General features: G+C 43.1%; 1 protein-coding gene across 1 annotated transcript; it reads left to right on the forward strand.

Annotated features, from left to right (window-relative positions):
- The first annotated feature begins 1,423 nt into the window (after positions 1 to 1,423).
- ITIH6 (inter-alpha-trypsin inhibitor heavy chain family member 6) lies at positions 1,424 to 30,415 on the forward strand. The gene is given in 17 exon segments (XM_070257335.1): positions 1,424 to 1,640; positions 2,744 to 2,895; positions 7,526 to 7,636; positions 8,472 to 8,529; positions 8,531 to 8,720; positions 9,002 to 9,006; positions 10,898 to 11,062; positions 15,766 to 15,882; positions 21,338 to 21,503; positions 22,222 to 23,531; positions 23,534 to 23,898; positions 23,900 to 24,296; positions 26,119 to 26,213; positions 27,268 to 27,299; positions 27,483 to 27,596; positions 28,802 to 29,184; positions 30,109 to 30,415. Coding segments are annotated over 17 exon segments (3,972 nt in total). The 5' UTR covers positions 1,424 to 1,538; the 3' UTR covers positions 30,319 to 30,415.
- Positions 30,416 to 72,089: the final 41,674 nt, after the last annotated feature.

Genomic DNA, 72,089 nt, shown 5'->3' on the forward strand with positions numbered 1-72,089 from the left:
TTTTGCTGAGAATATTACCATTTTTTTCTGAAATTCTCTTTTGTTTCCAAATTTTCCAGATTGCTCTGGTGTCATTGTTCCATTTGTTTATTTTAGGTTTTCTCTTTCATGATGCAGTTTCCCTTAATTTGCTTGAGGATCTTTGGTTATCCATTCTTAGTGAAGGGAAAAGGACTGGTATCTGATGTGGGTTTCTCTGTTGTTATATAAGCAGGGCTATTTTCTAGCTAGGGCTCTCCTCCATAAGGAAATTCTGACAGGAAACTTCATGTGGACTTGGGGGAGGTGGCAACCAACAGGCTATGGGTTGCCCAAATACTGAAATCAGAAAGCTTTTTTCTGTAGTACCAAATGCCGTAAGACAAGTCTAAGTGTTCCCTACACAGTTCGTAAAACACCGGTAGAGATTTTGCCTAAAGGTAAGTGCTGGAGCTGCATGTGCTCTATGTGGGTGGAAAGGGCAGAGAGATAGGGGTTCTGAGTGATGCCGATATCCCATGAGCAGACCTTCAAGTAATTTCCTTTTTCTCAGCTCCACTCCTCACTCTCGCCCTCCACAGTACCTGCAGACACAGTCCAGAGCATCTGCGGGTTCCCACAGACAGAATGACAACCATCAACTTGGCATCTTCCCAGCCCTCCCACACAGGTCTTTGGAGGGACAGGAAGCTTCCCATACTTTTGATCTCAGTCAGGCCTCATCCCGCTCTGGTTCTAGCAGCTGATATTTCCTGAATTCTTACCATATGCCAAGCATTCCAAAAGTAGAACCTCACTCAATCTTCATAGCAACTTTATGAAGCAGGTACTATTATTATTCATTTTATAGATGAGGAAACTGAGGCTACAGAGTGATTAATTAACTTGCTCGATATTACACTGTCAGTAAGTGGCAGAGCTGAGATTCAAACCCAGATGGTCTGAATCCAGTAGTTCTATTTTGAACCGCTATGTTATATTTTCAGTCCTGCCCTAGCCTGTCTTGGCCTCTGACTATTCTGGAGATTGTCTCATATCTGTGGGACTCCTAATTTGTTCTGGAACCCTAAGTAAGTCTCTCCTGTCTCAAGGCTAAAAAGTCAGTGCCAGAAAGGACCAGGATTGGGCCCTTGTCCCACCAACCCCTCTCTCATATCTGCTACCTCTTTAAGATGATCAATGCTAAGTGACCTTTCTTTGGCTTCAGTTACTGGGCTCCTGTGGATGTTTATAGGAAAGAAAAGCCCCACCCTGAGCCAACATAGCAAACAGACAGACCCAGCACTCTAGTATGTTTGGTTTCCATTCATTTTACAGCTGGATGAGGGGAAAACGGGAGGCATGGAACTGGCCCCTCTCCAGGCAAGATGCCACCCCCAGCTCTTGGACAATCTTGGCTTGTGTGGGCCTCAATGCCACATTCAGAGCCTTCTCCACCCTTAAGGATAGTCCCTCCCTCTCAAGAGAAGGGATACCTCGAGGTTTAAAAGAGCAAGAGTTTGGAGATCGGGCTCAGACCTTCTGGACGCAAACAACAGACCCAGGCCAAAGGCGGCATCATGTGTGAGTGGAGGTGCCTCATCTGTGTCAGCTTTTTGCTGACCATTCTACTTGAACTGACATACCAGGGACCTCCAGGCTGCCCCTGATCAAGCACAAAGGTCAGTTCTGGGATGAGGGAACAAAGCTCTAGGATTTGTGAAAAAATTAGCTCCTTGGGGGGATGGGGGAAGGTTATTTGGTCTGTTTCCTCAGTCCCATGACAGAGAAGCTAGGGCCAAAGAAAAGAGTTACTGTTTGCTGAGCACATGTTAGGTGCTGCACCAGGGATTGTAGAGTTATTGTTCCATTTAGTCCTCAAAGCATCCCTGTGAGCTAGGCTCTATTATTATCCTCATCACATAGGGAGGAAACAGAGGCTCAGAGGTTAAGACACAATTAAGAAGTGGGAGAACTAGAATTTGAACCTAGGTCCATCTGATCCCAAATGCCCTCATTTCCCACTGCCCCACACTGAGATTGAACTAGATGTACATTATGTGTGGGTAAATGGAGGGAACATGGCTTCAGAAAAGGTGAGGAAGAAGATTGATATCTTGCTGTGTGACCTCAGTCTCTGGGTCCAGTTAACACGTCCATAAAATGTGGACAATAATAGTATCTAGCTCATGGAGCTGATGTGAGGATTCAATAAGATCATGGATGCCAAATGGTTACCGTGCTTTCAGTGCATGATTGCACTTATCAAGTGCAATTCTGTACACTTGAGATCCTAAAGAGGAAAAAATATGTATATTTATCACAATGCCTTGTGCAAAGTAGGGCTCAGTGAATGACAGGCACTCTGTTATATTCTAAAGCCTTGCTGCTCAAAGTAAAATCTGTGGACCAGCAGCATCAGCATTACCTGGGAGCTTGTTAGAAAGGCACAATCTCAGGCCACACCCAAGACTTGCAGAATCAGAATCTGCATTTTAATAAGATCTCCAGGTGATTTGTGTGCATTTGGAAGTTGGAGGAGCGCTTGTCCAAAGTTCCCTTGATTTGTGATCTTCTGTGAGTCTTTGGTTCTGAGACTTGGTAAAACTCACTAAAATATTAGGCAGATCCATGTAACGGATGATGGAGTCTGTTTTCCCTCTGTGGGCCTCAGTTACTCCACCTGTAGCCTGAGGCCTATCCAGGAGTCCTGGGTTCCCAAGTACTAGCCCATCTAAGTGAAGGATAGAGTCTACCTAACCCACTTCCCTATGTTTTCTCTCAGCTGTTGATGACAAACTATTCACAGTGTTCTACTGTGGTTTCCCGCTATGCCCACACCTTGGTCACCTCTGTCTTGTTTAATCCACATTCTGAGGCCCATGAAGCTGTCTTTGACCTGGATCTGACTCGCCTTGCCTTTATCGCAATTTCACTGTGTAGGTCTGCTTCCAAACTTACGGCTTCATCCATGCGTGCATACATTCATTCATTCTTTTGCTCGTTCTTTCAACAGAACATAGTGTTGAAGAACATGCACTCTGAGATCAGACTTCTTGAGTTTGAAACCCGGCTCTGCCAGTTATGGGACTCAGGACAAGTCACTTCACTTCTCAGTCTCATTTTACACATCTGTAAAATGGGGATAAAATTAGAACCCATCTGCAAGGATTAAATTAGTTAATGTATGTGATGATATATGCTAAAATCAGTGTCTGGCACATAGTAAGTCCTTGATAATGTTAACTTGATTATTTCTTTAAAGAAACATTTCCTGATGCTGACTGTGTGACTTACACTGTGCTTGGTACTACAGAAAGAGGAAGATGAATCGCACAAAGGTCCCTGCTCCCAAAGAGATCACAGTCTAATGGGGGACATAAAAAAAGAAACAGATAATTTTTAAAAAGTATGCTTGGAGGAAAGAGAAGTGTGTGGGGGGAGGGGGTGGTGGGAATGGTGAGGCCTACCAGGAGACATTGGTCAGTTCCCACCCCTAGTCAGCATGAGAAAACCTCACAGAGATGACACCGCAACTGAAATATAAGATGTTCACCAGGCAAGCAGGATGAGGGCAGGGCTGGGGAATCTGGGCAAAAGGAGTACAGGAGCCAGTGTTCCCTCATTAGGGGAACTGCAGGTACTTCAGTGTCACTGGAGTGTAAAGTACAAGCAGGGGTAGAAGAGTGGTCAGAAATGAGACTGGAGAGATAGGGAAGGACTGAGAAGTAGAGGGCTGCCAATGCCAGGGCACGAACCTGGCCCTTACTTGATGGTCTCCAAATCATCTTAAGGGTTTGCACACCCAGGAGGAAAAACTTGACCATGTACTCCCAAAATATGGCTATTTATTAATTTATAAATTATATAAATATACTACTGAACAAGTATATGAGGTACATTATGAAGCATATGCAAAAATATAAATAAAGGATGAGGAAAAAACTCCTATAATTACAGTGTTAATATTCTTTCCACACTTCTTCAGGATTTGTCTCCAGCACCCCCTGGAGAAAATACATCCTACTTTAGAAATAACTGTGGCCATAATAAAGAGACATGGCAAGGTTTTAAGCAAGGAGTGACAATAATGAAGTGGGGGTGGGCTGAAAGGGCCAGCCAGGAAGCAGGAAGAGCAGTAAGGAACTTGGGGCAGCATCCATATGAGGGATGCTGAGGGCTGGAGGAGTCCAGTGGCGGTGGGATTTGAGAGACTATAAAGAAGGATGTGGGGAGTAAGTACATATGGAGGATGCCATCATGGCTTGTCTGACCTGGTGGATGAGAGGCCTTCTTTGAGATGGTGAACGTGGGAGGAGGAGAAGATAAGGGAAAGCTTAGCGGGGGCCTCATTAACCCATATAACACCTTAGTCTGAGTTAGAAAAACACCCCTGGCTTTGGGGAGAGGGACTCAGATTCAGCAGATGAGTGAGGATGGCACAGGCAGAGTTTCAGCCTTTGCTCAGACCCCCTCACTGGAGTGGGGCCTTGTGCTGTAAACAACCTGTAAGCCTTGGAAAAGCAGTCCTAGAGCCTGGGCTTCGTCATCAGAACCCTTCCTGGCCTTGATGGGCAGATGGCACTCCCCTGGAAAGAGGAAAGGCTAGAGGAGGTAAGAGGTGTGCTCCTGGCCAAGGAGTTCAGGGGAGAGGTGCTGAGGTAGTCAAGGAGGGCTTTCTGGAAGCAGGATTTCCATATGGGTAAGTTTTGAAGGGGCCAGGCCCACTTCATGTGGGAAGCCCAGGGAGACCAAAGGCAAAAGAGCAGGCATGGGTTTGGAGTACAGGGGCTCACCAGAGAGGTTGTTGGTCAAATGATCCAAGGGCCAAGCAGTCAGACAGAATTTGGATTTTTATTTCAATAGAAAAAACACCAAAAGAAATTTTTTTTTAAAATTAAGCAAAGCAGGCTAGAGGAAATGTTCTTGGGCAGACTCTGTGGAAAGTATGCTGGCTGGAGGCAGCACACACACAGAGGCCCCAGTGTGCTGCTGCCAGACCAGCTCCACCCTAAACCCCTACACCCCCTAGGAGATTTTGGGGCAGTGCCAGCTCGGCCCACCCCCACACTAGCCCAGCCACAGTAATAGTCTGTTTCAGCTGCCTAGAAACACTTCTCACCTGAGTGGTCTCTTCTTGCAGGCTGCATATCCTCAAGTGTTCCTGGAAGCTGCTGCTTTGGTCAAGTAACTCCCTTCCCCCAATATTTATGCCTCAGTTTCTCAATTTGTAAAATAGAGACTTGTTCCTGCCTCTTACAGAGTTGCACTCACGTCCCCTGGGACACCGAGCTATCACTCCCTTCAAAGGCCAGCTGTGACCCATCCCTGCACTTTTCAAGATTTCTCCATGACTCCCCATTCTCCATAGGAAAAGTCTTCACTGCCATATGAGCTCATTGAGTCTGGTCTTCAAAGCCCTTTATTCTCCTTTATTCTACCCAACCACTCCAAGCTTCTCTCCATACCTCCTTTCCCTGCCCCTCTGCTCCAGCCCAATCTAAGTAACTACTTGCAGTTTCCTGAAATGCATTCTGTGTTTTCCTGCTGTGTGTCTGGAACGCACACTCCACACATAATTGTTGAGTGTCTGCTGTGTGCCAGGCCATAGTCCAGACACTGAGGACATAGCAGCAAATAGGGCAGAAAAGCTCCCTGCCCTCAAGGAGCTCACAGTCCATTGGAGACGACAGGCAAGGAAAAAGCAAACAAGGAAGCATATGTCAGTTTGTGTATAAGAAGTGCTACCAAAAAATAGAAAGTAGAGTAAGGGGGGTAGAAAGTGAGTGGGCAGGTGCTATTTTAGAGTGATCAAGTATATCTCTCTGAGGAAATGACATTTGAGCAAAGACCTGAAAGAAGAGGGGGTATAAGTCTTGAAAGATCTGGAGGAAGAGTGTTCCAGGAAAAGAGAACAGCAATTGCAAAGGCTCTGAGACAGGAGTGCACTGAACAAATTCAAGAAACAACAAGGAGGTCAGTGTGGCTGGAGCAGAATGAATGTGGGAAGAGTAGGAGATGGGGTTAAAGAGGTGACAGTGAGCCAGACTGTGTCTGGCCATGGGGGCCCTGGTAAGGACTTTGGCTTTTACTCTGAGTTGAGATGGAAGCCACAGAGTTTTAAGCAAGAATGGGACGTAGCATGACTTAGGATTTAACATGACTGCTCTGACTTCTATGAAGAGAACAGATAATAAGGAGGCAAGGCTTTACAGAGGGAAGTTAGTAGGCTACTGCATTTATCTGAACAAGAAATGTTGGTAGTTTGGACCAGGGTAGCAATTGTGGGAGTGGTGAGAAGGAGTCAGATGGTGGATGTATCTAAAGATAGAGCCAAAATTCCCAGATGGATTAAATGTGGAGTGTGAGAGGAAGAAGGGAGTCAAGCATGACTTTAAGATTTTCAGCTGAACAACTATGTCCTGAGATAAGGACGACTAGGGGAGGAGCACATTGGAGAAGTGGGGGAGATACCAGGAACTTAGTTTGGGATATATTAAGCCTTAGGTGCCCTTATTGGACATTCTAGTGGAAATGTCAAGTGAGCAACTGGATATATAGACCTGGAGTTCAGGGGACAAGTTCACATTGAAGATACAGATTTGGGCATCATATGTGTACAAATGATATTGTAGCCATGGGGATAGATGACCACACCTAGGGAGTCACTACAAAGAGGAGAGGAAGGAGATGTTGAAAACAGAGCCTCGGAGTGTCTCAAAGATTTAGAAGTCAGGAAGGGAAGGAGACTGAGAAGGCATGGCCACTGAGGATCATGTATCCAAATCCTCCCTGTCTTTCAGGTCCAGCACAAAAGCCACCTCCTCTAGGACCCTTTCCTGAAGACTTGGGCAAAAGTGCTCCCTCCCTTCTTTGAACTCCTTTGCCTTTTATTACCTTCCTTAGAGCAATGGAAAAATGGGTGTTAGCAAATCTGAATTAGCATCCCATAAGTCTCTGAGCTCTCTGAGGTCACGGCCCCCACCTAATCAAGCTCAGATGCCTTTTACGTTCTGCTTTCACAATTTTTATCACCTGTACCACCCACCATGTTATTTACTTAATATGGTTTCTTTAAATAGGTACACTTTTTAAGATTACCTAAGTTAGTCTTATCCTAAGCAACAATATCTGTGAGTTCATGGGTTCAATGTGCTAGTTATATTTTTAATACACATTACTTACTGTAATGTTTTCACTAAACATAACAATTATAATAAAAACGTTCAGTTGTGTCCCACCTAAAATTATTTTATATTCCAAAACATGGAATTCATTCAACACTTGGGAAACATAAAGTCCTAACACCAGGTCTACCATATGCCAACTGTGTGGTCTCTATCTCCCATCTTACAAATGGAGATAATGATAACTGCTTCACTTGGTTTTATCTCCCTCACCTCTCCTCTCTTCTCTTGTTCCTTCTCTAACTCTGGCTTTATGGTACTATTTTGCTCTTTCTCCCCATCTCCCATCCTCCTCCTCCTTCTTTGTATGTCTCTTTCTCTCTGTCTCTGACCATCTTCTTTTTCTCTGTCTCTGTCCTTCCTCTTTGCTGTTCCATCAGGACCATCAACAATGAAGTCTACATTGCAGAAGTCAAAGAGAAGCATCAGGCAAAGAAAATCTATAAGGAAGCCCATCAGCAGGGAAAGATAGCTGCTCCTGTAGGCATCATGTAAGGCTCCATCCAGTCTGAAACACAACAAGTTCATCTTAGCCCTGTGATCAGGGGCTTACACATTGTTTTCTCTGGGCCTCAGTCCCTATCTCTGTAAAGTGGGGACAATGATCTCTACTTCATAAGATTACATGAAGATGATGTGGTTAATGAATATAAGAGAGTAGGTGTTCAACAAATGGGAGTTTACTTCCCCATTTCCACTTTCCTCCTCCTAGCAGGATGAGGCTTATTTGAGAATTGGTACCTTCTGGTAAGGTTATGTTCAAGGGAGGTTTTTCTAAATCAAATATTTTTTACTACCTGAGTTCCATTCTGCTGGCAGAAATGTATTGTCTTCTTTCAATGTTTTCTCCCAGCTTCCAAGAATGTCATTAAGCACATAAACTTTAGGTTTTGGTACTGCATGCTGAGGAATTAATGCCATATAAACAAGGTTAATCTAAAGCATGGGGGAGGGGTGGGCGTGAGGGGCTATTTGAAGGGGAAAAGGCATTGTGTATAAATTGAAAACCCTTTTTGTAAAACAAATCATTAGCCACTTATTTTTCTATTCTGGATTCAGATTTTCACCAACAGAGTTTCTTTATGGGTAAGCTGCCTGTGATAGAGTTTCTCAGGCAAAACATTTAGGAAGGTGAAAGAGGAAGAGAGAGAGATTAATGAGTGGATGAGTGGATGATTAACTGCGGGCGAGAGACTTAGTTGAACTAGAAACCTGGTCAGATCTGGTGGGGCCAGGGTCGGGGTGGGAAGAACTAGGTAATCTAGCAGCTCCCCTCCCCTTTAAAAGATCCCATCCCCTTCCCAATCTCCTCCCTTTCATGCCCAGGGACCCGGAATCCGAGAAGTTCCACATGTCCACCAGCCCAGCAGCAGGCACAGAGGTGAGAATTTTCCCTGGCCTATGAAGAGCTGCTACAAAGGCACCAGGGTCAGTATCAGCTGATGGTGAGCCCGAGGCCTAGCCACTTGATGAAAAGGCTGAGTGTAGAGGTCACACTGTCAGAAAGGATGGGCATTGGCTATGTTCACAAACCACCTTTGAGGACCAGTCGCCTGCACACCAACATCCATACCAGTATGTGGACAGCACTATGGGTGAACCATCAAACTGACCTTCCCTGAATGGAAACCTACCTGTTTTCCCTGAGCTTCCCTCCGGTACTACTTCTGCCCTGTGCTCACTGCCAAGATCATTCCCCATTCAAACAATGGAAAGAGGACATGTTTGGAGTTGAAGATATTTGGTTTACAAACTTGGTCTGATCCTGGCAAGCTGTATGAAACCAGCAGTTCAATAACTTCCCAGAGTCATGATTTCCCTCAGGAAAAAATAAGGATTTGGGGAGGGATTACTAGGTGACGTCCATGAAATCATGTGTTGAGAATGCAGCAGGTTTCAGAAGCCACACTGGCCAAATCTTGCTTTCCTCTGGAATCACCACTGAGAATGGAAGGGCAATGGGAGGACAGTGTGAAGTTCAGGCTGCCCTGGAGGATGCCATCTCAGGCCCTGTAGGCCGGAGAGATGTCCTGTCTGTCAGCCGTGCTTCAAATTTTCTTCTAGAGGTGTTTGAAGGCCAGAGTGGCCACATCAGGCTCACTATGTGAACTGTTGGAAATGTAGATTCCTGGACCCGACCCTTCTGGAGTCTTCTGGTTCGGTACCTTGGGGAGGCGCCCAAGAATCTGTTTCTGACCAGTTTGCAGGAGAGGGCAATGTCCAGCCAGATTGGAGAACCACTGAGCTGGCCTACCCACCTCCTCTGAGAGATGAGTGGACAGGCACAGAGAAATCACTCATGTCACGTGGCCACCCTCGCCAAACTGTTTCGCTTTGGAGGTCCTGCCTAATTTGTCCCTGCTGGCCCAGAGAGACAGTGCGGTGCACGTAGAGGAGAGAAACAGACACACAGATCTGGGTTCAAATCCCAGCTTTGACTTTCTCCTAAGGTGGGACCACAGGCAAATCACTCAATCCTCTGCTTCACTTTTCCCATCTGTACAATGGGGAGATGCCATCCATGGCTCAGGACCATTGTGAGAATTTGAGAAAATTCCTCCCTGTGAATCAGTGGTAGAGAGTAATGAAGATTAGATGGTACCTGTAATCATGAGCATGATCGAGCACTTACTAAGTGGACAGAGCCAAGTATGGCTCCAAATGCTTTACATGAATGGTCTCATTTAATCCACACAAACACTGTCTATGAAATAGGAGCGATTATCATGTCTGTGCTACAGACGAGGAGACTGAGGCTTAGAGTGTGGGTAACTTGTCCTCAGGCAGCATCTGAGTCCTTGGAGCCCGCACGCTTAAGCCCTAAGCTATAAATGGCAGCTCCCTCCCCCTTCTCCTTAAAGGTTAAAACAGAGGGTACAGCCAATCCTGTGGGGATAAAACAGAACAAAGACCTCTGAAAGGAAGGAAGCCAAGGGAACGTATGGAAGCAGGCGCCTCAGAGAGTATGGGGGCTCAGTTTGCCCCTAAGCTTCCTGACAGCTGTAGCAGGAAGGGGAGGGGAGCAGAATTCCCAAGTTTCCATTTTCTGGGAAAAAGGAGGCACAGAGACATGTCTAAATGGACATTTGTCTTGGACTGAAATTCCAGAGGAGTTGATCTTGTGGCCAGCTCAGCAAACATCCGGGACTAGAAATTCATCTGCGATTTCATGAGGTGCTAAAAGGCCTATTCCCACATGTGATTCTGAGAGTCGGAAGGCAGCGGGGGAAGAGAACACATGAAATTCCATCCCAGAGGAGAACCTTGCTAGACTGCAGTTTCCCACAGCAGTAAGGGGGCATGGGAGGAGACCTAGGCCCTGTCTGTGTGTCTGGATCTCTCCACAACACACCCCACACGGCCTTTCTGGGAGGAGACCCAGGCTCCTGGTCGACCTGGGAATGTGACGCTCCTCCAGAGACTGGGCCCCAGGACGGATGGCAAGTGAGCCAGGGCGAGGTCGTGAGTGAGGGGCAGACTGCCAGAGCCTGGGAGCTGAGGGGAGGGCTGGGTCTGCCAGGCTGGGCTTGCTGGAAGAGGCAGAGCATGAGGAGGTGGTTGTAGGGTTTCCGGAGGAGCGTGGCGTTTGCACAAGTGGAAGGGCATTGTAGGCAGGAGGAGCAGCAGGTGGTGTGGGGGTTATTTCTCACCCTCCCCAGATATTGCCCCCTTTGAGGTCCCTTCACCTGGCTTTCTGCCTGGTGAATCCTCCTTGCCACCCCACCCTAACCCTCCGCATCCACACGGGTGAGGCTGACTCGCCCCCATCCACCAGGACTGAGAGGGCAGAGATCCGTGTCCGAATCACTTTCTACCCGACACTGCAAGACCAGTCTGCCTTCTCCAGCTCAGGCATCACGGCCGACTTCACAGTCCAGTATGACGTAGTCCTGGAGGACGTCACGGGAGATGTGCAGGCGAGGGGGCTAGGGGAATGGAAAGAGCACGGGCTCTGGAGTCAGACCGGCCTGGGCAATAATCTGGCCTCCCCAAGTTGCTCACTTGGTTCTTCCTAGGGATCAGTGAGAACTAGCGAACCCGGACAGGATGACGTGTAACGACGTATGACTTCACACCTTGGGAGGCACATGTGTGCCCTCAAAGGGTTAGAGACCTGGAACTCTGTAAATTGAATCAAGCTCCAAATGAATCCGTTCCTGCTTGAATCCGGTCATAGCCCACTCTTAACCAGTCCTTTTGGAAAGTGAACCGATGGCCAGTAATTGGTCTCTCACACTTTCGACAGCTCTGATATTCTCACGTTCTCTTGGACTTTTTTGCTGTTTCTAAGTTTTAGAAATTCTTTTTGCCTGAGTGAGCCATCTGCCTAAACAGAGAACCCTTAAACTCTGAGCTCACACACTCATGGAGAACATAGCGAGGTCCCACGCTGTACCAGGAGGGTAGAGGACTGGTCCAAGACCCTGGGCTTGACGGCAGTGACTGCACGGCAGCCTGAGATGTCTGGTCCCAGCCTGCCTTTCCCGCCACACCTCTCACCACCTCGAGCACACAAACCACCCTCCAGCTGTCCCACACCACATCACACCACACCCCTTTCTCCCCGAATACCCAAACCTGCCGTTCATCCATGTCTCAGCATTTGTTCATACTATCTGCTGCCCTGGGAATGTCTTCTCCCTCCTTTCTTCACTGGTCAGTGTCCTCCTCGTCCTTAAAGACCTTGTTCAAATGCCACCACCCTGGTGATCCCACTCCACTGACAATTCTTCTCTCTGCTCTGGGCTGGTACACTGCTTTCATTACACCTCCCCCGGTGCACTTACTCATTCATTCATTCATGGACACATCTCCACCGAGCAGAGTAACTCTAGCCCGCTCCTGTCCTCATTGACTCTGAGAACTCAGAAATGAGTGGGACACAGCCCCTAATTTCCCTCTGGAATGTCCCAGTCCTGAAGGAGTCAGATACATGGAGGCCGAGCAGACATAAAAAGTTCTAAGTGCTGTGTACAAATCTGTAACGGGCTACGTGAGGATCCCCTGAGGAAGGGTTCAGGAAAGCCCGCCTAAAGGAGCATCCTTTAAATTAGCATGGGAAAAATGAGTAGACTCTACCTCCACCTAGGCCAAGAGGGGGAAGGGAAACGCATGCAGAGAGACGGGGAACAGCATGTGCAGAGACAGAGAGGTATGGCACAGCCTGTTGCGTAGGAGGAATAAAAGCAATTCACCCTCTCAGAATAGGAACTGAGGGTATCCTGCCAGCAGGTGGCAGCAGGGGCCTTAACCTAGTGTTCTGCCACGTGTGTGTTAGTTGAGGTAGTTGTCTGCTTGTCCATTGTTTGTTTACCTATGCCACCTTTGCCTGGAGTGGAAATACAGATAGAACAGATGGAATGAGGCATTAAATAGCATGATCGATAATCCCATCCACTGTGTGCCCTGCCTCCTGCGTCCTCCCACCCAGAACCCCTCAATTTACCTCCCATTCCTGCGTGAGTACGCCCACCTTTCAAAGCCCAGCACATTTGCCCCTTCATTCACTTAGTCAGGACTCCCCGGGCACCTAATCTGTGTCGTGCCCAGTGCTGGCTGATGTCGGGCAGCCCAAAGTGAATCGCACACAGACTTTATTCACTATCTCCGGGTGAAACAGAAAGAGGCAATAATGACACGAGATGAGAAGTGCTCTTTCAGTGACAGCACAAAGGATGATGGAAGCCATCACGAGGGGAAAGGAACTTCGGGAAGACTCCCTGGAGGAAGTAAAGACCGACCTGGGTGTTAGAGAACGCAAAGAAGCGTACCAAGCTGGGAGGGGTGCTGTGCGAAGGGAAAGGTATTCTAGCAAACTAGGGGCTGCATGATACAAGGAATGGAGGCTGGAAATATCCTGGGTGTCTAGGGAGCTTCCAGTGGGTTGGAGTTCCTAGAGCGTTAATTTGAGGCACAAGAAATGGTGAGAGGTGAGTCTGAAGGCGGTGAGTGCTGCAGGGGCATGATAAGGAACGTGGACTTTGTCTTGAAAGTGACCGGGGAACCCCGAGAGGGAATGACATTATGAGGTCAGTGTTTAGAAAGACCAGACTGAGCAGCTGCTGCAAAGATGCATGCACAGGAGGGGCCGCAATAGAAGCAGGCAAACTAGAGAGAAAGAAGTCCCTAATTTGGGCTTTGTTAGTTTGGGGTGGAGAGGACATGGACCTGAGACATATCCAGCAGCTAAGACCAGCAGGAATCTGTGGCTGGTTGGATGTGGAGAGTGAGGTGCACAGGAGGATTCAGGGGTGACACTCAGGTTTGTATCTGGAGTGGCCACGTGGATGATGGTACCTCTAAATGACACAGGCACACAAGGCCAGGATGGGGGGTGGGGAGAAGAGAATGAATTTCTTGTTTGGGTAAGATACGTTGGAGGCATCTTCAGACATCCAAGGGAACAGGTCCAACAGTGAGTGGGTATGCAGCTGTGGAGGGCCAAGAGAGGAGAGCATTGCACTGGAGAAAGAGATGTGGAGTCATCAGGGGAGACCCATGGATTGAAACCGAGAGAACCAGGCAGGTGACCCAGGACCAATGTGTAGAGCCAGAAGAACAGATCCAGGATGGCAGTTGCTAAGGCAGAGCTTCTCAGTGCGGGAGCCGGAGCTCCTCAGCCTTCAGGCTGTCTGGCCCCACCAACTGCCGACAGCCTGCTCAGAGCTCTAAATCCCCACCACTTCCCTCCATTGTGCTACAAAAACGTGATCATTTTCTCTGCATGCCATGACTGAAAAATATTGGGAAGCACTGCTTAAAGGACAGGGAGAGAAAATGGAACCCAGAAAAGCAACTGAATCAGGTGGGCCAGAGAGCTGGTAGGAGAATAAGGAGAGTTCATCATCTCAGAATCCCAGGGGAAAAGATTTCCTGGGGACCAGAAGCAACCACCAGCTGTGAAATGCACGAGGGAGGTGCAGTCCGGTGAGAATCAAAACACACCCATGCAGTTTGGAAACCAACTGGTCATTGTTGCCTCTAGCGAGAGAAGGGTCAGTGCGTGGTGGCGGGGGGAGCCAGTCTGTGGTGGGCGGAGGAGTGAACTGGAGGTAAGAAGACCACTGCGGGTGCCGATTTCATTACTGTGGCATGGTACAGGGAGGAGAGAAGCTGTTTTGAAGTTTGGGTGTGCTTGGGATCAATGGCGGCTGCCCTAGTGGATGGAAAAGACACAAACATTTTTATATTCTAAGGAAGTCCCAGTAGGTAGTGTGGCCTGGGTTGGAGAGAAGGGGCCTGACTGGTGGAGGAGGTGCTGGAGGCTCGGAGCGCATGGAGTCCAGGGCAGGACTGTGCTGTCCTTAAGTAGAGGAAGAGGTATATGGGGATGTGGACCCTGTGCAAGGGTGGGGCGGGCAGTCCAAGAAACAGGGCCTGGGGCCCTTAATTTTCTCCATGAAGAAGGAAGAGAGACATTTCCTAGAGTGGGGTGGCGTGACAGCTGAGGGGAGTGTGAGAGGTTGGTGACCTGGGTCGTGCCTCTGGCTTATAGGATATGAGGTTTGGGGCCACCGGTGAGAGGGAGGGACCATGGAGAGGTAGGCCTGTGATGTTCCCAGAAACTCTCACCTGCCCAGGTGTGGGAGGAACAGAGGACGGCAGCCGGACTCTGCCTTTGGCTTGGGCAGTGGCAGGATGCTCGACCCAGGCCTTTGGGAAATGCTGTAGAATGCCAGGAGAAAGTGGAGACTGACGCTGCACTTGCACTTGTGAACTAAATCACAGGCTGGGGTCGAGAAGAAGAGAAAGATGCCCTCCCATCTCCTTCTCTCCCCACCGAGAGAGGAAGAGAGAGTGTGTGCAGCCTTGTGATCAGAGAGGGCCTGAATGGCAGAGAGGAGAATAAGCTGGTTATCGCAGGGCAGAGCCTGCTTCAGGCTACTAGGCAGCACAGACCCTCAGCAAGCCCATACTTCCCTAGGCTGAGCTGCCACTGGTCCTGGGGGCCCTCCCAGCTCCCCCTCCCATTCCCTCAGCTGTCCCAGCCCCCAGGCTCTGCAGAGGGTGAGATGGAGTGGGGAAGGGGGTCAGCAGCCAATCACATCCTGGACGGCCCAAGGCATCTGCACCTGGTCTAACCAATCCCCTCTGAACAAACAGCTCAGTCAGCCTCTACTCCCTCCTCCCCTCCCTGCTCTGCCCAGCAACAGCAGAAAGGAGGTTTAAGGAGGAGAGGGAGGCCCTGCAAACTCCCAGCCCCTGGCAGCAGTGGAGCTGGGCCCCAGGCTCACTCTATAGAGGGAGGTCAAAACAATACTTACAGTTCCTGGAGCCCAGGCAAAATGTCCCCAGAGGCCCTCAAGACTGTGCAGGCCCAGCCCTCATGGACAGGAACTCAAGTATGACAGAGATCCTGATCCTTGGAGCCTTGGGCCACCAGCCAGTCTCATTCACTCCACAGCTCTGAGGCAGGCCCTGGGCTGACAGCCTGAACAGCAGAGATACAGATCTGGTGGAGGAGATGGACGTTGAACAAACAATTGCACAAATGCCTGTTTAACTAGAAACAGTGATAAAGCCTAGGAAGGAAGAGAGCAGGCTGTTATGAGGGAGAATAAGAGAGTCTGATTTAGACTGGCTTTCACGGTTCTTGTTGGTTTCACTTCATTTTGTACAGATTTACTCTGGCTATTTTATTCATTACTTTGCTCCCAGAGGCCTCCCACCTGTCGAGAGAAACGTGGTGTTCGTTATTGACGTGGGCGGCTCCATGTTTGGTATCAAGATGAAACAGGTAACAAGGACCTTTGGGACCTTTCATAACTCTTTTTCTAGAAGGCTCAGAAAGCAGAAAGTGCTGAAACAGTGGTTCCCTGGGGCCAGAGACCCTCACCCTTGGATCTTATAGGCCTGAGCCTACCTTAGGGTCCTGGTACCTTCGTTGTCAGGAGCCATGTAGACCTGGAGCCACAGAGTCCTTGGAACATTAAGGGGTCGGCCCTGTGGCTGAGTGGTTAAGTTTGGGCGCTCTGCTGTGGCGGCCCAGGGTTTCGCTGGTTCGGATCCTGGGTGTGGACATGGCACCACTCATCAGGCCACGTTGTAGTGGTGTCCCACGTGCCACAACTGGAAGGACCCACAACTAAAATATACAGCTATGTACTGGGGGGATTTGGGGAGAAAAAAACAGAAAGAAAACATAATAGATTGGTAATAGTTGTTAGCTCAGGTGCCAATCTTAAAAAAAAAAAAAAAAGAAGAAGAATCCTAGGAACATTGAAACATTGAATAATGGAGCCTGAAACCATTGAGACCCTCAGCCCCAAAACTCCAGGTCTCATAGGGGCCCAGAGTCATAGAACCTTTGAGCTAGAGTACTCTGGTATCATAAAAGCTGTGTCAAAAAAATAAAACCTTAGTCGTTTCAGACTCTGAAACTTTGAGAGGCCACAGGTTTTTGTTTTTTATGTTTTATGTTTTTACTTCAAAGCCAAAAAACTATGGTGCACTAGCATTAGAGTGCTTAGAAACCATAGAGACCTGGATCCATCTGGGTTTAAATCTTGTAGGTCTTCTACTAGAGCACCCTTGAAACAGGTCTTGAGTCTTAGACCAAGGAGATTTTGACTTTAGAGCCTGAATCGTAAAGTTCTGGAAGCAGCATTTTCAAACCATAGTACTCTGGGGCTCTAGAATTGTAAGGTTCATGTGTTCTAGGCAGTGTAGCCTTTTTACCTTGAAGTTCTGAACCACAGAGCCCATGGAACCTAAGGCTCACTGACTTGTTTTACCCGAGTGTAACCTAACTGGGGGAAGGGAAATATTGAAAACTTTCTCCCTCTAGCCTTCAGTGTAGGGGAAGGCATATATCCAACTCCAAATTTTTCTAACATTTCCATCTCATCTAAGGTGAGAAAGAAGCTGGGGAGCACTCGTGAAGGTCATATTCCAGGGGCACAGGCACCCTAAAAGACTGAGACCTAATTATAGATCTAAGGAATGCTTCCCCTCCCCCCACACATTACCACCACATCAACTGGCCTCCTGTTTAACCAGGAGGTTACAGCTGAAAGAACTGGAAGCCTAGACTCTGTTTAAGAAAGAGTCTCTAGGGAAACCCAAGACAATAGAGGAGACAAAAACAAGGACCCTAGAAGAAATTTAACTTCTGACACCTGCAACTGCAGCAGCCAGCAAACACAACCTAACTCCTAGGCTGATAAACATAAAACCTCACACTAAAGCCTACTTACCTCAGTTACTTTTACCTCATACACCATGTCTGGCTTTCAACAAAAATTTACGAGGCATGCTAAAGGGAAAAATCACAGTCTGAAGAGATAAATCAAGCATCAGAACAAGACTTATATGGCATAGATATTGGAATTATCAGACTAGGAATTTAAAATAACCATATGCTAAAGGCTCTAATGGGAAAAGTGAACAACGTGCAAGCATAGATAGGTAATGTAAGCAAAGATGGACACACTAAGAAAATCAAAAGGAAATGGAAGAAATATAAAACACTACAACAGGAATGAAGAATAGCTTTTTTGGGCTCATTAGGGCACTAAACACGGGCAGAGAAAGGATGAATGAGCTTGAAGATATGTCAATAGAAACTTCCCAAACTGAAAAGCAAAGAGAACAAAGGAATGAAAAAAAAAAAACCACAAGAGAGTATCCAAGAACTGTGTACAATTACAAAAGTGTAACATACGTGTAATGGGAATACCAGAAGGAGAAGAAAGAGAAAGTAACAGAAGAAATATTTGAAGGAATAATGGATACAAATTTTCCAAAATAAATGACACCCTCCAAACCACAGATACAGGTAGCTCAGAGAACACTACGCAGGATAAATACCAAAAAAATCTACACATAGTCGTATCCTATTCAAACTACAGAAAATCAAAGACAGAAAATCCTGAAAAAAAATCCAGTAGCAAATAACACCTTACTTATAGAAGAACAGAGATGAGTTACATGGGACTTCTCTTAAGAAATAACGCAAGCAAAAAGAGAGTGGAGTGAAATTTTTAGAGTGTTGAAGGAAAAAGCCACCAGCCTAGAATTCTGTATAGCAAAATTATCCTTCCAAAGTGAAAGAGAAATAAAGACCTTATTAGCCAAACAAAAATTGAGGGACTTGTCAGTAGACTTGCCTTGCACATGTAAATGTTAAAAGAAATTCTTCAGAGAGAAGGAAAATGGTTAGTTCAGATACTTGGATCTACATAAAGAAACGAGCAGTGTTAGAGAAGGAATAAATGAAGGTAAAATAAAATATTTTATTTTTTAATTACTTTATGTAACAAATAATTTGTGCAAAATAGTAATAGCAGCAATGTATTCAGTGACTATAGCTTATCGATCAGTGAAATTAATGACAGCAACGTTATAAGGGACAGCAGGGAGGAATTGGGAGATTCTGTTACAAGGTATTTGTACTCCACATGAAGCTGTATAGTGTTATTTGAAAATGGGCTTGGATTAGTTGTAAAAGCATATTGCAAACTCTAGGGCAACCACTAAGAAAAGTTTTTTTAACAAAATGGATATGCTAAGAGACGAGGGAAATCAGATCACATAAAACACTCAACTGAAACCAGAGAAGGCAGAAAAAGAGTGGAAGATAAAAAAAAAAAGAAAGGACAACAAATAGAAAACAGTTAAATATGGCAAATTAGTAATCACTTTAACCATGAATGGTCTAAATACACCGACTGAAAAACAGAAACTGTCAGTGTTGATTAAAACAAAACAAAACATAAACAAGACCCAAGTATATATTGTCTACAAGAAGCCCATTTTAAATATAAAGACACAGATTAAAAGTAATGGGATGGAAAAAAAATATATCATGCTAACACTAATCAAAAGAAAGCTGGAGGGGCCCGCCCCGTGGCTGAGTGGTTAAGTTCACGGGCTCCGCTTCAGCAGCCCAGGGTTTCACTGGTTTGGATCCTGGGCGCAGACATAGCACTGCTCATCAGGCCATGCTGAGGCAGCATCCTACACAGCAGAACCAGGGGCAGTCACAACTGAAATATACAATTATGTGCCAGGGGGCTTTGGGGATAAGAAAAAGAACCATAAAAAGAAGATTGGCAACAGATGTTAGCTCAGGTGCCAATCTTAAGAAGAAAGAAGGAAGGAAGGAAAGCAAGCAAGCAAGCAAGCTGGAACAGCTATATTAATTTTAGACAAAGTAGACTTCAGAGAAAGTAAATTATCAAGGATAAAGAGGTGCATTATATAATGATAAAGGGGTCAATTCTCCAAGAAGACATAACAATCCTTAATGCGTATTCACCTAACAACAGAGTCTCAAAATACATGAGGCAAAAACTGATAGAACTGCAAGGAGAAATAGATGATTCCGCTATTATAGTTAGAGGCTTCAATTCCCCTCTATCAGAAATAGACAGATCTAGCAGGCAGAAAATCCATAAGGACATAGTTGAACTGAACAGCACTATCAATCAATTGGATGTAATTGACATCTACACAATACTTCATCCAAAAACAGCACAATACGCATTCATCTCAAGCTCACATGGAACATTTGCCAAGATAGACTACATTGTGGATCGTAAAACACATCTTAACAAATTTAAAAGAATGTAAATCATACAAAGTATGTTCTCAGACCAAACAGAATTAAACTAGAAGTCAATAACAGAGAGATAGCTGGGAAATCTCAAAATAATAGGAGATTAAACAACATGCTTCTAAAAACCTAATCTGTCCCTGGTTAACAGGAGCTTCTCAGGAAAGGCCATCCTCTATGTCTCAGCCCTCTCAATGAAAACAAAAATATGGTGCTTAGCTACCTATCCTAGAATGTGCGGCCTATCCCTGAGTTCATCCTATGGCGGGAAAGACTCTGATCCACTTAGAAGCATTTGAAGCATTTTCTATCAGTTTCAGATATAGAGAAAGGTGGGCCACAAGTGCCCTTCCTGTGGTCTCTGGAACTCATACCTATAAAAAGGGTTGAAAGTATAATATTGTGCTTAAAATAACTGGATTTAATATCTCTAAAATATGGATTTCAGTCCCTGAGCCATCAGTGACTAGCTGTGTGACCTTGAACAAGTCATTCCGCCTGTCTGAGCCTCAGTGTCATCACCTGCAAAATGGGGACAATATCAGTACCTTCTTCATTGTGTTGCTGTGAGGATTAAATGAGCCGATGCATCTAAAGTATTTAGCACAGTGCCTGGAATATAGCAAGTGTCCTATAAATAATGTTCTAATACTAGAACCTATATACCCTATTCTTGGAACCTCCTACATGTCTAGCCCTATGCTAAGTATTGTCACGGAGCAGGGAGCCAAGAGGAAGAAGCTTTCTAAGTTCTGTTCTCAGAGAGCTCAATACCTGGATGGAGAATGAAAATATTCTACATAAGACAGTCAGTGAACAGCTTGGGAATGGGAATGTGTGGGTGCAAAGGGCATGGGTCAGAGTAGGCAATGAAGGAGGGTCTGCCCAGAGAAGGAGCAACTGAAGGAACAGTGAAGACATGAACAAATAAAAAGGAAGTAGGAAAGTCTGTTATCTACAGGACACAATAAGAGTAAAGTTGTGGAGACGAAATGGAATCTGGGTTATCTGGGGGCTTGTAACAAGACCAGCCTGCAAGAAACGTACGGTGAGTAGAACAGATTAGACAGAACAGAACCAATGCATGCAAAGTCATTGAAAGGCAGCTATAAAGATCCGGAATCATAAAGCTCTTAAACTTTAGAGCTTTGGAATCATTGAATCCTGAGTGATGGGTTCCAGGAACCACGGAACACATAGAACCTACTGCTCTGAAAGCATAGAGCTTGAACCTTCTAAACCACTACTGTCCAAGAGAACTTTCTTGATGATGGAAAGGTTCTAAAATTCTGAGGTCTCCAATACAGTAGCCACTGGCCACATGTGGTTATCGTACACTTGAAATGTGGCTACTGCAAGTGAAGAAACAGAATTTTAAAATTTTAACTAACTTACATTAATATTTAAATAGCTATAGTTAGCAGCTCCCATTGGACAAATGCAGTTCTAGGCTTTGGGTCATAGAGCCTCTAGAGCATTTTGATTTGAGAATCCTAGACTTATAGAGTGCTGGAGTCAGAGAGTCTTAAAATCATATAATGCTTAGACTTTAGTCCCCTATATACAAAGAGCCTTTCAGTCTTCAACAAGACCTCAAGTCTTGGTCCATCTCCTTCACTTCTTCCAAATCCCACAGACTAAAAAGGCCATGAATGTGATCCTTGGTGACCTGCAGGCCAATGACTACTTCAACATCATCTCCTTTTCTGACACAGTTAGTGTCTGGAAAGCTGGATGCTCCATCCAGGCCACCATCCAGAATGTTTATGATGCCAAGGACTACCTGGGCCACATGGAAGCTGGTGGCTGTAAGTGTCAGACCTACCTACCCAAATGAGCAGACTGTGGTTATATGGGAAATTCTTGAAATGCTCCCTCCATTCCCCCATCCACCTCACTTATCACAATGCCTGAAATATCACTATTACATTTTATACAAATATGTCCCTTCATCTGTGTTCCTTTTCCTAGTGGAAAGAGCACAGCTGATTCTCCATGTATTTTTGGTCACACTTCTCTTTGGGCCTGAGTTTCCTCTTCTTTAAAGCACATACTCAGAAGAATTTGTTAAGAGTTTTTCAAAATCAATAATCCAGATATTTATTTCCAAGATCTGTTTCCTAGATATTTATTTATTTGAGCAAGCTACTGCCCTGATTCTGGTTTTTGATCAATCCTCTCTCAGACAATTACTGAAATCTTCCCCACCCACCACCTCTTGTCAACTCAGCCCTTTCTTCCCCTGTAGCATGGAGGTGGGGTGCTATCTTTGGGGAGCTGCCATTCTGACTAGAGAATGAGACTTTCCCCCAGGAAACTGGCAAAGCACAGTCTGAGACAGGGAGTGCTAAAAGCTAAGGACATATGGGCCCCACTGTTAGATCTCTGTGTGGGGGTAAGGGAGTTGGGAAGGATGAGCAGTGGAAATAGTCTGAGCAAAGATGAGGAGATATGACTGAGCCTGGGAGGTTGGTGAGATGCCCAGTGTGTCTGCAATGGGGATACAAGTAACTAGAAAAGATGGTCTCACAGTCTACTCCCCAATTAGGGACCGACAGCTGGCAGCTGCTTCAGTGCTGTACCCTAGCAACTAGGAGCCTGGGAGGGGCCCCAGTGTGGGGAGAATCTCTCTTATCATCTTCCTGACGGATGGGGAGCCCACAGCCGACATGATGACCCCCAGTGTGATCCTCTCCAACATCCTTCAGGCACTGGGCAACAGGGTGAATCTTTTCAGCTTGGTTTTTTGGGATGATGCTGACTTCCCACTGCTACGTCACCTGTCCCTGGAGAACTGGGGAGCAGCCTGGCACATATACAAGGACACTGATGCAGCCCTACATCTGGAGGGCCTCTACAAGGAGATCTTCATGCCTCTGCTGACAGATGTGCGTCTGGACTACCTGTGGGACTTAGTTGGGGCCTCCCCTTGGGTCCTTTTCCCCAACTACTTTGGTGGCTCAGAGCTGGTGGTGGCAGAACAGGTGCAACCAGGTGAGCAGAAACTAGGCATCTACCTGGCAACCCATGGCCCCAGGGGTCAGCTTCTCATGTCCCGCCACAGTGAGGTGGCCACCAACAGCAGCCAGAAGGCCTTTGTTTTCCCAGGGGAGCCAGTCCCCAATGTAGCCCACTTCATCTGCCACCTCTGGGCATAGGTCACCATTGGAAAACTGCTGGAGGCACGCTTCCAAGCCTGTGATGCCACCACTTACCTGTTGGCTGCCGAAGTCCTCAACCTGTCACTTGAATACAACTTTGTCACACCTCTGACTTCACTGGTCACGGTGCAGCCCAAGGAGGCTGGTGAGAAGGCCAGGAGACAGACTCCCACCACAGGTGGACCAGGCACCATCATGCCCTCATCCACCAGCAGGCATGGCCTAGGGGCAGGCACAGCCTGACCAGCTTTGGCAGCTAAGTTCTCTCCCAAATCAAGTCTTGTGAAACCAAAGTCCTACTTATCCTCAACTACTCCTGCCTCTACAAAGAAGATGCCTAGTTCCAAGGAGTTGGAGCCACTGGGTCAGAGCCGTAGTACTCTATCCACTCCAGCACAGTCAAAGCCCAAAATTTCAACACAACAGGATTCTGGAACCTTGGCTCAGCCAACTCTCAGGATGAAACTGGCTGCCCTTGTGCCTTCAAATTCTAGTGCTCTATTGCTTCTGAAGCCTAGTACATCACCACACCAGAATCCTGGTACCCTATTACCCATGAATTCTAAGACACAAGTCCCACCTCTGAATCCTGGCACTCCATCCCAACCCAAAGCTGGCATTATGAAACATGTTTCTCCACTGCACTGCAAACACGGTGCTCCATCACAATCTAAACTGGATGCCCCAACACACCCCAACCTGGGGTATTCACATCACAGTCACCCAAAAGGCTGCCACAGCCCAGGCCTGAAGTCTCCACACTTCAGATCCCCAAATACCCACCACACACCAAACCAAGAGTTCCTCCTTCCAAGAGCCCAAATAACCTGCCGCACTCTAGACCTGGGATCCTCTTACCCAAGACCTCTAAAATTCTGTCACCTCTTAAATCTAGTGCCCCACCTCACCAAACTTCCCTCAGTTTATCACTTTCCAAACCTAGGACCTCAATCCCCAACAAACCCAAAACCCCATTACCCACTAGACCTACCAGATCCAGGCCCCTACCTCCTCAGAGCCTAAGCACATTCCCAAGCAGTCTCAAGTCCTACAAGTCTCAGCAGTACCATAACCACCTCTGTTCTTAGAGAACCCCTCCCTACTCCCTTTCACCCCACTCTGCCCTCTCTCCTGCCCCCTGGAAGGCTCTGGCATCAGCATAACCTGCTGCCAGAACTCCAAAACACCAGGCAAATTCTGAGACCATCTGTGTCAGGAGTCCCAACAATGGGCCTACCCAACAGCTCCAGCCCAATGCCAGAAGGCAGCCCCTCAAACCTGCCAGTCTTGACTTCTAGCATCCTCCCTGAGGCAGTCAGCCTGCTTCTTCTCCCTGAGGAGCTAGAGCTGCTCTCTGAGTCAATGGTGGAATCCAAGTTTGTGGAATCCTTGAACCCACCAGCTTTCTATATTTTCCTCACTCCTGACAAAGATGGTGAGTGCCATGGGCAAGAGGTTAAGCCACGATGGGGAGGTATGAATGGAGAGCACCAGGAACTGGGCATGTACAAGACTTGTGCAGATTCTAGTGATAGTACAGCTGCTTGCTTACCTGCTTTGAGACTTTAAACCAGCTACTTGACTTCTCCGGACTTCAGTACATAGGCACAGAATTAGAGACCCTTGGAGGGGAGGAATGTTAAGACTGGGAAGGCTGAACAGATACAAACCGGCCAAGCTGTGGCTTTGACATTCGCTTTGTTGGACAAGAGAATTACTCATGCTTCCCAAACAGGGGGAAGATGTGGGGTTATAAATGGGAGCATCACTTGGCAAGGCAAGTCTGCTTGATTCTTTTGTGCTCTGTGAACAGCCCTACTTAATGAGAGGAGTATAAAAATTAGGGAAGATGATGACAGTTATCTTTAAATTTCCCAAAGACTGAAATAACAACAGTAAACAGTTTTCAGCTCTTCCTATGTGCAGGAACTTCTCTATATATTGTAGTTGTAGTTCTTCATTTAATCCATTCAAGAAACTGTTAATATCTGCATTTTATACATGAGGAAACTGAAGCACAGAGAAGTAACTTGTTCCATGTCACACAGCTAGTAAGAGATTTGAACCTACATAATCTGGTCCCAGACTGAATGTGGTTCACCAGTCCACTATTCCGCCTTCCTGAAAGGAGCGACATTTTGGGAATGACCTTATAGGGCAGGATTAGAACCAGTTGGCCGTGGCAGTAAGTCACAGGGATACACATTTGGGCATGACATCCTGGACATGCGCCTCTCCCTTACCACCTCCCCTCCCAATATCCCATCCATCTTCAATTCCTAACAATGTTACCTCTAATATATTTGCCCAATGCACTCACTTCTCACCACCCCAACTGTTATTATCCTAGGGCATACTACCATTGTGTCTCACCTAGAAAACCGTTCCAGCCTCCTCACTGGTCTCTCTGCTTCCTCTCTTAAGAGATTCTCTTGGCCATTCTCCCCCAGCAGCCAAAGGGATCACTTAAAAACATAGATCTCTTCATGTCCTTTCCCTACTTAAGTACCCTCAAGGATTTCCCATCATACCTAGAATGAAGTTCAAAGTCCTCTTTATGGCCTACCAACTATCCCATACCTCTCTGACCTCACCTTCTCCCAGTCACTCTCTGAACTCTAGCCCCAGTGGTCTCCTCTCTGTTTCTTCAATGGGCCCTTCCCCCACACCCACCCCCACTCAGGGACCTCTGTCAATCTATTCTCTCTGCTTGATAATTGCTCTGACCTGCCTTGCCCTGCCCTCTTCCTACCACCTTCATCTCTTCCACTGCCACTGAAACTCCAGCTCATAACTTAGATCTCAGCTCAGATGTCCTTCCTACCCTCCCCCCTCACTGCCCCAGACTACCTCAAGTATCTGTAACTCCCTCAGTCACTCTATTATTTTTTCTTATAGCATTTGTCACCATTGGTAATTATGATTTCATTCATGTCTGCCTCCCTGACTGAAATACAAGCTTCATCAGGTCAGAAATCACGACTGCCATTTTCACCACCATATCCCTGATGTTTAAACAGTACCTGAATGAATGAATGAACAAATGAATGTGTGCATAAATGCTATTAGGAAGAACTTTGAACATAACTGAGCTTGAAAGACTAAGATACTGCAGAGAGCATAAGGTCCCAGTCTTGGAAATATGCAGGTTAGATTGGGAAGCCAAACAGAACTCTCCTGGTCAGAAGGAAGGTGGGCCAGGGCATCTTTGCCCTGGGAGTGTGAAGGATTTTTCTTATTTCTTTTGTGCTTGGTGGGGAATCCACATTGGGATGGCAATTCTAAAGACATCCTGGGAGGAGCTGGAAGTAGGATGGACTCTCAGGAAAGCTCTACTGGACTAGCAAAATGGTGAACAAGGAGCTCCCCTGACAAAGATCCCTAAGTTTTTATTTCCATTCAATTAGAATTCTCATAGGTGTTGTGTGAGCACAGAGGAGGGGCAATGTATTAGTTTTCCATTGCTGCACAGCAAATTATCACAAACTTAATAGCTTAAAACGACACCTATTAATTTTCTCACATTTCTGGAGATCGGAAGTCTAGGCACAGGTTAATTAGGTTCTTTGCTCAGGGTTTCAGAAGACTGAAATCAAGGCGTCTGTAAGACTGAGTTCTTGTCCTCTTCCACGCTCATTCATGTTTTTCGCAGAATTCAGTTCTTTCTGTTTGTAGGACTGAAATCCCTATTTCCTTGGTGGCTATTGGCCGGCAGTCACTCCTAGCTTCTAGAGGGCATCTGGGCCACTTTCAGGTCCTAAGGGGTTTTTTGCATTCCTTGCCACCCGGTTCATTCTATCTTCAAAGACAGCTATGGAGAACTCCTTCATGTCAAATCCTTCTCACACTTAAAATCTCTCTGACTTCTCTGTCTCTGACCTCTAGACTCAGATTCAAAGGGCCCATGTGATTAAATCAGGCCCACTTGGATAATCTTCCTATTTTAATGTCAACTGTACCACATAATATAACCTATTTATGGGAGTGATATCTCAGTCCTGGGGATTTTACAGGGTGTGTACACTGGGGCATCATGAAAGCCATCTTAGAATTCTAACTACCACAGGCAGAGAGCAAGAGAAAAAAGCATTAGAGTTGGCCTCAAAAGATAACTAGAAATTGATCTTTGGTCGCTAAGGAAAAGGAAAACATTCCAGGTGGAAGAAAAAAAAGGGTCATTAGCAAGAGAAGGCAGAGCACTCATAAGAATAGTCAGTTCAGTTAGGCTGGAGCATGAAGAGGAGACTGGAGAGCTAGGCAGGGGATAGATTTGAGAAAAGACTTAAATGCTAAGCTCAGGAATTTGGCCTTTATCTGGGAGGAGGTGACTCAGAGGCCGGGGGTGGGTCCCAGAGTTTTAGAACTATGATAGATCAGTCACTAACACACTCTCCTTTGTAGGCAGGTTTCCAAACGTCTCCACCTTCTCATCCTCAGGTAAGACAGCCACCCTCACTTTCCTGTTTGAGTGTAGGAGAGCTTGTGCATGGGCACTGGGGCTGGGCTCTCTCTCTGGGGAAGTAGACATGGCCTCCTACTGTCCTCTTCTCTCCCCTTCCCCCTCTCCCCTCCCATGCCTTCTAGGGCCATAACTTCAGAGTTGCATCTCCTACCTTGCAGTGGATGGGGACACCCACTTTGTAATTCACATGCCACGCTCAGAAGAGAGGATCTGCTTCACAGTGGATGGGCATCCAGGGGACCTGCTACAGCTCATAGATGATCCGAAGGCAGGTGAGAGGTCCAAGGACTCTACCCCACATAACACCACAGCCGGATATATTCATGTCAACACCCCCAGACATTTGTGGACTGATACTTAAAAACATATAGCAGTGGCCCTCACTAACACAAAAGTACACACTCAGACACATGAAAACACACATGAATACACTGTAACACCAAGACACTCACAGATATTGACACACACACACCAGAGCATATAGTAAACTCACACAAAGACATACCCAGGCACACATATTTTGACACTCTCCACACCCACACACAGTAACATACAAATATGCACCCAGATACACAGTGACACACCACATATGCCAAGATATACACAATGACACATACATCAACACACTCAGACACACATCACAGATACCCCCAGATTCACCCCAATATCCAAGAATTCAACACACATGGGCACACATACTCTGCTAGTCTAGACATACAAAACTCACTGATGCACACAAATACTCACCGTGACACACACTCACATGCATGCACACTGACACCCCCAGATACACATCAATATGTACCAACACACAACCAGACACACACAACATAAACTATTCATCAAGATGTATAACACAGGGGCTGGGCCCGTAGCCCAGTGGTTGGGTCCACGTGCTCCGCTGTGGCAGTCCAGGGTTTTGCCAGTTCGGATCCTGGGCGCAGACATGGCACTGCTCGTCAGGCCACGTTGAGGCAGCATCCCACAGGCCACAACTAGAAGGACCTGCAACTAAGATATACAACTATGTACCGGGGGGATTTGGGGAGATAAAGCAGGAAAAAAAAAAAAAGACATATAACACCAACATATCCAGAGACACATATAAACATAAAAAAATATGCTAGCATAGCAACTTCTCCAAATATGCAGATGCACTGATATGCCCAGAGATACTCATATGAACATGATCAAACACACACATTTACACACTCAGAGGCAAACACATACATGCAAATAGCCCCACTGGGGTGAGCACGCACACACATACACACATGCCCACACACTGCACAGGAAGGAGCAGCTGGATGGGCTGTGGTAGAAGCACTTTCCTCAGGAGCTAGCTCTCTGACCACAAACCTGCACTACTTCATCTGGACCCTGAGCCCTGAGACCTCACCCCTGTCAGTGCTATGGGTGACCATGTGAATAACCATGTGAAAGCCTGTGCTCCAGGCATGCACTTTCTTCCTTCCAGGGCTGCATGTACATGGACAGTTGCTTAGGGCACCACCAAGGCCAGGCCACAAGGACCAGACCCATACCTACTTTCAGATCATCACAGTTACTGCAGACAAACCCCAGGCCTACACTATGATCATCACTTGCAGTTCTATATCTGTGCAAGGCAAGTGTACCTCGCTCCTGTCCTGGGACCAGCCTGCCCTACTGAGGAGGCCCCAGTTGGAGCTCCACGTGGCTGCTGCAGCCTGCCTCACCATCCACCTTGGGCCCCACCTCAAGCTCCTAGTCCTCTGGCACCACTACAGGCACCCCAGCACTCTGAAACTACCCCATCTGGGGTTCTATGTGGTCAATGGCTCAGGTCTCAACCCCTCGGCCTGTGGCCTGCTTGAGTAAGTGCTGCTGAGGATGAGAGGGGCCAGGGAGAACCAGTCCAAGAGAGACCCTGCCAGGATGAAAGGCCAGTGAACTCCCAGCACCTCAACCCCCCAATCCACAAAGAGGAATAAGAGTCAATCTCTGCCCTTGGAGAGTTCCTGGTCTTGGGAGAGGATAGACTCAGACATGGATAGTGATCACAGGAAGTTATCAGTGCTAGAAAGTAGCCCAGGGAGCTGGAGGAACCCAGGATGGCACACCTCACTCAGCCTTGAAATTCAAGAAAGATCTCCTGGAGGAGAGAGATCCACACTGAATCTAGAAGGCTGAGCAAAAGTGTAGAGTAAAGGAATGGAGATTGTAGGAGATGGAGCTGGAGTGGTCAGAGTAGAATTCCAAGATGAGAAATTAGACTTTATCCTAAAGACAATGGGGAATCATGAAAGGTTATAAGCAGGGGAAAGACACAGTCATATATGGGTATTATGAAGATCCCTCTGGAAGCTGCTATAAAGGGGGATTGCAGGAAGCCAGATTGTAGGTCAAGAGATACTAGCAGAACTTGAGGCAGAGGCCCACACCAAAGAGTTTGGGCAGTGATGGTGGATTGGACAGATATTTTTACTTCCTCTGGGCCTACCCACTCCTCTCCTCTCCTTCCCTCAAATCTACCCTGTCTTCTCCTCCAAGCAAAGCCTGAATGTCCCCCTTCTGCTGCCATCTCATCTACTTTGGCTCTCTACTTCCATACTATACTCCTGTCCCATCTGGCTCCTCCACATTTTCTACAATGTCCAGCCTCTCGCCTCCTCCAGGTCTTTGCTGCCCCTCCTCTCTTCCACTTTTTCTTCTAGGTTTCCTGCTTTAGGATCTTCTCAGAGAACTCATTGGTGACTCAGGTCACTACTCTGACTGGCACTGAATCTTTCTCCCTCAGGGAAGTTCCAGCACACAGACATCCGGTTGGTGGCAGGGCCTACAGGACCAAGTCTGCAGAGGCACCAAGGCCCAGATGTGCCTGTGGTTCTAGGCAAGAGGCTGCTGAAGGATTCACCAGGGATGCTGCCCTGCTGGGCTTCCTGCTGGCTGGTGAAGTGCTCTCATGTACAGCAGCTGCTGGGCCACCCTTACCTTGCCTATGTCCTGTTATAGTCCCTGAACCTCAGAGCCAGGAGATCTGAGCTTGGGAGATCCAGAGGCCAGGGCAAGAAGTGAGCCAGAAGCAAAGACTTAAGGACATGGAGACCGACACAGGGATACACACTCTCACACATGTGCTAAGTGACATATATACAAGGACACATAGACATGCAGACCTATCCACCTAGAGGCTTAGGGACTTCTGCCTCCTCACAGTCCTTCCTGTCTCCAGTCTCCACTCTCTTCAACATACTCCATACCAGCCTTAGAAGTGACTTTTTTAAAACAAAAAACTGACTGAGTCACCAGTCATACTCACAACCTTCTCTGGCTCCCATGGTATATTTAAGGGTCTTGGAGTTCCTCTAACAAACCATGCTCTCTACCACTGCTAGGCCTTTCCTTCTACATGGGATGCCCTTTTTTGGTTTCATGTAGGTAGATTTTATGCATCCTTCAAGTCTTACATGTCACTTCCTCTAGAAGGCCTTCCCTGACCTTTCTCCTAGATTGAGTTCAGTTCCCTCTGTGTTCCTATAGTCCACCACACCCCATCCAAACTCATAGAATGTATCATACTGTGTAGTAGTCATCTATTTATTTGTCTGGATCTCTGGCTTAGATTGAGCTTTTTGAGGGCAAGGACCTTTACTGAATCATTTATGTATCTCCAGTACCTGGTACATAGTAGGTGCTTAGTAAATATTTGCTGAATGAATGAACAAAAAAAGGAACATCAGCAGACACACATGTATACATACTTACAACCAAAGATACAGGACCATACACAGAAAGACAGCAACAAGGACACAGACGTGGATGGGGAAATAGAGCAATAGAGACACATGAAAACACAAGGCAGAGGGATCTCAAAACAAAGAAAATGGATGTAGGGACATGTAGACATACAAAGATGGGTTCAGGGAGCCAGAGTGACAGCATCAGGGACATACACCCAGAGAAACAGATGCTCTCTTGCTGGGCTTCTGTATCCCCATTGTAAGGTAGTGTCTCTGTCACAAAGAGGCAAGGAGACAAAAACAAGGTCACCAAGAGACAGTCACACAATGACTAATGTGAAGACACTGAGACATAACAACGTACAAACTAAGAGATAGATATGCACAAAGATTCAGACACAGGAGCAAAAGGGTCAAGACACATAATGACACACAGAGACACAGGGACACAGAGGTAACCAGGGAGATATTAGTCAAGACCAGAGTCCAAGACACTAAGGACAGAGAGTTAGAAACACAGAGACATACTCACATGCTGACTTGCAGACATTGAGTGGGAGATGAGAGGAGAACACAAAGACACAGGACCAGACACCTATAAGGATATAGAAACAGAGACGTTACACAGACCCAGACTTGGTGACAAAGACCCAAGGACACAGGCACATGCGGAGGAACACACTAAAAGTGACACAGGAGCACAGACTTATATATTTAGAGATCCAGTGATGAAGACATGCGGATACAGGCACCTGAATGGTGACAAACACCAGCAAAGAGATAGGGGTCAGGTCAGGTAACAGAAACATAAGGACAAGCAAGGTAGAGGCCCAGGTGTAATGGGGACATTGTGACACAGTGACAAGGACACAGGAATTCAGAGACAGAGATCCTAAAACAAGTAGACATAGGGATATGAACCCACAAATACAGTCATATAGATACAGGCTAGACATAGGGACAGAAACACAGGGACACATCTGGAAGGATCAAGATAGGAACAAAGAAACCTAGACACATAGAAACAGACACACAGCCATAAGCAAATGGGAAGAGACATGGTCACAAGGAAATATATCCAGAGAGGCAGGGATGAAAAAACACAGAATCAAGATACACCTGGGGACACCCAGAAATAGAGACACACAAATAGGCAACCAAGACCACAAAGGAAGGGATGGGGACAGTGAATCAGACCCAGGGACACAGAGATAGTGGCTCAAAAATAAAAAGACATGGATCTAGAGACCAGACACAAACAGAGAGACAGGGACACAGAAATGGTGAGTCAGATCAAAATAAAACCAGGGACAGAGGAAGACAAAAAGAGAAACAGATGCAGAGAGACACTCTGACAAGCGGACCCATAGAAGCAGCATCCCCCTCCCACCGCCATCGTGGGGACCCAGAGAAAAAGACCTAGGGACTGAGAAAGGGAGTTATTGAGTCACAGGACAATTTATGACACAGCCACACCAACATTAAGAAACAATAACATAGAGACATTGGTAAAAGCTGGGGAAAATAGAGAAGTAGGATAAATACCAAATGCTCACCAACAAAGGGCACATGGAAGGAGGCGTATGCAGATTCATGAGCACAGACACTGAAACACAGAGGCTCAGAGAGAGACACTCAGACCCAGGGAACACAGAGAATCTGGGACAAAAATTAGATCACAGAGGTTCAGGGATATGCAAAGACTTGGGGATACACAGAGATAGGAACACACAGACACTGGAACACAGAAGTTAATGGGCGCCCAGATGCAGAAATGAACAGACCCTAGATCACATGCAAAGACTCAGGGACCTTTAAAGGTTCAGGGACATGCAGACTCGGAGATGCACAATGACTCAAGGACACATAAAGACTCAGGAACATGTAAAGAATGAGGAACACACAAAGTCTCAACAATGCACAGAAAAAGGGATGCACAGACACTTGAACACAGAGGCTTATTGGATGCCCAGATGCTGAAACATGGAGATCCATGGGAACACAGAGAGAGGGAGACACAGATTCCAGATTGCAAAGGCTCAGGATGTGTAAATATTCAAGTACATTCAAGGACAAGTATTCACAGGCACTCAAACACACAGATCAGGGACACAGAAAAACAAGGACATAGAAGCAGGGGAATACAGATAGAGACTTAGGGACACCCAGAGATAGGGATATACATACGCTGAAACACAGAGACTAATAGGATGTACAACACAGGGATGCATAAAGAATGGAACACAGAAACTCACAGACTAACAGGGGGCCAAGGACATGCAGATACTGACCACATTATCCAATGGAAACCACAGACACCAGAACACAGAGACATTGGGACACAGAAACTTTGGGAAACTGAAATATGCAGACACTGAAACATAGCCAGAAACTTGCTCATACAGATATTAAGATACATACAGCCATTGGGAAACATAGGCAACCAGTAATACACACGGAGACACTGACACATACAAACACTTAACACACATAGGCACTAGAACAGACGTCAGAATACATAGGGACACTGGCACACAGAGACAATGGGATCACACACTACTACACAGACACTGGGATACAGAGGGACACATAGAACCTACGTACACACACACACACACACACACACACTGGGATACACACACCACTGGGGCACAAGGAGACTGGGTTACAGAGACTGAAGCACACAAAAACTAAAACTCAGACACACACAATGATATGTTGACCCTGGGACACACAGACAATAGGATACAGACATTGAGGCACACAGACACAAAGACAGAAAAACACTGAGACACACACACACTTTGACTCACAAGTAGTGGAACATGCAAATACTGGAATATACATACACTGAGGTACACTGGCATTGGGACACACAGAAAATGGGATACAACCTGTGACATACAATTATTGAAGTTTATAGAGACAGTGGCACATACAAACACAGGACTATACAGAACTGGACCATACAGACACTGGGTCAAACAGACATTGTGACACACAGATACTGGGCTACAGATACTGAGGTATACCGAAACTAAGAGACACATGCAACATGCAAATGGCCACTGGGTACACAAATGTTGGGACACATAGAAACTGAGGAACATACTGGGATATACACAGACACCAAGACTCACAGACACTAGAACATACAGCCATTAGGACATAAACAGATATTGGGATACCCAGGCATTAGAGTACAGAGAGGCTGTGATCTACAGACACTGGGAAATATACAGATACTGTGACACACAGTCATTTTGACACAAAGACTCTGGTGCACAGTCAGAGGTAGGGACAGAAGTTAGGACTTATAGACACTGAGGTTCACAGACACTGGGATAGATAAACATTGAGACACATAGACACTTGGCTGTATAGACACTGGGACACAGCCCCTGAGACACATAGACACTTGGATGTACAGAGACACTTATGGATATAGTCACTGGGACACTCAGGCACTGGGAAACAGGGTGCACAGACATTGAGACAAATAACCACTGGGATATACAGACACTGAGACACATACACACTGACACATACAGATGTTGCAGTACACAGATATTGGAATACACAAACACTGGGGTCTTCTGAAACTGGGACATACAGACACTGGGATACACAGACTTTGGTAGCAAACACTTAAACCTACAAATATTGGGACACACAAACACTGGGACATACAGACACTGGGATATAACTTCTAAGGCACACAGAAGCATTTGGAACTTAGACACACTACAACATGCTGACACAGGGACGCAGTCACTGAAACATACACACACTGGCATATGCAGACTCAAACACACAGAAATTAGGGTGCAGACACAAAAGCACAGAAAATACCAAAACATATAGACACACTGAAAACACGCTTACTCTGGAACACAGTCACTGGAACACACAAACACTGGGACATACAGACATTGACACAGACCCTGGAACATAGTCATTGGGACATGCACAGACACTAGGATACATAGACACAGGAACTTACAGACATGGGGATACACTGACACTGAGACATGCAGACACTCTTTTCAGAGATATTGAGACACACAAACACTGGCACAAAAAACTAGGGCACACAGACTTGGATACAGACGCTGAGGCACACAGAAATACTGAGACTGAGATACACAACTAGCATGCTAACACTGTGACACACAGACACTGGGGGTACAGACACTAATGCACTCATTTACAGAGATAAAGAGAAGTTGATATACACAGACATTGTGGTAAATAAACACTGAGACACATAGACATTAAGACACACAGACACTTGGATATACAGAGACACAGAGACATACAGCGATTGAGACACTCAGACACTGGGACACATAAATACTGGTGCACAGTCACTAGGACACACAGACACTGAGATATACAGGCACTGGAACACATAGATACTGGTGCACACATATGGGGTACACAGACATTGGGACACACCAACACTGGGACATTCACAGAGTATGTGACATACAGACACTAGAAAAAACAGGCATTGGGATGCACAAACACTAGGACATACAGACATGGGGACACACAGACAGTAAGACACATAAACACTGAGATGTACAGACACTGGGTTACATAGGCACAGGGACAGAGAAACTGAGACACAAACACACACACACTGGGACTTACAGAGACATCAAGACACATAGACACTGAGATATACAAACATCAAGAAATACACAACATTGGAACATACAGACAATAAGATGTACAGACTGGGAAATAGGCATTAGCATATACAAGGACACATTGGGATGCACAAACAAAAGCACACTTGGTCAGTGGGACACACAGAAACATTGTAACACACACAGTCACTAGGACACACAGACCATGGAGCACACAGACTGGGATAAACAGTCATTAGCACATATACCCAGACCCTGCAACACACAGACATTAGGAAACACAGACACTGAGATGTACAGCCACTGGGACATATTGAAACTGAAGAAACAAAGACGCTGAGATATAGACACATACTAAGACACACTAACACTGTTCAATACAGTCATTGGGACATGTACAGACACTGGAACACAGAAACAGTGTCAGCTACACATAGGAGGAAATACCAACACCAGGAAATACACATATTGGGATATACAAACACTGACCCTAAGACACATAGACACTTGGGCATAGAGAAAAGCTAAGACATACAGTCACTGAGACACTCAACCTCTGGAACACAAAGACACTAGGATATAAAGACATTAGGACACACAGGAGCTGAAGTATATTGACACTTGGACACACTATCACTGGGATAGACATAAACACTGTGACACTCAGACATTGGGACACAAAGACACTGGGATACACAAACAATGGGACATATGGACAGTAGAATATACAGACAATGAGACACAAAGAATCTAAGAAACGCAAAGAATCTGAGGTGTTTTGGATGCTAGGTCTTGCAGGACCAGAGTGCTTTACCATCGGCAAAGAGGAGAAAAGGCAAGAATAGGGGACAGAGGGGCCTCATCCTGAGTCTTGAGACAGCGGTAAGCACGAGAGTGCTCTATGTGAGGAGAGTGCCGACTAGAGAGGAAGCTGGATGGCAAGGGGAAACAAGTGAAGTGGAGTGAGGGAGTGTGGATGAGAAATGTGAGCTTTCTCCTATGGCCAAAAGAACTAGTGCAGCCCGTGGCAAGAGGTGGAGGTGTTTGGAGCCAGCCTTGAGGAGCTTGGTCTGATAGGATGGGAGAAAGAGTAAAGGGGAGAAGAACGGGCCTTGTTGAGGTGTTAGTAAGTGGGAATGAACAAACACAAAGGCTCCATCCTTGGCACACATTCACACTCTTCATTCATTCATTCAATAAACTTTTTATCACAGGCTTCCTCTGTGCTGGACCTTGTGCTGGGCCGTAGGAATAAAACAGATAATGTGACCCAGGCCCTGTCTTTCAGGAACATTGAGGCTGCTTGAGGATACACATGTTGCAGCAGACAATAATGACACAATATGAACAATGCTAGAAGAGAGGTAAGCCTAGGGGTCTGTGGGAACCCAAGGAGCTCAGGGAATCCAGACTGGGGGTCAGGACAGGTTTCCAGATGAGGCAATATCAAGGCCTAGTCTAGAGGTAGAAAGAATAATTAGTCAAAAAGGAGGCAGCGGCAAGGAAGAACATTGCGTACAGAGGGGTTATCTTGAACAAAGCCTGAAAGATTCATTCTTTTATTCATTCATTAATTCCACTAACATTATTGATCACCTAGTATATACCAACCACTGTGGTAGGTGTTGGGAATTCATAAGTAAACAACTGGACATAGTTTATGTACTCATAGAGCTTACCTTCTATAAGGAAAAAAAGAAACTACTAAATATGTGCAGGGAACACTTCAGCATAGCAGGAACAGAGAGATCAAGGCGGGAAGAGGAACATCAGATGAGATGTGAGAGGGAGGCAGGAGCCAGATCATGGAGGTTCTTGTGGGCTGTGGTATTTGGACTAGTACAGTGGCAATGAGTTGGAGATATAAGGGCAGATTTCAAAGATAATAAAGAGGTAGGAGGGAGGAATTATGATGACTGATTTGATTGGAGGTGAGAGAGAGAAAGGAGTCTAGCGTGGCTTCTATGTTTATTTCTAGCTTGGGCAACTGGGTGAATGATGGAGCCATTTCTTAGAATAGAGGGACATAGAAGAAGTAGGCTTTTATGGGGAGCCTACATTAGTTTAAGGTGACTGTGGGCCTCCCAAAACATTTATTCATTAATTAATCACACCTCTTTCTCCGAACGTCTTGATATTTCATAAATCTCTTTGTTAGGATGATTTTGCTTGCAAGCAATAGAAAATCCAACTCAAACTGCCTTAATAAAGGGAATTCATTGGCTCATGCAACTGAAAAAAATTCAGAAGTAGGGTGGGTCTCAGATGAATACTGAATCAGTTCAGCTCAATGATGTCAATGACGTCAACACAGTGACATCCAGCTTCTTTCTATCTCTCCACTCTGCCTTCCACAGAGTTGCTGTATCCTAAGCTTGGCTCTCCTAATCACAGGGTGACTGCCAGCAGCAACAACAACTGAGCAAAACTCCTGAGCTTTCATTCTAACTTGGGTCCATGCCCACTTTAGAACCAATTATTGCGTCCCTGGATATAGGGTTGTGCTAACTGGCTTAGGCCAAATCTGGGCCCATTCTTGGATGTAAGGGTTGGGTCAGCCCCACTCGAGTACATGGCTGATACATATTAGGTGAGGGGTGAAATGTATGCTGGATAGACCACTGAGCCTGTTACTACATTGGAATAAATGGCTTGGCTGCAGTAAACACTGTAAACCAGGCCAAAGGAATAAGTACCCAGTAATGATGGAGTAGTAATTGTACCAGAAGACTCACACAAGATAAAACTACTGCAATGCATCCAAAAACCTTGAGCTTCCTAGAAGCCATGGCACAAAATGACAACACAGTGATGAGTTCTGAAGGTGATCTTCATGTAGCTGTTTCTTCATAGTAGCAAATGACCACTGTCATAACAGTCACAACCCCCTCTATCCTTTATATAAGTTGAGTTGAATCTACAATATGGCAATGCTACTATTAACAGAGGATAAAAGTGAAGCCAGGAGTGTACATGATTTACTTTGGAGGACAAAGCAAGTCAATGGCAGAGCCAGGACCGAAACCGTCAATGTGTCTTAGCTGAAAGCAATAGAAATAAACTCTGGCTGATTTAAATAGAAAGGAATTTGTTAAACAGGTATTATATAGCTCACAGAGTCTGGGAGAGCTGTAAAACCAGATCCAGAGACAACATAGCCAGGTTGATGCCCAGAATCCCACTTCAGAATCTTCCCAGAGGAGACACTACTTGTGACACCACTGGAAACTAGATGCCACCATTTGCAGTTCTCAGCTACTGACCCTTCCATTGCCTCTGGACCCAGATGTAGCTGCTACAGCTGCATTCACCCATCACCCGAATGAATTCCATGCAATCCCTGCTTCCTTGAGCATTAACTTCTGATAAGAAGTCTAGGATAAGTTATTCTAACTGGTGGAGTCTAGTCATGTGTCCAAGCCCTAGTTGCAAAGGAGGCTGGGAAAGTGAGTAAGTGGTCTTTTCAGCTTCTATTGTGGCAGGTGGGCTCTGCCTCATAAAGCAGGGTATTGCCAAGGACAGGAAAGGAATTGGTAACCAAGAATAGTGGTAAATATCCACTATACCTGGCTTATTGCTACCCTATCCGTGGTTTTTACAATGAAGGTCCTTATTGTTCAACTAGATGCTCAAAAACTATTTCCTGAGTATAGTCAGCTATCAACACTAGGAGGAAAATGTAGGGGGTGGGAGAGAGATGTCTCCCTGTCCTCCTCCCAGGCTGGTTGGAGTGTTCCAACCACACAGGGGCCCTTTGGAAAATATCAGCAAATACTCTGGGACAAGGTTTAAGACTGAGAGAGCTTCCAGAGGAAGTGAGGCTTGGTCTGGACTTTTGAAGATGGGTAGACTTCAGAGAGGAAAAGAAGAAGAAGAGAACATTGCATCTAGTCTCCACTCTTAACTCTCCTCTTTCTTATCTGGTCCTTACCTGGTCACTGGCTGTCTGAATACCTGTTCACATTGGAGCCAGAAAACCCTTAGGATGCCTAGAGGGTGGTTGAACATCACTGGTACCTCGAAGTCCCAGGGCTAGAGCTTAAGGGCCACTCTAGGGCCATCAGCAAACAGACACATGGTACAAATGGCTAGATGGTGCAAACTGAATGAGATCCAGCAGTGGTCTCCTCCACTGTCACTCACTTGAGTTAGGTGATTGCACACATCATTTCCTTCTCCCCTGCTATGTGACCTCAAGTCAGTCGGTTCCTCCCTCTAAGCCTCAGGCTTTGCTCTGTAAAATGGAGAGAATCAACCCTATTTTTCAGGGATATGAGATTGAAATAAAAGAATATATGTGCATGTATGTATATATTTACATGCACATATACACACATTTATAGTGCCCAGCTCAAAGTCTGACACATAAATGGTACCTGATGTTATTATTACTCCTCACAGAAAGTCAGAGGTAGAAAGAACTTTAAAAATTACCCATTCCAATACTGTCATTTCTCAGATGGAGTAGCTGGGGCCCAGAGAGGGAAAAAAAAACTTTGCCTGGGCTCTCACAACAAGTTAGTGGCAGAAAAAAACTAGAACATTCTTTTCCCAACTCCTTATTCAAGACTGTTTTTCACCCTGTCTAGCTAAGCCATTCTGGGGACAATCCACACTGTGGGGGGTAAAGTCAATGGGTCACCCTTCTATTGGGTGTTCACCTGTCTTCCCCAGCTGGAGGATTCAATTATCTAAGACTTTAGAAAGCTTCTCTGTGCCAGGTTATGCTGGACAAGCTTGGGGATGAGAGAGCACTCAGACCTGGCCTAAGACCTGAGAAGAGGTGGTTATAAACACAGACAATTGCAAACAAACAAAAAATAGGGATTTATGTGTATACAAGTAGTGAGGGAACTAAAGAATAGCTTTGGGGGATATTAGCCTTTCCCTCTATAAACTTCATCAACCTCTCCACATCTACTCCAAATATACTGAATGACAATGATATGGATAACTGCAGTTTCTCAATCTTATGTAAAGTGTGACAAAAATAATCCTGAGAGACTTCCAGCTACGGTTCAACGAGGAGACCAGAAAATCCTCCTCTCAAAAAGAAACCACAAAGCAGACAAAATTGATAAAAACAACCACTTTGAATCCAAAGGCTCACAACAATCTAAGAAGTGTTCATACTTTTTAAAACTGCCGAACTTGGAATAAGAACAGCAGGACTCTATGGCATTCTCGCCTGGGGCTGCTCCCACCCTCACCCCTCAGCTAGATGAGTGAGGAAGTTCTTCCAGGGTGGTGCAGGCCATAAGTACCCAGAAGTTTCCTTACTGCTGTCAAAGGTGGCTCACTTGATTTGGAGCAGTGAGTGATACTCATGATCAGCAGCACTGTCAGTGGAAGAGACTGCTTAACAGTGGGTAAGTGGGTGAGAACCTATCAGCTGAGGCTCTGCTATCCTGAGGTTGTGGTCATGGTTAGGGTAAGCATATTCCTGGGCAGAGCCTAATAGGCCACAGGCCTCCTGCCCAGCCCTGAGGCTCTGTGCATACACATAGGTGACTCAAAAGAGAAAGTAAAATCTGGAGCAGATTTGGAAACAGGCTGAACTCTGAATTCACTCCTCTACCCACACCCAGATCCATTGGCAAAGTATGCAGGCCTTACTGGCTCAAGATGATTCAGCACAACCTCTTTCCAATCATTGACTGACCAATAAGCTATGCAGAAACAGGGGCAACCATTAGGAAGCCAGGCTTATAGGAATATTTAAAAAAGAAAACAGAGGGGCTGGCCCTGTGGTGGAGTGGTTAAGTTAACACACTCCACTTCAGCGGCCCAGGGTTTCACTGGTTTGGATCCTGGACGTGGAAATGGTACCACTCATCAAGCCATGCTGAGGTGGTGTCCCACATAGCTCAACCAGAAGGGCCTACAACTGGAATATACAACTATGTACTGGGGGGCTTTTGGAAAAAGAAAAAGGGGAAAAAACCCACTAGATTGAAAATGTCTATAAAAAAATAAAATAGATACATTTCTGTCTGCATACCACAGGGGAGACAAATCACTAAACAGAGAAGCAAATTTTTTTTAAAAGCAACAACAACAATCTTCATGGAGAAAATATCATAATCCAGAATTGCTACAAAAGTTTTTAAAAGAATCCTATGGAAACTGGCATTAAAGAGCACAATAACTATAATGAAAAATTCACTAGAGGAATTCAACAACAAATTCAAGATGGAAGAAAGGATCTGAACCTGAAGATAAATCAATAGAAATATAATTTGAAGAACAGAGAGAATAATAGATTGAAAAATAATTAATAGATCCTCAGAAACCCATGGGACAACATCAAGCATTCTAAGACATGTATAATAGGAGTCCCAGAAGAAGAGGAGAGAGAGAAGGTGGCAGAAAAAAATATTTGAAGAAATAATGAAAATTTCCCAAATTTGATGTAAAGCATTAATCTATAGATTCAAGAAAATCAAGTAAGACAAATTCAAAGAGATCCACAGAAAAATACATCATAGTCAAACTTCTGAAGGCCAAAGACAGACAGAAAATCATGAAAGCAGCAAAAAAAGGAAACATCATGGAAAGAAGAGAATCAATATTAACAACTGACTTTTCGTCAGAAAGAATGGAGGTCAGAATGAAGTAGAATGACACATTCAAAGTACTGGATTAAGACTAGAATTATCAAACAACGATGGTGAAATAAAGACATTCACAGATAAATAAAGACTGAGAATTTTTGACTAGCTAACCAGTTTTACCAGAAATATTAAAGGAAGTTCTTCCGGCCGAAAAGAATGACACCAGATGATAACTCAAATCCACAAGAAGAATTGATAAATATGTAGGTAAATATATAAGATTCTAAAATTATTTTTGCTTATTTCTTCTATTAACTTCTCAAAAAATCTTAAGATTAACTAAAGCAATAACTATGACATTATATTATTGAATTTATAACATGTAAATATAATAGATATGAAAATAATAGCAAAAAGGAGGAGGGTGAATATATACATATATGTGTATGTGTTTGATATAAATAGATAGATATCTAGATAGCTATCTACCAATCTATATCTACTGATTTCCAGATACTTATCTACCTATCTATCTATCCCAAATAATTGCAAAATGCACATTCTTTTCAAGTACATATGGAACATTCTTCAAGACAGACCATTTTGTAGGTCATCAAACAAGTCTCAGTAAATATAAAAGGATATGTGCTCTGACCAAAATAAAATTAACTTAGAAATCAACAACAGAAAGAAATATGGGAAATCCCTCAAATATTTGTTAAACAAAAAAACCCCCACAATTCAAAACAAACAAACGAATTTAAAAATGGGCAAAAGACTTTAATAGGCATTTCTCCAAAGAAGATATATGAATAACCAAAAGCACATGAAAAGATGCTCAACATCACTAATAATTAGGGAAATGCAAATCCAAACCACAATGAGATACTACTTTAGATCCATTAGGGTGGCTACTATCAAAAGGGGAAAAAACCAGAAAATAGCAATTGTTGGCAAGGATGTGGAGAAGTTGGAACCCTTGTGCACTGTTGGTGGGAATGTAAAATAATGCAGCCACTATGAAAAACAGTATGGTAGTTCCACAAAAATTTAAAAATAGAATTACCATATGATCCAGCAATTCCACTTCTGGGTATACGTATCTAAAAGAATTGAAAGTAGGGTCTCAGAGAGACATTTGTACACACATGTTCATAACAGAATTATTTACAATAGCCAAAAGATGGAAGCAACCCAAGTGTCCATTGATGGATGAATCAATGAACAAAATGTGGCATAATACATACACTGAAATACTACTTAGCAATAAAAAGAAATGAAGTACTGATATATGCTATAACGTGGGAGAACCTCAAAAACATAAGTGAAAGAAGCCAGATACAAAAGATTGCATATTATACGATGCCATTTATAATGTGCAGAAAGGGAAGATTTTGAGACAGAAAACAGATCAATAATTGCCTAGGACTGGAGGTGGGAGTTCAGATCAATTGTAAATGGGCAAGAAGGAATTTTTAGAGATGATGGGAATATTCTAAAACTGGATTGCCATGATGATTACACAACCCTATAAATTTACTAAAATCTTTGAATTGTACATTTATAATGCGTGATTCTTATGGTGCATGAATTATATCCCAGTATAGCTATTTCTTAAAAATCATCCTGAGAAGACTTAGATGAATTTTAAAATCAATAACATCTCAAGTGAGTAAATCCAGTGGGTTTGCTGTACATATATAGCTGCAAGACAAGTCCTAGCACCTCTCTTTTCAACCAGATTGCTGCTCATAAGCCACACTGTTCTCTCCAGGTAAAGGAAACACCATGTCGTCTTTAAAACGCCTGTAGTTTTCAGGAACTATATGTAGTTCGCTACATCTGAATTAGAGAGTTCAAGTTGGGGAGAAAGGGAGAGAAGTCAGAAATTAGCTGTGGATTGTCCATATCTGCACTTCCTAGACAGCCTTGAATGCTGGGCTGAGGAAGTCTGAATTTATCCCAGGGGCAGCAGGAAGCTGTGAAGATTTTAGTCAGAAGATTGACACGTTCAGATTTGCAGATTAAGAAGAGCTCTATGAAGGCTGCTGTAGAAGATAGATTGGAGGGGACTAGCCTGGAAGCTCCTATTATGTTCTGGGCACTGTGAAAGCCTCTGGAGATGGAATAGTGAACTAGGTAGGCAAAAGTCCTTGCTTTCATGGAGCTAGTAAGGGAGGAGAACTGATAGTTAACACATAAGAATAACAAAAATAATTTCAGAGGGTAACAGATGCTATGGAGAAAATAAAATAGGGCAAATGAAGAGTGACTGGTGGGGCTCCTTTGGCTTGGTAGGTCAGAAAAGGCTTCCTGAGGAGGTGAAATTTCAGCTGAGACCTAAATGAAATGATGGGCCCAGTCATAGGAAGATCTGGGGACAAAATGTTCCAGACAAGAAGGAACAACTAAAGCAAAAACTCTGAAGCTGGAACCAAATTGGAGTGTGATGAATCTGGTCTGTTTTAAGAGTCAGTGCTCTAGAGGCGATAAGGCTAAAGCTAGGACAAGGGCAATGGGGTTTAGAGGAGGAGATGTATACAAGAGATATTAAGGAGGTAGCATTGCCAGGATAAACAGCTAAAAATGATAGAATGGAGCTTAAGCCAAATGTAATTAAATGATGAACAAGTCTAAGCAGGACACCTGGCAGAGTGAGTGATCGCCAGTGGCCATGACAGTTAGCCTTGGAGTTCAGTGATTTTTAAAAACAAAAGTATCTCAAGCTTTCTAGAGGCAAACTAGATGAATTTCATGCAACAGTGAGCAGTGATTACTTGCTACATGTCAGGTACTGTTCTATGTGTTACGGATACAGCAGTCACAAAACAAAAGCCCCTGCCTTCATAGAACTTATGTTGTAGTTGGAAGAGACTTAAAAGTAAACAGAGCTGAGATGAAAAATAAAGCAGAGTAAGGCAATAGAGATTGTGGGGAAAGGAGCATGCATTATTTTAGACAGGGTGGTTGGTCAGAAAAGGTCTCAAAGTGACAGAAGCATGATGGCAGAGTGAATTGTTCCCTTTGTCTCTCCCCTCTAAGTTACAACCAAACGGACATTCATTGACCAACAGAGGATCCTCTACACAGCAAACAGGATGCCTAAGACATCCATGCAGCTATACATCTGAAGGTGGGTGGACTGGACCACTAGGAAGTGGTGGAACCAGGGGAGCAGACCGTTCCCCCTCCCTCAGTGGCAGCCATCTAGGGCACAGATCCTCATACAGCAGCCCACATGACTGTGAGTGGAGGCAAGGGCAGCCTGGCCCATGTGTCACTGCCAGCAGAGAGGCAGTGGTGGCCTGGATCATGCAACATTGCCAGCAGATTGGGCTGGAGAAGAAAAAAGAGACCCTGACCACACCCAGTGATGGAAGGCTGAACCTATGACAAAAAGCAACAGGAACTACATCAGCTCTTGTCTCCCAGCCTCCAGTGGCAGCACTCCCAACACCAGCTCCACCAGCACAAGGGGGTACATACAAGTCCTTGGCTCCCCAGGTCCCCACCTGTGACAGCAACACCCATGAACCCAGCACCTCTGTCAGCAATGCAACCAGCACCCCAGACAACTCAGGAACAGCAGCACAGGTGGTGTGTGGGGTAACAGCATCCAAACCTGCAGAAAGCCAGTGGAGGAACACAAGATCCACATGAGCCCAGAAGCAGCAGAAGTGCTCACAGCCTGGTGACTCCAGTGGTGTCACCTGAGACTGCAGTGACATTGTAAGCAGCAAGGCAACAGCAACCACAGAGGTACAAGCAGCACAAGGAGGGCACTGATGACAGCTCTAGCAGAGGCAGTGAAGAGTAGAAAGTGCAGGCTCTCAAAAACAATCAGAAGCACCTCAGAACCAAAGTAGCCAAAGCTGTACCAAAATAAAAAATGGTGGTTACCACCACAAATGCACTGGCAGAGGATCAACTCATCAAACACCATAGAGAACTATAGTAACACAGCACAACAGAAGGACAATGAGAACTCTCCAGAGACCAAACCTGAAGTCACAGAAGATTGCAATCTAAATGACAGAGAATACAAAATAGCTGTCATAAAGAAACTCAACAAGTGACAAGAAAACTCAGAAAGACAGTTCAATGAGCTCAGGAATAAAATTAATGAACAGAAGAAGTACTTCACCAAAGAGTGAAGCTCTAAAAAAAATTCAAACAGGAGCAGGCCCTGTGCCTGAGTGGTTAAGTTCCTGCACTCCACTTTGGCAGCCCAGGGTTTCACTAGTTTGGATCCTGGATGCAGACCTAGCACCACTTATCAAGCCATGCTAAGGTGGATCCCACATAGCACAACTAGAATATACAGCTACGTAAAGGGAGGTTTGGGGAGAAAAAGAAAAAAAAAGATTGGCAAGATGTTAGCTCAGGTGCCAATCTTTGAAAACAAACAAACAAACACACAGAAATTCTGGAGATGAAGAATGCAATTAATGAAATTAAAAAAATAATATAGAAAGCATTACAAATAGAGCAGAACTTATAGAGGAGAGAATTTGTGAGCTTGAAGATAGAAACCTAGAAACAACTCAGTCAGAGAAGGAGAGAGAATTGAAATTTTTAAAAACTGAAGAAATGCTTTGAGAAATATGCAACTCAATTAGGAAAAGTAATATAAGGATTATAGATATCCCAGAGGGAGAAAGGAGAAGAGAGCTTATTAAAAGAAATGATAGCTGAAAATTTCCCAAACCTGGGGAAAGAACTTGACATGCAAGTACATGAAAGTAATAGAAATCCTAATTACATCAATGCAAAAAGACTTTCTCCAAGGCATATAATATTAAAACCGTCAAAAGTCAATGACAAAGAAAAAATACTAAGGGCAGCAAGACAAAAGAAAATAACCTACAAAGGAATCCCTATCAGGCTTTCAGCAGATTTCTCAGCAGAAACTGTGCAGGCTAGGACAGAGTGGAATGATGTATTCAAAATACTGAAAGACAAAAACTATCAGCCAAGAATACTCTAACCAGAAAAATTATCTTTCAGATATGACAGAGAAATAAAAGCTTTCCCAGACAAACAAAAGCTGAGAAAGTTTATTGCCACTAGAACTGTCTTACAAGAAATGTTGAAGGGAGCTCTCCTACCCCAAACAAAAAGCAAAGGTTTACAAAGCTTAGAGCAAGGAGATAGACAGATGAAATCAGAAAATCGTAGCTCTATATCAGAATAGGTTAGCACATACTTTATAACATAAAGGATGAAGGGAATGAAAGCATCAAAAATAATTATAAACACTCCAAGTGGGCTACAAACTCACAACACAAATAAGAATAATTTGTGACAACAAAAACATAGAAGGGGAAGAGGAAAGGAATGGAACCTACATAGGCTAATGGAGACAAGAGGCTATCAGAAAAAGGACTATCACATCTATGAGATCTTTATACAAACCTCACGTGTAACCACAAAACAAAAACTCAGAGCAGAGTCACAAATCATAAATAAAGAGGCAACTGAGAAAACCACCAAACTGAAATGGTGGACAGAAATAGAAGGAAAAAGAAACAATGGGAATATAGAACAACCAGATAACAAAAGATAAAATGGCAGTACTATGCCCTCATATATCAATAATCACTCTAAGTGTAAATGGATTGGATTCATCAATCAAAATACACAGAATAGCTGGATGGATTAAAAACAAGACCCAACAATATGCTGCCTCCAGGAAACACATCAGCTCTAAAGAAAAATAGGCTCAGAGTCAAAGGATGGAAGATGACACTCCAAGAAAATGGCAAGCAAAAGAAAGCATGTGTTGCCATGCTTAAATTAGACAAAGCAGACTTCAAGATAAAAAAAGGCAATGAGAGACAAAGAAGGGCACTATATAATGATAAAAGGGACATTCCATCAAGAAGACATAACACTTATGAATATATATGCACCTAACACAGGAGCACCAAAGTATATAAAGCAACTATTAACAGACTTACAGGGAAAGATTGACAGCAACACAATAATAGTAGGTGACTGTAACACCCCACTTACACCAATGGATAGATCATCTAGACAGAAAATCAACAAGGAAACAGTGGCCTCAAATGAAACACTAGTCCTGATGGATTTAATAGATATATAGAGAACATTCAATCCAAAAACAGCAGAATACACGTTCTTCTCAAGTGCACGTGGAACATTCTCAAAGCTAGACCATATGTTGGGAAACAAATAAATCTCAATAAATTTAAGAATATTGAAATCATATGAAGAATCTTTTCTGACCACAATGCCATGAAACTATAAATCAACTACAAGAAGAAAGCTTCAAAAGTCACAAATATGTGGAGACTAAACAACATGCTACTGAACAACTATTGGATCAATGAAGAAGCCAAAAGAGACATAAAAATATACTGGAGTCAAATGAAAATGAACACACAACATACAAAAACCTATGAGATGCAGCAAAAGTGGTATCAAGGGGGAAATTTATAGCAATACAAGCCTACTTCAAAAAAAAAACAAGAAAAATCTCAAAAAAATAAGCTTACACTATACAAAGAACTAGAAAAAGAAGAACAAACAAAGCCCACAGTAAGTAGAAGGAAGGAAGTAATAAAAATCAGAGCAGAAATAAACAAAAGAGACTGAAAAAACAGTAGAAAGTATCAATGAAACCAAGAACTGACTCTGAGAAAACAAACAAAATTGACAAACCCTTAGCTGGACTCACTAAGAAAAGAACAGAGAAGACTCAAATAAAATCAGAAATGAAAGAGGAAAGATTACAACAGACACCACAGAAATACAAAGGATTATAATATAATGCTATGAAAAGTTATACGCCAACAAACCAGATAACCTAGAAGAACTGGATAAATTCTTAGAATCATAACCCCCCCCCCCAAAACTGAATCAAGAAGAGATGGAGAATCTGAACACACCAATCACAAGTAAATAGCTTGAAACAGTAATCAAAAACCTCTCCAAAAATAAAAGTCCAGGACCAGATAGCTTCTCTGGAGAATTCTACCAAACATTTAAAGAAAATTTAATACCTATCCTCAAACTATTCCAAAAAATTGAGAAAGAAGGAACACTTCCTAACTCATTCTATGAAGCCAACATCACCCTGATACGAAAGTCCTAGAAGGACAACAAAGAAGGAAAATTACAGGCCAATATCACTGATGAACATAGATGCAACAATCCTCAACAAAATATTGGCAAACTGAATACAGCAATACATTAAAAAGATCATACACATGATCAAGTGGGATTTGTACCAGGGACACAGGGATGGTTCAACATCTGCAAATCAATCAATGTGATACACCACATTAACAAGATGAGGGAAAAAAAACCACATGATCATCTCAATAGACACAGAGAAAGCATTTGACAAGATCCAACATCCATTTATGATAAAAACTCTCAATAAAATGTGTATAGAAGGAAAGTACCTCAACATAATAAAGGCCACATATGACAAACCCACAGTCAACATCATACTCAATGGGGAAAAACTGAAAGCCATCCCTCTGAGAACAGGAACAAGATGAGGGTGCCCACTCTCACCACTTTTATCTGGCATAGTACTGGAGGTTTTGGCCAAAGCAATTGGGCAAGAAAAAGAAATAAAAGGAATACAAATAGGCAATGAAGAAGTGAAACTCTTGCTGTTTGCAGATGACATGATGTTATATATAGAAAACCCTAAAAAATCCATCAGAAAACTATTAGAAACAATCCACCATTACACCAAGTTGCAGGGTATAAAATCAACTTACAAAAATCAGTGCATTTCTATATTCTAATAATGAACTAACAGAAAGAGGACTCAAGAACACCATCCCATTCATAATCACAACAAAAAGAATAAAATATCTTGGACTAAATTTGACAATGGAAGTGAAAGACTTGTACACTGAAATCTATAAAACATTACTGAAAGAAATTGATGATGACGTAAATAAATAGAAAGATATTCCATGCACATGGATTGGAAGAATAAACATAGTCAAAATGTCCATACTACCTAAAGCATCTACAGATTCAATACAATCCCAATCAGAATCCCAATGATATTCTTCACTAAAATAGAACAAAGAATCCTAAAATTCACATGGGGCAACAAAAGACCCCGAATTGCTAAAACAATCCTGAGAAAAAAGAACAAAGCTGGAGGCATCACAATCCCTGACTTCAAAATATACTACAAAGCTATAGTAATCAAAACAGCATGGTACTGGTACAAAAACAGGTACATAGATCAATGGAACAGAATTGAAAGCCCGGAACTAAACCCACACATCTATGGATAGCTAATCTTTGACAAAGGAGCTAAGAACATACAATGGAGAAAGGAAAGTCTCTTCAATAAATGGTGTTGGGAAAACTGGAAAGCCACATGTAAAAGAATGAAAGTAGACCATTATCTTATGCCATACACAAAAATAAACTCAAAATGGATCAAAGACTTGAAGGTAAGACCTGAAACCATAAAACTTCTAGAAGAAAATATAGGCAGTACACTCTTTGACATTGGTCTTAAAAGGATCTTTTCGAATACCATGTCTACTCGGACAAGGGAAACAAAAGAAAAAATAAACAAGTGGGACTTCATCAGACTAAGAGCTTCTACAAGGCAAGGGAAACCAAGATCAAAACAAAAAGACAACCCACCAATTGGGAGAAAATATTTGCAAATCATATATCTGACAAGGAATTAATCTCCATAATATATAAAGAACTCGCACAACTCAACAATAAAAAATCAAACAACCTGATCAAAAAATGAGCAGAGGAAATGAATAGACATTTCTCCAAAGAAGATATACAGATGGGCACTAGGCACATGAAAAGATGCTCAGCATCACTAATCATCAGTGAAATGCAAATCAAAACTACACTAACCATATGATCTCACTCATAAGTAGAAGATAAAAACGACAAAAAAAAAACACACATAGCATTGGAGATTGGACTGGTGGTTACCATTGGGGGAGGGGGGAGGGCAAAAGGGGTGATTAGGGTCACATGTGAGGGGATGCACTATAATTAGTGTTTGGGTGGTGAACATGATGTAATGTATACAGAATTCGAAATATGATGTACATCTGAAAAAAAAACTACGCTAAGATATCACCTTACACCCATTAGAATGGGTATAATAGCCAAGACAAAAAATAACAAATGTTGAAGAGGATGTGGAGAAAAGAGAACCCTCATACACTGCTGGTGGGAATGCAAACTGGTGTAGCCACTGTGGAAAACAGTATGGAGATTTCTCAAAAAACTAAAAATAGAAATACCATACGATCCACCTATCCCACTACTGGGTATTTATCCAAAGAACTTGAAATCAACAATACAAAGAGACTTATGCACCTCTATGTTCACTGAAGCATTATTCACAATAGCCTAGACGTGGAAGTACCCCAAGTGCCCATCAAGTGATGATTGGATAAAGAAGATATGGTATATTATATACAATGGAATGCTACTCAGCCATAAAAAATACAAAATTGTCCCATTTGAAACAACATAGATGAACCTTGACGGTATTATGTTAAGTGAAAAAAGCCAGACATAGAAAGACAACATTGGATGATTTCACTCATATGTGGAAGATAAACAAACACATGGACAAAGAGAACCATTTAGTGGTTACTAGGGGGAAGGAGGGGAAGGGAGGGAAGGGGTGGGCCCAAAGGGTGAATGAGTGCACCTATATGGTGACTGACAAATAATAATGTACAATTGAAATTTCACAATGTTGTATACTATCATAACCTTAATTTTAAAAAAAGTTTAGGATGATATCTGGGAAAAAAAATAAAAACCTCTCAAAAAACAAAAGTCCAGGACCAGACGTCTTCTCTGGTGAATTCTAACAAACATTCAAGGAAGATTTAATTCTTATATTCCTATCCTTCTCAAACTGTTCTGAAAAATTGAACAGGAAGGACACTTCCTAACTTATTTTACAAGGCCTACATTACGGTGATACTAAAACCAGACAAGGACAACACAGAAAAGGAAAATTATAGGCCAATATCGCTGATGCACATAGATGTAAAAATCATCAACAAAATGCTTGCAAATCGAATACAACAATACGTTAAAAGGATCATACACCACAATTGAGTGGGATTTATTCCAGGGATGCAGAGATGGTTCAACATCCACAAATCAATGTGATATAGCACATTAACAAAATGAGGAATAAAAATGACATGAGCATCTCAATAGACACAGAGAAAGCATTTGACAAGATCCCTCATCCATTTATGATAAACGCTCTCAATAAAATGGGTAAAGAAGAAAAGTACCTCAACATAATAAAGGCTATATATGACAAACCCACAGCCAATATCATACTTAGTGAAAAACTGGAAGCCATTCCTCTGAGAACAAGAACAAGACAAGGGTGTCCACTCTCTCCATTCTTATTTGACATAGTACTGGAAGTTTTAGCCAGAGCAATTAGGCAAGAAAAAGAAATAAAAAGGGATCCAAATTGGAAAGGAAGAAGTAAAACTGTCACTATTTGTGGATGACATGATTATATATATAGAAAACCCTAAATAATCCACCAAAAATACTACTAGAAATAATGAACAAATACAGTAAAGTTGCAGAGTACAAAGTCAACATACAAAAATCAGATGCATTCGATGCACTAATAACAAACTAGCAGAAAAAGAAGTCACGAATACAATCCCATTTACAACTGCAACAAAAAGAATAAAATACCTGGGAATAAATTTAATGAAGGATGTGAAAGACTTGTACCCTGTCTCAGTTTAGCACTGAACACCCCACATCCTAGGAAACCCTTCAATTCTAGGCAAATTAGGGCAATTGGTCACCCTAAGAATAGAAGGAGGTAAGGGAGGATCCATGCAATTATCTGGGAGAACAGTAGTCCAGATAAAAGGAACAGCTTCACCTCAGGAAGCTGACACATTTCCCTCTTCCAGTGCAACAGGATAGGAAAACATCTTTTCCCTTATAACACTTCCACCTACACACAGCCCAGCTAGAAGGGAAGGAAACTGGAAGGAGTGAGAGGGTCTGGAAACATTGGGGAGGGCAAATAGGGCCTGAGCTCAATGTAACGTGATTGTGCCCTCTCTCCTTACACAGGTGCTAGAATAGCTTAGAACTGAATAAATACATAGCAAAACTAAAGTGTGTTCACACATTTAATTTTCAAATCTAAAGATACTTACTCAATTCAATTTTGAAATAAATTCTTGGTTGGCATCTTCGTGGCATAAATTTGCACCCAGGGACCTATGTCCTCCATTTGCTATGCCCTTCCATGAGTGCCAGGCTCAGGATTGTGGATCTTACTCTGTTGGTAATGAGTCAACACTGAATAGTTCTGAACAAGGACGGATTATGATGGCATAGGATGGTTTTAAAGGGAATTAGGTGGTATTATGGAGGAAAGGAGGAGGTTAAGGCTCAAAGAAGACAGATCAAACAGGAAGACCCTTTAGAAGCAGCTCTCAGCTGGCAGCCTGCATTACTGGATCTAACTAAAGGCAAAATTGGAAACCACTTCCATGTTAGCCTGGGGCCCTGGCCCCTGGAATGATGGATGCTGGAACAGAGACTCTGCAGATTGAGGGAATCTGCCAAGTTTAAGCTGAATAGGTGCCTCCTGCCCTTTCCTCCTGTAAATCAATCTCCATCTTGGAAAGGGATTGGAGAAATTCATTCACAAGGAGGCTGACAAGTCTTAGTAGAGTTTGCCTTCCTGGAGGATTAGTCTTAACCAGCCTTACCCCAAAGAAATGCCTCTCACAAATGGTATTTCAGGCATCATGAAAAAAGGACAGTTAGAGAAATTTTCTGTTTAGTTGGAGGGAAGGGATAGCATTTATTGCAAACCTACTCAAACTAGTCCTAATCTATCTCAAATTGATGCAGAGGGAAGTCATAGTCAGCATTTAGAATGAGTTTTCCATCCATGGAGCTGTTCAAAGTGTGGCATATTCCTTGACAGGCACCTTGGGAGAGAGTGGAGGTCAGTCCTTCTTTTGGCAGACAGTTGGTTTCAGATAAATTCCAAGGTCTTTTCCAGTCCTGAGATGCTGGCCTAATAAATTAGCAATGAGTCTTTCCTCCTGCCGGCCTCTAAAAAAAAAACTGGAAGCTCTACTCTTAGTCTTGATGGAGTATGTTAACCTGCAGGATTTGGCCCAGGTTTTGAGTGTTATTCCCACTGGGCTATATCCTATTTAGGCCCTGGACTCATCCTTCCAACCTGTAGGCTGCCTTGAGGGCCATGGGAATTATTATGGATAAAACCCAAAACTATAATCTTGAATGAAAAACAAGGTACAGAATGATGAATTTACTATGATACTATTTATATATAATTATAAAACTTGTAGAACAATACTTTACATTGTTTATGGATGGATTAATATGTAGTGAAAGTATAAAAACTTGAATGGAAATCATAAAACTCAATTTAGAATAGTGGTGATCACTAGGGAGAGAGGAAGAGAAATGAGGAAACCAATTGGGAGGGGCACACAGGGGTTTAACTGTGTGTAATATTTTATTTCCTATAAAGAAAAAAATATGAAGCAAATTAGGCAAATGCTAAGATTTGACAAATCTGAGTGGTGAGTGTAATATTATTCTCTATGTTTTTTGTGTGCTTGAAATATTACCTTGAACAACAAAGACGAAAAGAACACGAACAAAGAGGGGGCCAGCCTGGCCCAGTGGCATAGTGGTTAAGTTCACAAGCTCCACTTCGGTGGCCTGGGGTTCACGGGTTCGGATCCCAGGTGCACACCTACACACTGCTCATTAAGCCATGTGGTGGCATCCCATGTTCAAAATAGAGGAAGAGTGGCACAGATGTTAGTTCAGTGACAATTTTCCTCAAGCAAAAAGAGGAAGATTGGCAACAGATGTTAGCTCAGGGCCAATCTTCCTCACCAAAAAAAAAAACAAAACAAAACCATGAACAAGGAGGTTAAGGGAAGAGATTATTCTGGGAAGCTTCATCTTCTCAAAGAATCAGCATTTCTTCCTCTCTTTCCCAGGAGAATTTCATTTTCTCAAACCAGTTAGCTGGCTGGTCTTTCTTTATTCACTGTTCAGTACAGGCTCCCACAATTACTTGATCCATCTGGCTTTGAGCTTAACCCCTAGTGAGAGTAGTGGTGAGCCCCTACTGACTCCCACTAAGACAATGTCAGGTGACAGCTAAATAAAACAGGTCTCAGAAGACGCTGGTTTCTAGATCACTGTTTCATCACTAATAATTCATATTCACACTAGTCTCACATACTCACACAGAAAGTTATGTACAAAAATTTTTATTGATTTCTTCTCTATTTTCCATTTGTCTTACTCAGAGACCTATTTAACACTACTCTCTTTTGCTAACTCCCTTTCAGCTATCACAAAGCTTCCTAGTGGAAATGTTGTGTTCCTTCCTTGGTGGCATCTCACATGCCCAACAGCTTTACCTCCACTTTCCAATATATACTTTTCAGTGAACAAGCATCTCACACTTGTCCTTAAAATTGTTAATATAAACAAATTCACATTGGACTGTGAGTTTCTCTTTTCTATTTTCACAGTGACAAATCTTGAAATATTCCTTAGAGGTGGAGAATCAGTCTATTGGTTGTTTCCTTTGATGCCATGCTCTGGTCATCCCGCATTCCTCTGCCCTTCCAACAAAAGTCCACTAATGAGGTCAGTCCTATATCACATGGTGCCATCACCCAAATTGACTCATGCCAGAATGGTCTTCAACTATTCCCTGATACATGGCTCAAGAGAGAGGAGAAGAAGACTTCAATGCAAAGCTAAGAAAGATTGGTGTGTTACAGTGCTTTCAATAGAGGTTTGACTTTTCCAATCCCATTTATGTGAGTCCTGAAAATCTTAGCTATAATGCTCATTATCATCCTATGTTTTCAATACAAGCCATGGTGAATTATAGCACAACATAAAGCTTGAGAAACATGCCCATTTAAAGGCCAACTATTGGCTGTTTTTTTCCAATGATTCTAATTAATATTATGCCACACCAAATTTCCTAGTAACAAATGCTCATAATTGTCAGTATATCTTTGAGCCAATGCATCTACATTTTCATGGCTCTTGAATTTAACTTCTCTATTTTAATCAACTTATTGGTATCTAGTATATTTAGAATTGTAGACCAGTGCAGTTTCTACCCAGTGTCTTTGTCTTCATCTGATAGGTTCAGATTTTGACCCATTGTCTCATAAAGCAGCACTCCACTGACTTGATAACAGAAACTTTTACATTTTTAGGTTTGCATTAAGTATCATTTTCCACATAATTATAGAAGGTAAACCTTGGATTGCCTCAAAAGACTTACGCTTTTGGGAGTGATTATCATAAATTAGTTGTGTTCTTGGCAGAGCAAAGTATATCATATCAAGAACAAGTTTGAACAGTACTGTCGCTAGAAGGTCTTCATTCTGGATCCTTGTCTGCTTTAGAACTGACTCTTGATCTTGATTTTGTACTTCTGTATCTATAATGTTCTCTATTTGTGGCATTTAGCTTCTATGCCTATGTCCACTTCCCTACTCAGGCCAACTGATAAATCCAGTACAGAAACTTCTTTTGAATGTAATCAATGTCAATAGAGATAACCAAGGGAGGATCTGTTTTTAAAGATTTTTTTTCCTTCTTCTCCCCAAAGCCCCCTGGTACATAGTTGTATATTTTTAGCAGTGGGTCCTTCCAGTTGTGGCACATGGGACACCGCCCCAGCGTGGCCCGATGAGCAGTGCCAGGTCCACACCCAGGATCCCAACCGGTAAAACCCCAGGCCGCCAAAGCAGACTGTGCGAACTCAACCACTCAGCCACGAGGCCGGCCCCCACAAGAGAGGATCTGCAAAGGCTGCTGAATCAAGGTTGAAATTCTGCCTCTTGGATTGGATCCTTTTTACTTATTCTCCACTCTTCTTATATCTGCTCACTGGATAATGCAGAAAGGTTTGGAATGCTAAAAAATGCTGAATATATCCCATTACCACAGGAAATCAGAGTAAAGAGCCAAATAGACTAGCTTAAGAAATTAAATCTATCCTAGATAGCATAAAGTTGTTTAACATTAATATGTCTCAATATAACAATATTCTTCCCATTAATCACAAATATTGATGATACACTCAAAACTCTTTTCCAGTTAAAATATTCACATGTATCATATGTTCAAGACTCTCCACGTACTATTCCACAGTTACTTGCACAGTAAGTAACATTTGCATAGCAAGAGTACGCCACAACAAGCTCCCAGTGGATAAAGCTGAACTCAATTAAACCTGAAGAACAACAAAATTTTATATAATTTTTTACTTAGTTTGACTTATAGGCTCACTTTATTTTTATCAGGCTTATACCAACCAGATATGAGAATGCAAATGCAGGTAGAACTTATAAAATAGAAAATCTAACAACTGCTAAGTTCAGAGAAACAATAAATTCCCAATTCAGCCTTTTCCCCACTATGACTATATTTCTATTTTCCCAACATTTCTGTGATCTCTTTGGGAAATAGCTTCATTCCTTGATTCAATAAATCTTAGTCACCTATCCTTGCCAGGCACTCTGCTAGGCACTGGAGTTGCAGAGGCTGATTAGACCCACTTCCTATCCAAGCCGATTGGCCCAATGGGCATGACAAACATCATGCCCAGGGCCACTAGGCTCTTCAAAGGGCCCTGAGAGTGTTTGAGACCTGAAAATAAGTGTATTGGTTCCAACACATGGAAAAGAAAACTGCAAAATTGAAGGTAGTAAATGTGAACTTGAACATCTACAAAATGTAGTACTAGGTCAATTTTATTGTTTAATTTAGAAATCATAAAATTTGAAGTATCCATTATATTTGAAAACAATTTGTAGATTTTTTCACACCACAAAAGTTTCCAAGCAAGCAGAGTTTCTTATTGCTGAGAAATCTAAGCCAATTATAAATTAAATGAAGTACTTGCAGCCAAATATTTTCAAAAAGCAAAGTTATAAAAATCTTTTCAAAATATTTTACAGCAGGAAGACTATATTTAATGAGAGATGTGAAAGAATTTTAGTTTGTTTGAAAAATTGTGGAGTGGAGTCTCCAAAAGTAAGAGAGCCCAGAGTTTTCTGTAGAGATCTTAGTGTGGTCTGGCTCTAACCTTGAAGAGAATCAGGGGCCTCGGGCAAGCATGATGCTCTTCTAATTTTTTGCTTACATACCCTTTAAAAGGATCTTGAAAAGCTGTGTACTGCCTTGTGTATTTCTAATTCACAGCTGAAATTTTTCATCACGTTTAGTTTCAAAGGATATCACTTTCAGCTCACTGTAAACATTTCAATTCAACTGTCACATCACTCTTTCAAATCTATCCAATGGAATCTACACACCATAGCCATGTGACCATCAGAAATTTTATAGCATTTCTCCTTGAACTGGATTTATATTTCACTTCCCCCACAGAATTTTATCTTAATGAAATATCTTTTTATGTTTGACATCATTTCTTGATCACCTCATCATACTTCTCAGCAACAAAAAATATATACATAAACTGAAAATAACACTTTTTAATCTCTTGAGACCATATCTGTAAGTATTGAATTATTGAATTTTTTCTTCAAGATTGAGTTATCATAATAAGTAGAAGTATGTAATTGATAAAAATAACAAATTACAAATTTGAAAAAAGATAACATAAGAGGCAAAATTTTTTTGGAAATGTATCCCTTAATGAGATAAATGGAGCTTTTAAAGAGTTAGTTCATGTATCCATGGATCAACATAACTTACTGCTAGAATGGGATAGCATTAAATAACACTTCTATTCCTGTTTCTCATTTATATAGATTTAAGCACTGAGAAGTAAGCAAGTAGATGGGAATGAGAAAAGGTTTTGTTATAGTAATGTCACTCCATCCTTTGAACTCCCTATGAATTGTATGCTAAAGATTACATACTGATCCATGATCAAAATTATTCATAATGATTTACCAGCATACAACTCCATTAGGTTCCTCTTTTCCATTTAGTTGAAAGCAAAGAATTGGAAAGCATCTGGTTCACAAAAGGATTTGTTTCCTAGTAATACACTCACTAAGTTTCTCAACACTAAAGTATTTGGAATTTCCCTTTTGTTGGATACCCAGAGGTTTTTGACACTACAGGGGTATGGCACTAGGGTAAGATTTTGGATTGGTGTGAGGTCTGCCCTTCTTTTGTAAAGAGGGAGAAAGAAGATTGTGAAAGGGGAGGTGGTGAAAGAGAACCATACTCAGGCAGATCAGTTTTAGAAAAGCATAAACATTGAAGTTGAGGATCTGGGAGCTATTGATGGCTGAAGGATTGTGATTGCCTGTGGTAGATTAAAAAAAAAATTCTGTGGCCCAGAGAAAAGGAAGAGTTATTTGTCTGAAACAAACACAGCCAATGATTCAAGTTCCCTGTCTCCAGGGTCAGAGTTTTTGGGGCTACTCCACATTGCTTCTCAAGCTCCTGTCCTAATCAGGCAACAGCAAGTACTTATTAAAGGCTTATTGGGTGCTCAACACCATGCCAGGCAGCCTCATCCTCTGTCTTTTCCTTTTCCACCAAACCTTTCACTCTAGTTGTCTAACTCCCCCTAAGTTAATTTGCTGACATTTATTGAGCATTCAGTGCCAGTCAATAGTGCTTTATGTAGCATATCTCATTGAATCCTCACAAATCCAAAGTGGGGTAGGTGCTATTTTTACACTGTTTTCAGGATCTGCCCTTAAAATTGTGGCTGTCTATCCACGCTACATGAGATAATATTCTTATTTTGTCACCACGGTGGAATGGAAATTACAAGATACCAGGAGACCAAGGCTGGGTAGTGGATTTTACTCCACCTTTGTTCTCTAATTTTGGTAATTCCAGGTATTACTCCTATGCAAGCCCTTAGCCTTGAGACACTCAATCTCAGGCCCCAGACCTGATTGTGTAGGTCATTCTGGATTGGGGACAGAGAGCATAGTTTCACATTCAATCTGTGTCTGAGCCCCAGCTGACCCAAGGGGAAAATGTTCAGGACAGCCACTTAGGGTTGCAAAATTTGTGCACAGCACAAAGTTGCCAAGTCAAAAGGGCAAGTTGGGGGTGAAATCCAGGATATGGTCCACTTGGCAAGTTCTACACACGCAGGGCTGCAGCCACCCAGAAGGGAGGCACTTTCCTTATTCATCTGCCTCAATGGATCACCTTTCTCTCATGTACACAAGAGCCTCATATAGGCTGCCAGATGTCCTAGGAATTTTGTCTGTTGATTCACTTTGTCACAACAATGTAAATAATGTGTATTGATTTTGAGTTTTAGAATCAACCTATAGACAAAGCCTGGTAGATTTAGTAATGCTTATGGAACAGAATAGAAATGCTATCAGTGTTGACAATGTAACACCAAAAGAATGACTGTCAAAAGGTGAGAGGTGGGAAAAAAAACCCCGAGTATCCTCATCTTATGTGGATGGAGTTGAAATACTGATTACAAGTGATGGAACAAACATAATCAAATTACAAAAGAAAATACCTCTCCCTGGACTGTGCATACCTCCCTCTGCTCAATCTACTCTGGGACAGCTAGTAAGGGCTTCTTGCTCTCATTCCCAGTAATTCTCCCTGAGTGATCCTCTCCTCCTACCCCTTTTCCTCTTTCTCCCTAACTCTCCTCCCACCTCCCCTCCATCTCCACTTTCTACCTACTCCTCCCAGCTCTGTCTCCCCAGCCCCTCACATCTGCCCAGCCCCTCTGCTGAAGTTCTTCAGGGCCAAGCCCAGAGCCCCCTTTTCTTTTTTGCTCTCCTTACTCTGCACGATTCCCCTGGGTAACCTCATTTGCCTATGTTGTCTCAACCACTAGCCCCAGTCATATTCTTACTCCTTCAGAATTTGAGGAAGTTACAGCCCTAGGCCCCCAAAAATGCACACCGCATGACATTCTCCCCACAATTTGGGGGAATCACAACCCTTGGAGGCCTGTCCATGGTCACAGGACCACTTTGCCAGCTCCTCCCTTGAAGCCCTGTCTTCCTGTGGTTGCTGGAACACCATTCACTCCTGTCTTTCTCCTACTTCTCTGGCAGCTCCTTCTCAGACTCCTTGCTGGCACACTCCTCTGCCTCTGTATTCCCATAAACACCTGCCTCCTCAGGCCCCTGACCTCTCCCTCTCCAAACATTCTCTGAGAGAGGTCTTGCCATCTATCTCCCTGTCTTGGTAGAAGAGGAGCCCCTGGGATGGGTCTTGGGAGATGAGCAGGAAATTCCGTGGCAGCTGTAAGACTCAGGGGCATGGGGCAGATGACCTTGCTGGAGACAAGGCCTGGTTGACACCTTCTGGGCCCAGAGAAATGGCTGCATACACAGGACATTAAATATATGTTCTGCACTTAATGGTTTTATATCATTCATCCTGTACTGACTTTATCAGGATGTCCTAAATGGGCCATATTCCACTTCTTTCAATAAATTACAAAAATTTAGCAGTTGGACTTTTCTGCAATAGTAATTGGCTCTTAAATCACTTAAATGGTACTACTACTAAAAATTCTACCAACACAGATAAAGACAAATCCACAAATTGTCCAGAAAATTCCTTATGGTCTCTTTGTGCAGGCTTGGCTGAGGGAAGTCAAGAAAGGGTGACTGAGAACTGAGTACTTATTTTTCATCTTCAAGAAAGGGAAAGACTGTTCTTTGGCCAAAATCTCAAGCTGTGAACAACCACCATTAATTAGTGATAACTTTGGATCTATATACATGCCCTGAAAATGAGCCAATCAGCTATAGCCTCATTCCCGTGAGTATACTTCTGAGAATTAGCAAATCACCAATGCATCCAAGCTTCAGAAAGTCAATCAGAAACGCCGAGTCCTGAAACAAAGCCAATCTCCTGAAAGTCAGCCAATTAATAAAAACCCTATGCTTCTAGGCAACAGCTGATCAGCCAGAGCTCGCTCCAGCCACCTATTATGAAAGGTGGGTTGCAAGTCGACAGCAGCCTTACTCCAACGTGCACAGGAACATGCCAGAAGTATCCCCACACTCCCGCTTCTCTTTCTCCCAGCAATTCTTGCACAGACAGGAATTGCCTAGCTGCCCCAGCCATTCCCAAAGCTCTGGCTTCATTCTGGAAAACTGTGCCTTGTAAGTACAGCTCTTCCTTGCAGGCAAACATGAAGTTCACCTTTTTGCATCAGATTCAAGTTCAATTTGTTAGTTCACAAATGCATAACCCTTTCAACAGCTCAACCTCTATTTACAGTTAGTTATGAGTTTGGACTTAGAGTGACACATACTTTTCAATTCTTGTGGCAATTGCTATTATCTTTTTTAAAAATTTTGTGTATATTTTGAATCCCAAAATGCCAAAACACAAGTGTAAATTTCATGATAGATTTTGTGAACAGTGGACATTTATTAAATGAGGAAAAAGTGCTTTTGAAGATCTTTGTGCACTATGCAATTGTTTATTCAATATCAAAAATGATGGAAAATCAGATATAAACCAGCATATAACAGCCAAGTATGAGGGATGTATGATTTCCTCAACTAGTACCAAAGAAAGTCATAAAATAACAGATATTTGAGTAAGAGAAATTAAAATGAAGATAAATAATCACAAAAGAAGTAACAGTCTTCTACTCTGTATATCATCATCAATCTTTAAGCTCTAATGATGTTTTGCACATACTGCTACCAGAATTATTTTCTGATTCCAAAATTGAAAGCAAATTTTCAAGTGCCAGTATGAAATATATTGCAATGATCTAAAATGTAATAGTTCTATTTAATATTACAGAGATTATCAAAGATCTAAATTTCTCACTTTTTTACAGCAGAGCCACTTATGCACAGACTCATAATACAGAAAAACTTTCCTTTGCTTGTGCGATATTTTTCTTGGGATAAAGGCTTCTGAGTAAAATCCCTTCCAGATCAAATTTCAGAAACAAGACCAAATTTTTGAAGAGACCCTCTTATTGAGATAGGAGTTAATGAAAGAAACTGTACTACGTTTGGTGGAGATAATACAAATACAAACATGGTGAGTGTTTGCATAAAGGTGCAGGCGATATTTATTCAAAGTTGGAGCGAAGCATGAGTGATTCTAGGGAAGTTGTTCTGCCCATATTCTGCATAACGATGTTCAAGTAGCACCTGCTGTCCTTTCTGTTGACATTGAAGTAATTATCATGAAATCATTCTCTTACTTAGGCATTTATACTGTTCAAATTGAGCAATTTAAGGATTTTAAAAATTTTGTTGGCATCTAGTATTCTTCAATTCTGCATTCGAAAATCTGTTGGCTCTCTTTAACAAAAGCAGTTGAGAGAATCCTCAGTTTATTTGAAGCACTTAAATCATACTTTAATTCTGAATAAAACACTCCCCCAAATTTCCTCTGACTATCTTAACAACCCGTTAGAGTGAAGCCTACTTATTTCTTGTTCGTAGTTGTCAATATCTTTTTAGTAACAGGGCTAAAAATGGAGAGAAGAGCAAAGTATCATTGTTGCATTAAAGAAAAAATTGATGAAAAATTTATCCCTTTAAGCATCAAGGCTATTCTTTTTTTTTTTTTTTTAAAGATTGGCACCTGAGCTAACAACTGTTGCCAATCTTCTTTTTTTTTCTGCTCTATCTCCTCAACCCGCCTCCCCCCCCCCCCCCACATTGTTGTATATGTTAGTTGCAGGTCCTTCTAGTTGTGGGATGTGGGACGTCGCCTCAACATGGCCTGATGAGCAGTGCCGTGTCCGCACCCAGGATCCAAACCCTAGGCCCCACAGCGGAGCACGTGAACTTAACCACTCGGCCACGGAGCCGGCCCAAGGCTATTCTTAAAAAAGACAACATTACTTATAAATAGGAAAATAAATTCTGACTTGGAGTGGATAATTATGGCACTTGCCATGACTATCTTTTGAAATGGATTTCACCCCTTGAATAATTTGATTCTTTTACATGGATGTTACTAAATATTCTTTTAGCATGGCAACAAGTGAGATCACTATGTATAGTTTGGAGAAGAGAATAAAAATTGATGATAATGCTCTTTTTGTCATTGGACAACATTTAAAAAATAATTGATCAAGAAATACAGTGTAATCATGAAGAATGGAAAAGCAAGTTATTCAGTGAAAGATGGTTTCTATGTGCTTCAGCAAATGAAATTTGAATAGCAATTTTCAAAGTCGTCTTGCCAGTAGATGTTCAGTATACCAGCTCATAATGCTAACATTTAAGATGTTTTCTCATTTAACACTGTTATGTGGGCAAAAGAACAAAATAAATTAGATATGATCAGTGTAGAAGATCTGTTATATGTACATAGAACTCAGACTGTAACTGCATGGAATTTTATAAGCAAATTCTTAAAAAATAGGAACTGTTAAGGAAAGTCGAATCATCACAGAAATATAAAGAAAAAGGTATGTAATTTAGATACTTATAATTTACTGCTGATAAACAACAAATAATTTTTTAGTATAATATGTCCCATGCAATATTTTTCTTTTATTTCAGTATAGATATTCACAGGCAATTAGAAAGCAAATTTAACTGATTGTCCTGTATTTTTATTTTCTAAATCTGGCAATCCTATTCATAAGGAGAGTGTGTCCCAGATCTAGCAATTGAAGCTTTGAAACACACATACACATTTGGAAAACTTTGGTGTAAAAATAGCTCTAAGAAATCCCTTTCTATGACTATCTGGGAATTATGAAAGTGCAGTAGGTTCAAAATGAGCCTAGTGTACTAATGTAGAAGTCTCAACTTTAAGGCAGTGGAGAGCCTAATTGAATCAAAAAGAGTCACTCTGCTCGTGGAGGCGTGAATGAAGTGATGAGAAAACTGGCCTGGGCAGCGCCAAGGAAAAGACACTAGTGTGGGGATGGCTGAGAAGGACATTGGCTCTATACAGAGGCAAAGGGGCGTAAGGAAGAGAGATGAAGAGAAGCAGGGTTTGAATAACAAAGCATTGTTTTACTCCTACTGAATTAAACATATCTATAGGACATTCAAACAGAGATGTGTAGCAGGTGGTTGAATATGTGGATTTGGAGCTGGAGAAAAGGTTTTGTCTGAAGATATATGGTATCATTCTTAATGAGGATGTAGATGATAATTCAGGAAAGCTGAAGAGCAGTAGCCAAGAAGGGAGAGAAAAGTCAGAGTGTAGAGAATTTAATATAGTGCAAGAGATTTCAGAGAGTTCAAGTAAAATGAGGAATGATAAATGTCTTAAGGACTTTTCATGAAGTAGGTCACTGGCAGTGCCTAGAGTTGTTTTAGTGAGATATTTGGGTCAGCAGCTTGAGAGTGGTAAGGAATGGCTGGTAAGAAAGGCCAGGTGGAAGCACCATCTGTTCTCTCAAGGTCAGCTATGAGGAAGAGAACAAAACAGCAGCTACCTGGCAGGAGGAATGCAGGAGGAGATTATTGTACTGAAATGTACATTCATCTGTTCATTATTGACTTTCCCCAGCAGAATATCAGCTCTATGAGTGAGGGGTTTTATTGTTAATTCCCTAGAACTTATAGGAGTGCTTGACACATAGTAGATACTCAGTATATATTTGTTGACTACCAGAATTGATACCAAGAACAGGGAAATGTTTCAACTCCATGAGATTCTGTACTATGCAAGAGTTAAACAGAATGAGATAGAACTACACATACTGACAAGATTAGAACTCAAGCCTACTGAGCGAAGCTGCAGATAGATATGTAAAGTGGGATTTCTGTAATGAGAAGGAACTGAGGAGGGTGGAGCATATAGAAAACAGAAAAATACAGTTGTGGAAGGGACTGAGTAGTGGGCAGCCTATAGAGAACACAGAGAGATTTAGGTGTGGATAGGCCTTCTTAGATTGGCCTTTTGGGAGAAGAAGTTCCCTGATGTGGCTAAGACTCGGCAGGGTGTAGGCCTATGGCGCAGAAGCTCCCTAGTGGAGGTGGAACTGAGCATAAGTCTGAGGATAACAAAGTGAGAGACCCCTTTGTCTGATTTGAAGCTTGCTTACAAAGAACAGAAGGACCCTGTGTTAAGAAGTAGTAGTGAGAAAAGTATTGTAGAGAAGATCACTGGTATAGGCAATGCTGAATATAAAACTGCTTGTATAGACTAGAAGGACTTGTACTTCTGTGTTCCAGGTCTTAGTGTGTAACTGCCTATATTTTGGAAAGGTCCCTGACCTAGTCATAGTGGATTCCGAGCCAGATTCTAAGTACGGGAAGGATCCTGATGTGGGTCAAGGTAACTAGATTTGTTTCTATTCTACCTGTTGGGCAGAGAAGGATCTGGGCCAAAGTATGGCTGACCAGAAGCTTGCAGTAATGAGGAAGACCCTGGGATATGGGTAGGACTTTCTGCTTAAATAAATGGGGAGTGGCAAGTTATGCCTTGTGTGGCCTGGGACGAGCCAAGCAGGATCAGGTTGGGGCTTGTCCTCACATGTACTGGGCAGAGTAAGGACCTTGGCATGTGACAGGCCTGAACAAGGAGTGTGTGTCTCTCTGGGTGTGACTAGGATAAGCATAGAAATGAGCTGAGCAGAAGTGAGAGGCTCCTGATAGTGAGAAAGGGCTGTCCTGATGCATGTGGGGAGTACTTTAGGGCCAGATTTGTATTGGTGTGAACTTGCTCAGGGATTGAAGAGTAAGAAGAAGGGTCCTGTCTTGGGTAAGGCATCATTACAAACTTCTGTCTAGATTCTAGATTTTTCAAAAATCTCTGTGGGTCGATGATACTGTGTAAGCCTCAACAGTAACCAAAGCCAAGAAATTCATCTCCATCAGGTTTCACCTGCACTACCTATAAATGTATGGATTTCTCTCTCCAGAGTCCCCTATTTTACTAAAGTTTCTGGCCTGACAGAGACCTTTCTTGCTACCTATAGGGCTGAATTTCTGTGATCCAATGCTCCTCAAACTCTCTGAAGTAAAGGATTCTTTGTGATATTACATAATATTTTGCCAAGAAGATAAACATTTTTATTCAAGCTGGGTTTTCAAAAGTGATTGAATACTGTTGATTATGGGTAATCATATTAATATGGTACTAAATCTCTTGTGGGTGAAACAATTCTGTGTCAGTATCATCCAACCTGGTGGAAAGCGAGGAACCATATCTGGCTCAGCCCTAGTTACAAGCAGCTCAAAGATGCATATTTAAAACATCATGGCAATGATCACAATGCAGCAAATTTAACTTTCTGGGCAAAGGAGGTTGATATCAACACAGCCACGTGATTAGTTTCCATAGAAACACAGGATGTCAGAGTAGCAAAGAACCATCAAGTTGAACTCCCTCAGTCTTCAGATGAAGGGACATGCCTGGTCCAGCTTTGCTTTGCAAGCATTTACTGATACCTACTGTGTTCTAGGTGGTGTTCACAATGTATGGGTGATACACATAACGCAGACAAGCTCTCTGTCCTTGAGCATCTCACAGTGTTGAGAGGGAACACACGCACAGAAAATATCAATCACAGCCTTGATTGAATCTCTAACTAGTGCTGGACCCTTTACATTTGTCACTCCACAAAGACCCCAAGAGGTAGGTCAAACTTCTTTATACAGATACATACACAGCTGCTGGTGATTTGGTAACTCATCTAATAAGTGAGAGAGCTTGAAATACACACTCAGGTCTCTTTGACTCTAAAGCAGTCCTCTTCCCACGTCATGGCAACACTTCACTTGTTTTATAGATGCTGAGTTGTAGGCATCATTCCTGATGACACAGCCACCCCCTCCCACCATGGTCCACAGCAGGACAACCCAGGCACCCAGCAGGGCAGAGCATCCCTGTGAAGTGGTAGGACAGAGCACTGGGTTAGATCTCAGAGCATCTGTGCTGAAACCAATGGAACTGGGGTCCTGCTTTCTGACCATTTATGAGTCTATATGGACAGGATACTTGGAAAATGACAGATTCATGGAAGATAAGACCTTTTACAGATTTAAGGGTTAACCTTACTGTCCCTGCCCTCTAACTGAGATCTATGCCTAAGACAATACAAGCCCCCAGAAACCGCTGTTACCTTGAAAGAAGAAGTGAAAGGCCTGCCTTAGAGCCCTGTTCCTCTCTCAGCTGAGCAGTTTCACCTCTAGGGTTCCCTTGTGGGGAGGAAAATACTAAAAAACTTCTAGTTATCTTTCCCTAGATGTTGTCTCCTAGTCATGTTCTATACAGTACTTCACAGATTTTAAGAATACAGGAGCGAGCAGAGCCATGAGAAAAGAAGGTGGAGCCTGTGAAATAAAATTAAAAGATGGCAGCATAGGCAGACTCTGAACTCACCTCCTCCAACAGACACAACCAATTTACAAATACTCTTGGAACAATTACCCATGAGAGAGAACTGAAAACTGGATAAAAAGAACTCCCACAACAGAAGACAGTCCTGACTGAGGTGGAAGAGTCAGAAATTCCTTTCTGGAGAAAAAAAATCCACCTTCACAAGCTGTAGTGCTTCATGGCCAGCCAGGAGAAATCCTAAGGTATGCAGCCTTCTCTGGAGGAGTGGGGCAACTGAGTGGGGCAGCGTTACCACTATAAGCAGCCTTTGGACTCAGCACAACCAAGACAAGTCTCATAATATCTGGTTTTGCTGGCTACTAACCACAACAGGGAATACCCCCAGAAAAGCTATCCAACATAAAGGAAAATAAAGGCAGCTCTTAAAGGGCCCATGAACAAATTCACCTGTTTTGGAAAGCAACCTAAAATCGCCAGAAAGAAAAGTGGACAGTCCTTTGGTGAAAAGAGACTCACCTGAAAGACTCTGAGTGCATCTCGGTGAGGTGAGATCTCTCCAGCGACTGAGACAATGGCAGCAGCCATTATTGTGACCTAGTAAAGGCTTGCTGACACAGATGCTGGCAGGCACCATTGGAGTTCTTCCCCTGGCCTGTTAGCCCAAGGTCTGCCCCACCCACTAAAGCACTGATTTAATCCAGCTCAGCCAGGGCAGGCAGCCTGCCCTAGGGACTGGCCCTACCCAACAGCAAGCCCTCAGGCAACTTGTGGCCCTGCATAGGCTGAGTACCTGGATCCTCTGCAGGCAGGTGAGTGGGTCCGCCTCCGCAGGGCAGAGCATGCCTGAGAAGTGGGTGGAGTGTGTGGGGTGTGGTGGAGCGTGCGGGGCCTCTGCAGTGGGGCAACTGGTTCTGCTTCGGGGGTCAGGATGTGGGCATGGGGAAGGACTGTGTTGACAGTGTGTGTGGCCCTGTGGATGGTGGGACTTGTCAGCTGGAGAAGACTTGTGCTTCTCAAACAGCCACACAAGGGATTGGACTCACCTTCTCAAGCCTGAAACAGTTGGGTGCTCCTATTCTTGGGGCCAGCCCCACTCAGCTGCAATCCTGAGAGAGCTGACAACAGCCTCGCAGGCTGGAGGCCTACAGCACTTGTAAGCCCCTGAACCTAGCAACCAGCCACAATGGGGGCCTACTCACTTAACAGAAAAACTGCAACAGGAATGTGCTGTCAGATATTGCAGCCAACTGTTCTGGGGCTTCCCACACCCAATAAAGTGACTGAAGGGTCCACAGCAGCCACATGCAGCTGAGAGTTACAACCAGCCAGCCAGGGGGACAGCCTAGCCTCCCTGAGGACCTGCAGCAAGAGAAACCCTGCTACAACAGAATGACACATGTAACCCACATAAGGGTCACTTCTGGAACATTTGAAACCAGTGATGAGAGGGAAGCACACAGCTGGGCTTCATAAGGCATTACTTACATAAGGCCACCTCTCCAAGATCAGAAGAGGTAGCTGACCTACTTAATACATAGACATAAGCACAGAAAAATAAGAAAAATGAGGAGGCAAAGGAGTACATTCCAAGTAAGGGAACAGGACAAAACCCCAGAAAAAGAACTAATTGAAACAGAAATAAACAATCTAACTGACAAAGAGTTCAAACAAAAAGGTCATAAGTATACTCACTGATCTTGGGGAATGTATGAACTTAGTGAGATGTCAACAAAGAATTGTAAAATAAAAAAGAACCAATCAGAAATGAAGAATACAACACTGGAAATGAAAAATTCACTAGAGGGACTCGATAGCCAAGTAGATGATACAGAAGAATGGATCAGTGAGCTGGAAAAAGACTAGAGAAAATCACCCAAGTAGAACAGATAAAAGAAAAAAGAATTAAAAAGAATGAGAACAGTCTAAGAGACCTCTGGGACAACATCAAACACACTAACATTAGCATTATAGATATACCAGAAGGAGAAGGAAGAGACACAGAAGCAAAGAATCTATTTGAAGAAATAATAGCTGAAAACTTTCCTAACTTTTCCTAACTTTCCTAAGAAAGGAAACAGACATCCAGGTACAGGAAGCACAGAGAGCACCAAAAAAGATAAACCCAAAGAGGCCCACACCATGACACATTATAATTAAAATGTCAAAAGTTAAAGATAGAGAGTCTTAAAAGCCACAAGAGAAAGGCAACAAGTGACATACAAAGGAAACTCCATAAGGCTACCAGCTGACTTCTCAGCAGAAACCTTACAGGCTAGAAAGGAGTGGCATGACATATTTAAAGTGCTGAAAGTAAAAACCCTACAGTTAAGAATTCTCTACATGGCAAAGTTGTCATTCAGAATGGAAGGAGAGAAAAAGAGTTTCCCAGATAAGCAAAAATTAAAGGAGTTTACCACCAAGAAACCAGTTTTATAAGAAATGCTAAAGGGACTTATTTAAGTGGGAAGGAGAAGACCACAAATAGGAATAAGAAAATTATCCAAAAAAAAAAACAATAAAATCACTAGTAAAGGCAAAAATGATGGAAACGTAGAAGATCAACTACCTATGAAGATAACATGAAGGTCAAAAGACAAAGAACTAAAATTATCTCTTTCAATGATAAGAGGGTAATGGATACATATACACACAAAAAAGAGGTTAGATATGATATCAAAAACATAAAATGTGGGAAGAGGAGAGTAAAAGAATAGAGCTTTTAGAAAGAGGTCAACTAAAGAGACCATCAACTTAACACAGATTACTATATATGTAGGTTATAATATATGAACTTCAAGGTAATTACAAACCAGAAACCTATTATAAATACAAAAAATTAAGAGAAATTAACCCAAACATAACACTAAAGAAAACCATCAAACCACAAGGGAAGAGAGCAAGAGAAGAAGAAAGGAACAGAGAAGAACTACTAATATACCCAGAAAAAAAGTAACAAAATGGCAATAAGTACATATTTATCAATAGCTACTTTAAATTTCAATGGACTAAACGCTGCAATCAAATGCCATAGGGTGGCAGATAGGATAAAAAAATAAGACTCATATATATGCTGCATACAAGAGATACACTTCAGACCTAAAGACACTCACAAACTGAAAGAGAATGGATAGAAAAAGATAATCCATGCAAATGACAATGAAAAGAAAGCTGAGGTAGTAATATTTATATCAGACAAAATAGACTTTAAAACAAAAACTATAACAAGATGCAAAGAAGGGCACTACATCATGATAAAGGGAACAATCCAACAAGAGGATGTAACACTTGTAATAATTTATGCACCCAACATAGGAGCACCTAAATATATAAGCAATTATTAACAGACAAGAAAGGAGAAATACACAGCAACACAACAGTAGTAGGGGACATTAACACTCCGCTTACAACAATGGATAGATCATCCAAACAGAAGATCAACAAGGAAACACTGGCCTTAAATGACACATTAGACCAGATGGACTTAGTAGATATATACAGAACATACCATCCAACAACTGCAGAATACACACTCTTTT

The sequence above is a fragment of the Equus caballus genome, chromosome X (assembly GCF_041296265.1).
Source record: "Equus caballus isolate H_3958 breed thoroughbred chromosome X, TB-T2T, whole genome shotgun sequence".
Taxonomy (NCBI): domain Eukaryota; kingdom Metazoa; phylum Chordata; class Mammalia; order Perissodactyla; family Equidae; genus Equus; species Equus caballus.